This window comes from Vigna unguiculata, chromosome 5 (genome assembly GCF_037176805.1).
Source record: "Vigna unguiculata cultivar grain cowpea cultivar isolate G323 ecotype 2 chromosome 5, ASM3717680v1, whole genome shotgun sequence".
Lineage (NCBI taxonomy): Eukaryota > Viridiplantae > Streptophyta > Magnoliopsida > Fabales > Fabaceae > Vigna > Vigna unguiculata.
Genome location: NC_140796.1, coordinates 44,439,634 through 44,511,227, shown reverse-complemented (window position 1 = coordinate 44,511,227; position 71,594 = coordinate 44,439,634). Strand labels below are relative to the sequence as shown.

General features: G+C 31.9%; 7 protein-coding genes across 13 annotated transcripts; 3 read left to right on the top strand and 4 right to left on the bottom strand.

The window, feature by feature from the left end:
- Positions 1 to 2,026: 2,026 nt before the first annotated feature.
- Positions 2,027 to 2,612, bottom strand: LOC114183250 (uncharacterized). The gene has a single exon (XM_028070188.2). The coding sequence runs from the start codon at positions 2,610 to 2,612 to the stop codon at positions 2,178 to 2,180; it is 435 nt and encodes a 144-aa protein (XP_027925989.1). The 3' UTR covers positions 2,027 to 2,177.
- On the bottom strand, positions 2,027 to 10,440 carry LOC114183385 (tRNA (met) cytidine acetyltransferase, putative (DUF616)). The gene is made up of 9 exons (XM_028070392.2): positions 9,744 to 10,440; positions 7,341 to 7,631; positions 6,966 to 7,179; positions 6,706 to 6,815; positions 6,424 to 6,623; positions 5,558 to 5,661; positions 4,586 to 4,776; positions 4,256 to 4,455; positions 2,027 to 4,155 (listed from the first exon to the last, which is right to left on the bottom strand). The coding sequence occupies exons 1-9, from the start codon at positions 9,979 to 9,981 to the stop codon at positions 3,964 to 3,966; spliced, it is 1,740 nt and encodes a 579-aa protein (XP_027926193.1). The 5' UTR covers positions 9,982 to 10,440; the 3' UTR covers positions 2,027 to 3,963.
- A 9,606-nt stretch (positions 10,441 to 20,046) lies between these two features.
- On the top strand, positions 20,047 to 26,887 carry LOC114184814 (Protein kinase superfamily protein). The gene is made up of 8 exons (XM_028072124.2): positions 20,047 to 21,128; positions 22,234 to 22,518; positions 23,031 to 23,348; positions 23,620 to 23,847; positions 24,326 to 24,426; positions 24,955 to 25,069; positions 25,801 to 26,271; positions 26,357 to 26,887. The coding sequence occupies exons 1-8, from the start codon at positions 20,721 to 20,723 to the stop codon at positions 26,558 to 26,560; spliced, it is 2,130 nt and encodes a 709-aa protein (XP_027927925.1). The 5' UTR covers positions 20,047 to 20,720; the 3' UTR covers positions 26,561 to 26,887.
- Positions 26,888 to 40,646: 13,759 nt separating this feature from the next.
- LOC114184683 (uncharacterized) lies at positions 40,647 to 42,122 on the top strand. Its single transcript, XM_028071997.1, has one exon. The coding sequence runs from the start codon at positions 40,647 to 40,649 to the stop codon at positions 42,120 to 42,122; it is 1,476 nt and encodes a 491-aa protein (XP_027927798.1).
- A 14,257-nt stretch (positions 42,123 to 56,379) lies between these two features.
- On the bottom strand, positions 56,380 to 59,022 carry LOC114184682 (cation/H(+) antiporter 15-like). The gene is made up of 3 exons (XM_028071996.1): positions 58,831 to 59,022; positions 57,712 to 58,719; positions 56,380 to 57,615 (listed from the first exon to the last, which is right to left on the bottom strand). Exons 1-3 carry the CDS (start codon positions 59,020 to 59,022, stop codon positions 56,380 to 56,382), a joined length of 2,436 nt encoding a protein of 811 aa, XP_027927797.1.
- A 2,308-nt stretch (positions 59,023 to 61,330) lies between these two features.
- LOC114185406 (protein SPA1-RELATED 3-like) lies at positions 61,331 to 66,829 on the top strand. Of its 5 annotated transcripts, none has more exons than XM_028073112.2 (8): positions 61,332 to 61,486; positions 61,827 to 62,877; positions 63,044 to 63,201; positions 63,904 to 64,855; positions 64,937 to 65,083; positions 65,215 to 65,526; positions 66,184 to 66,243; positions 66,333 to 66,829. In XM_028073112.2, exons 2-8 carry the CDS (start codon positions 62,038 to 62,040, stop codon positions 66,519 to 66,521), a joined length of 2,658 nt encoding a protein of 885 aa, XP_027928913.1. In that variant the 5' UTR covers positions 61,332 to 61,486; positions 61,827 to 62,037; the 3' UTR covers positions 66,522 to 66,829. The 5 variants fall into 5 exon arrangements, with proteins under 5 accessions (XP_027928919.1, XP_027928913.1, XP_027928914.1 ...); XM_028073113.2 differs by having other exon boundaries at positions 61,337 to 61,486; positions 61,878 to 62,877; XM_028073117.2 differs by lacking the exon at positions 61,332 to 61,486 and adding an exon at positions 61,556 to 61,709 and having other exon boundaries at positions 61,878 to 62,877.
- Positions 66,830 to 67,713: 884 nt separating this feature from the next.
- On the bottom strand, positions 67,714 to 71,314 carry LOC114183334 (beta-glucuronosyltransferase GlcAT14A-like). Of its 3 annotated transcripts, none has more exons than XM_028070317.2 (5): positions 71,169 to 71,314; positions 69,713 to 70,436; positions 69,516 to 69,591; positions 69,266 to 69,381; positions 67,714 to 68,633 (listed from the first exon to the last, which is right to left on the bottom strand). In XM_028070317.2, exons 2-5 carry the CDS (start codon positions 70,281 to 70,283, stop codon positions 68,134 to 68,136), a joined length of 1,263 nt encoding a protein of 420 aa, XP_027926118.1. In that variant the 5' UTR covers positions 70,284 to 70,436; positions 71,169 to 71,314; the 3' UTR covers positions 67,714 to 68,133. The 3 variants fall into 3 exon arrangements, with proteins under 3 accessions (XP_027926118.1, XP_027926119.1, XP_027926120.1); XM_028070318.2 differs by lacking the exon at positions 71,169 to 71,314 and adding an exon at positions 71,003 to 71,150; XM_028070319.2 differs by lacking the exon at positions 71,169 to 71,314 and adding an exon at positions 70,915 to 70,991.
- Positions 71,315 to 71,594: the final 280 nt, after the last annotated feature.

Genomic DNA, 71,594 nt, shown 5'->3' with positions numbered 1-71,594 from the left:
CCATAAGGGAGGAAATTGTGCTTTCTCATGCACTTTCAATATCCGTCAATTTTATTTTATGAAAAAAAATTATTCATGGGTAACAATTTAATTGTTCCTGGGTTGCAGTTAACTCTACTTTTTCTCAAAATAAAGTTCCACCTGGTTTAGTAGAAGTTGGATTGGTTGTGGTGTTGCTTTGCAGACCTAGGGGTCCACCCAGTTAGTAAGTGAGGAAATTGTGTTTTCTCATGCACTTTCAATATCTATCAATTTTATTTTATGCAAAAAATCCTTCACAGGCTACTTAGGTATCAAGTTAACTTTAAAAATTACACAGGCTACTTTCTCCCTTAATGGAAGCTTTAGGGGTTCACAATGGCAGAGGAACAAGGGGTTGCTATGAAGCTTGGTGGGTGCACACGAATGGAGTTTGAAAAGGACAAATGGGGTGAGAGAATAGGGGTAACACAATGAGAATTTTTTAGGGTGAGAGAATGGGGGTTCGACAATGGCAATTGAAAAATCAATACAAGCAATAAGACTTTTGTTTGGCAGAATGAGGGGAAGAGAATGAGATTCTTCCCCACGCGCATCTACCACTTTTAAATTTCCTTTAACATAGTGTACCACTTAAACCTAAATTGAAAAAACAAATGCAAAATTCACTACCACGTTAGGTGGTAAGAAAAGGGGTAAGATTCGGGAGTCATCAAATCGTTTTCCTTTCATCCAGTAATATTGGAAGAGAGACTACTCTGCTCCTAATGTGTAGGAGTAATTTATTGATCAAGTAAAACAAGTCTAAACATTAAAAGATCAATATTAAAATAAGACAAGTTATGTTATTAGCTGGAAGGATTGAGAAGTACAAGAAAATAGGAGGATAATGATATGTTTGTATTCTTCTATGTTATCATATATATGCGTAGGGAATGTCCTTAAATTAGAGTTTGATAATAATTATATTTTAATATTTTGTTAGATAATAAATTTTAGATAACTAAGTATATCAAAACTTTTAAATATTAGAACATATCAAAGACATGAACCTATTAGGAATAGAGATGCTTCAGTCCCTAATCCTTGTTAGATTTATTATTACTTGAGACTAGTAAAGAATGAATTTTAGTAATAATTAATCATTAAAATTACAAATAATTTGAATATATTATTTTAACTAGAAATTATTAATTAAAATTCACCACCAATAAGTAAGTAAATTGTGAATTTTCACCCAACCATCCATATAGTATAAGAAAACAAATATTTGCAAGGAAGCTTGGGTTTTGAGAGAAAAAACGGGCATCCTACACTTTTACATAAGTGGTTCAACATTGAGTCTGAGTTGTTTATTATAGTATTTTAAAAAAGTGAAGCAAAAACAAGTTGTGGAATCTTCAAAATTGTCTTTCTCAATAACCATATTATTGACTTGAGATGAGTGGAGGAGTGATTGCCACTTGCCATGCCTCATTATTTGGATTCCTTTTGTAAAACCATCATAACTTTCTACAACCATGTGTTTCTCACAAACCTCCATAGCAAAATATTCTTCAACCAATATATTCAGAATCAAGCAGACAACTAATCATGCTCTCTCATCTTCTAAGGATCAATTTCCTTATAATTAGTAGTTTAGCCACTCTCACTAACCTTACAATTTCTCTAACTCATTAAACTATAATTACACTCAACTCATTAATTAATCCTAGTTACATGTTTACATCCACAACTGTCATCATCTATGCTTTTGTTTTATGCATATCTTACTTTCAAAAGACACTCTTATATAAAATATTCTCCAAATACATCTTAGTCTACTTCTTAAGATAGCATCAAAAAGACATCCAAAATCTATTATTACGAGATTTATTGTTTGTCAGACTTATAATGCTACATGCTCTCATGTCACTATCAAATCGTCTATTAATGTCTAGTGTTTCACGTTCGACTTGTATAAACCTTAGAGTGAGGGGTATGTTGGAGTTTCTGGATTTATTAGAAATAAGACAGATTTATACTATATAAATGGACGCAAACCTCATTTTGTAATCCGATTTTATAGGTTTAAAATCCACTTATTAAGATACAGTGAAATATGGATAAATTTACATCAAAAACACACACTTGCACACAGATGAATCTAACCAACAATTACAACACAAAAACCCTACACTATACAATATAGCAAACAACTAATCATACTTCTCCCTCCACAAGTACACAAGAAAGAAGAGCCAGGAAGTGGCCAACGCAATGTCCCCAACAGCATGTCTAGGCCAGTCATGGGCAAGATCTTCAAGCTTTCTCCCAAAGTAGAATCTCCAAACTGCCATAGATATGTGAAGAAACACACACCCTTTGGCAAAAAAACTCTGGAACTCCCAGTCCTTAACACAAGCAACCATGAACACAAGAAACCCAATTGTGAACAGCAACAAGCCAGAGAAGGAATCTGAGGTCTGAATCAGTAACTGATCATGGGGTGTTGACCCTTGAAGCTTGCTTGCTGTCTTTGGTCCATGCCCCAGCACACAAATCTCTTTGGAATAAAACACCATAAGGACTCCACAGGTCAAAGCTATTGCAGAATGCAGAACACATATTAGGAAAAAGCAAGAAGAACCCATTGCTCCAAATTCCAAAAAACCTTACTTTTTTCACACTCAACTCAGCTTCTTCCACAGTAAAGGGAGTTTGAAATCTCAAGCTCTAGTTACTTCACTTACCAGTAGTACAGTAACAGTGATAACAACAACAGAACCAAACCTGTGACATGACCAATTTTGATTCTAGTTTGAAGCATGCTAACTTTTTTATCATCACCCTTTAGAATTTCAACCATAACAAATCAGAAGCAGCAACGGATCACAACTTAGTCTACTCAACTTGCAGAAATAGCATCAAAAAGGATGCTGAAGTTCAGCTTGATCACAACTTGTTGACAGATTTCAGCAAACCAGTTTCAATTTGGTACATAAAGGCTGAGAGGACTCACATAGAGAGGGAGAGGAGATTAAATTTTGAGATTGAGTAGAGAAAGAGCTTGATGAACGAAAGTTGATTGCTATGTTACCATAAATGGCTCATAAATTGGATCCATATTTCATGCAGATATCGCCATGGTTTTCTGGTGACCTCCTTTCTTGTTTGTTGTTCTGCTAGGCAATTAATTGAATGGTTGGTGGGTCATAGAAATGGGTGTACATGAGATTATTCAGAAGATGTTGTCGTTATATTTGGCATTTTCAAACTTGTAGGCCACCACATTTGTATATTTGTCAAAATACTAAAGGGGCTTTCATTGTAGACATCATTCATGATTTTGTACTTATTTAATCTTAAGGATAAGTATGCCAGAAATCTATGATCTGCCACCCGAATTCCAAGTTTTTTTTTTTTTTTTGCGTGTGTGTGGCAGTGTGTGAGAAATTCTACTCATACTTTTATGTTTTTTATAATTAGGAGAAATAAAAATGAAAGACGTGGCGGCAAAAGATAAACAGGAAAAAAATGTACAAAAATTTATCAAAATATATTGTGGGAGTAATTAATATAACTATTGTATTCTCTTAAATTGTTCATAAAAAATATATATTTGTGAGAAATCATGTATATTCTTAGAATAGTTATCAGTAATTACATAAAAATAACAGTTGTATGTATACATCCAACAGAAACACGGATTAACAGCAGCCAAACACCTTCTACAACTATACAGCAATGATAGGGCAGAGGAGAAAAAATGAGTGATGATTAAGTGTGCAAAATGCACTACTGAGAACCCCCTTCTTTTCTTTTCTGTTTTTTTTTCTTTCCTTTTGGAAAAAGGGGGTAAAGATGTTTCAAAGATATTTACAATTCATTAAGCAACAGCTTCAAAATTGTTGGGAGCTCTTTGAAGTATAAATTTGCAACAAAGAATGCATGCATTTACACTTAATAAAAAGAAAAGAAAAAGCCTCGTGGAAGAAGATAACACTAAACCAAAAAGTGGTTCGAAACAGTGCCGAATACTCTATGATGATGCTTTAGACCTGGTCTCCTTTCTCCTCTCCAACGTCTGGGATGATTCCTCATCTGATACTTGTTATAATAAGCAGCTGGAGTAGGACGCCGGATTACAACAGCAGCTGGTGGAGGCATGTGTTCCAAAACGTCTCTATGGTAAGTCTAGTACAATTCATCACAAACCACCAACATCAAAATCCAAACCATTCAAGAGGAAATAAAGCACATGCTAAAAGACCTTCACAAACATGCAAATACAAACCTGTATCACAAAGTTACGTCTTTCACAATCCATAAACATGTTAATTCTCCAACCAGTTTTTGCCATTATTTTGTCTCTTACTGTGGAAAAGCTTAATTGATCCCTGGAAGTAAAGCGATCGACTTCGTTGAACCATAAGCAAGTAAAAAGATTTGTAATTGGAATGTGCTCTCTTATGATAACACACCCTTCAGGAACATCTGCAGAAACTCAGCCATAAGCAATACTTCAGATTTTTAAGATGGAGGAAGCTATTATATGCAAGCACAGGCACAGATGTGAACACATAACCCATTTTACATATGCAGGCATGAATAAAAAAATTCCTACCACTAGTTATAGGAAGCTTGTCTCTGGAATAATGAGTTAAGCCATCGTATAATTTATAAAATCGGATTTGGTTATCAATGGAAGAATTTTCATATTTTCCAGCAGCTTTATTAGCCTCAGCTTCAACAAATACATCAAAGCGTCTATAGTGTCTTGAAATCGCAAAAGTAGCATTTGGGCGCCACAAGAACCTGAAGGATATGAAAGGCAATGATACTTAAGATATTAGAAATATACTTACAATTTGTGGTTGCATATATTCTCTTCATATGTTGTGCTATAAAATAAAGGCAAATGACCAAGATATTAAATTAAATACTATGACTTTTCATTTAATACTATCTGTTTTAACTCCCTAGCAATTGTCCTAAGGATAGTTATTAACGATGCTCAAGTTACCAGTGGTTCACCAACAGTAAGATAATAAGGGACATTTGATCATCATTACTTAAACAGAGAGACCAGAGTCCTTATAGTGTAATAAGAAGATTCAGTTTAGAAAATTGGATATGTGGATTGATAGCTATTTATATAAGCTTTAACAAAATATTCAATTAGAAAATACCAAGAGAACTACTTGAAATTTCTCTTTGCTATATATTATACATAGCATAGCTTGCTAGATTCTGACTGCACCACATCAAATGGTAAAAGATATGCACAAGTCTAAACCGTGTAAATCTGCTGAAAATCATTTAGCCAATAATAAAAGTAAATCCTTTAAATATATGGTTATTATTATAATATCCAAAACTTGCCAAATAAAAATCAATTTACAACTAAATGAACAAATAAAACCTTATATTTTCATCAGAATACAATTTGGAAGCAAACAATGTCATTGTTTATTCTCAAGTCTAAATGACGGCAAATAGAATAAATAATGGCAAATAAAAATTTATCCCACTAAATACAAAAGAAATAAAAACCAAGCTAATTTTTAATAAAATAGAGAGCAGAGATTGTTTTTACCTCTCAATAATTTGATATGGGTCCACGACGAGCTCAAGCTTCCCATCAATCCATATAGAGTATCGGGCATTAGGGAAGATCCTGTGTAAAAGAAGTTTTGGAACCTGCAATAAGTTTAGCGGCATCGTGAGATCACATAGAGTAAGTTTCAGAAAGGGGAATGTATAAAAAGATCTTATTCAACTTCAGTAGAATATATATCTAATTATTTTGTGAATCCTTCATAATAAAGCAATAATTCAGAATTCCTTCACACTATTTTTTAACCAATTCATTTCCCTTCACTTTTCAGCTTCCCAAACAAGTTTATATTATATTAAAGCATTCCTAACACTAATTACTCTAGTACAAAACAGTCTACATTATGAAATCAAATGCTACATGATATTTAAATATATAAAAAATCAATTCCTCAAGTTTAGGGCATAGAACTCAACTCTTTGCTTTCAACTCTGCGCTTATTTCATGAAGTTCTGTAAACGTGCTCTAGAACAAAAAGGCATTTCATAGTACACACACAGAGGTAGGTAGCACCAAAAACTAACCTTTGCAGTTAGTTTGGACTTTAGAGTAAGAGTCGTAAGCTAAAGCAACCAACTACAGTTCTATACACTCTTATAGTGTTATTAATACTGTATCAACTAGTAAAATCATTTCCCCAATCACAAAACATGGTGAAATGTGAAAGAAAGTGGAAATAAACAAAAATAAAGGCCGAGGTTAGGCCAGAATCAGAAGCTTTAATTAAGAAGGGGGACTGTCTCTAGAAATGATAGAATATCTGCTGAAAATTGTACAACTTTCAAGAATACGCACAATAGATTTTACTATAATAAATAGTGAGAAGCAAAAAGTAAGCTGTCAACCTTTCCGTTACGCCGAGAATCAGCGTAAGGAATATTATGGACAACAATGATTCTCCATAACCCAACTCTCCTGCTGCTACTCAAAATGCTGGCATTCTTCATATACTTTTCTGTTTCTTCATCAACGAACATATAGAAAGGAATGTTTCTCTTTGCTTCTGAACTGATGTTCCTGGGCTGCTGTATAACATCATAGTTTCCTAGCATAGATAGAAGGGAGCATGTGAAGAAGAAAACAAACAACAAGATGTATCTCTGTAGGACATTAGTCATAAGCCATACCAAATATGGCAGATGCAACAATGACATCATGGTACTTATCCAACTCTAAGAGATCAGCCTCGTCAAAATCAAATCCAGTCCCGCGACCAGGTCTGCTTCCTTTGACAAATCTGATAAGAGTTTATGCCAATGCAGGAAAGGAATAAAAATACATGAAGTAAACAAAGATGTGGGTGACTTCTAAAAATTTTTCAAGGAATATTAATCTCCAGATTGGGAGAAAATCAAATATTAAATATAAATAACAAAAAAGAACTAACCCGCAGTGCACTTTCATGGTCTCTTTTATATCAAAAGCAGCATCCCTTTCTTCCAGAGAAGGGTATCCACCAAAATCCGAGCCACCATGTCGGTCACTATGAATTGAATTTTCATCATGCACATATGTCAAACTACGAAGTATAGGAGATTTTGATGGGGAACTTGGCATACTAGCTATAGCTTGTTTCACTGGAATATAACACACAGGGCATGCTGAAAATGAAGAGAGCAAGAACCCGATTATAAGAATCCTAGAGGGACAATAACTAAATATGCAGTGTGTGTACGTGAAAGTAAGATGTTATTACTCATATTCGAGATAGTAGTCTGAGTTAAGAAATGCAAACAAGGCCAAATGGGAAAATAAGACTTACGGCGTGGTCCAGTTCGTCTTCTATCAACTGGTGGAGGAGGAAATGCAAAATGGTCACAACGATGTCGCCAAGTAGGAGATTTTGCCCTTTTGCCTTTAGACTTGGACAAGGACAGTAAATTAGGAGCAGAAGGTGGCCTTGATTTGCTTCTGTATCTACTTTTCGATGAGAACACTTTAGAAGAATTACTATCCTGGGACTTATCTCCTACAACTCCTCTAGGTTTTAAAATTCCATACCTAGTAACAGCATTAGATCTCGTATCTTCAATTTCACTCGTGATGCTTCCACCTAGTTCATCACAATACCAAAATACATTGTAAAACATACATATTTTAAATCATGATCGAACGTTATGAAGATAAACAGGCATAAGACCAGGGAAAGTCCTAAACCAAACCACTATATCTGAAATGATGTCTTAACTCTTAGCCAATATAACTTCAACTTTAGAAAGAAAAGAAAAACAATTGAACAAACAAGACATGAACTAACAAGTCCAGAAAGATCAAAACTGAAACACATTGTACTATCACTTATGTATTACTTCCTCCATCCTACAATGACCGGCACATTTAGTCTTCTAAAATGTTCCAAAATAGATTGTGCGCTCAGCTTTCAAGCATTTTTTTTTTTTTCTAATTTGTCCTGAAGTTAATTATTTTCTCTATTTCAATAAAAGTAATGCATTTATGGAAAGAGTAAAGAGGTGTGTTTGGATAAAAAATTCTAATTTAATTTCATTTTGTAGAAAGTTAAAATATTTTGTGATAAAAAATATTATATAGATGGAAAATTTTTAAAAATTGAAATTCTAGAAATTTAGTTTAATTTGATTATTTGAAGTTATAAATTTTCAAATTTCACTTTAAAGTAAAATTTTGAAAATTATCTTTTCTTTCAAAATTATGTTTCCTTTCTTCGTACTATCTTCTCGAATCGGCTTCAGCCGAGACATTATGACTGTGCTCAAATTTGGACATCATCATCAACTTAATTAAGATAAGAAATTTGTCGGTTAAGTCGTTGTCAGCTTAACATGTTTTTTATTGTTGTTGACAATTTTAGATTAAAATCAATCGTAATTAAATTTTTTACCAACATTGCTGGAGTTATTTTTTAAAATATAGGTTAATATTATTTTTCAATCAATATTAGTTAGAATTGTTTTAGTTAACATTAGTAATGTTTTTCTACTGATGTCAACCACACTTTAAACAAGAGTCATTATGGATCGCGAGTAAAATTCTACTCTCACTTTCTATTATAAATTGTTTTGAATTTTAAATAATATTCCTAGGAGAATTAAAATTCAGCCAAACCTATTCTTATATTTACTCAAATAAAAGTAAGGACGGTAGATAAATAAGTGCTGTTGTCAGTAATATTTTCCAATCAAACTTGGAATTTCACTTTGCAGTTGAGAATTTCAGTAAATGACAGTAATATAAGTTTTGTCCTAAATATTAATTAATGGTTCTAATATTCATAGAAATGTCATTGCCATAAATCCAACATAAGTATATCTTGAAACTGATGCCAATGATTCCAATAACTCGACAAAGAGTATATACAAGCCATTTCAATCCAGAGTGAATAAGGATTCAGGAGAAATTATCATACTTTCTAGAACTATAATGGTTTCATTCAATTTTCGAAGTATCATTAATTATTCTTGTAAATTGAAAAAATGTGTCTGCAATTGACCTCTATCATAAACATGTGCAGTTTCAAACCATCTAACATTGATTTTAGTAACTTCCGATTTACTTGTTTTCACACAGGAAAACAATAAATCAATAAAGGATCTCCCATCGAAACAACTCCTATGAATGGTTTTCTCCATTAAAAAATATTATTTGTCATATTCATTGTATCATACCATCATTAATTATTTTACACTAAGTTTTACTCTAATAAAAATATACATAAAAATTCAAAGTAACTTATAATTTTATATTTTCTTAATTTAAACTTAATTATGATACATAGTAATATCTATTGCTATTGGTATAAAATTTGACAAAATATTATTTTCTATTCTTAAGGAATAATTGCTAGAAGAAGCAACTCTAGAGGAAGATGTATTTCAAGCAACAAATGATCATCCTAAACACACCCTAAGCAACTTCTAACCATTGAGACGTGCTAATGATCATAGAAGTTTTACTAAAATTTTATTACACTCTTATTTATTTTATTCTTACTTGTTACTTATATAATATGTATAATGATAATATAAAAAATAGATTAGTGTGAATATTTATTGAAATAAAGCTAGAATTATAACATCAGTGAATTTAAAAATGATCAAAAGACAGGAAGTGAAATGGTGGGAGTAAATCTAGGAGGCATTGATAGGGTGAAAACGAAAACATAAAATATGAAGAGGAAGTAACTAACCTTTGTAAACAGTAAAACAGCCAAAAACGAAAACACAAAGGCCAAGGGAAAACATGAGGAGCATTGGGACCCTGCCTCGCCCAAGGAACCGGCAAATAAAAAAGAAACCCCTCTCTTTCTCTCTGGGGTTGTAGAGGAGCGTCTTTGAAGGTCTACGCACAAGCGTGGCCACAGAAACGTTGCCGTTTTGCAGCGAACCATAGCTCCCCGTGCGCGCACCCAATGACACCCCAGTCATCGTTCTTCTCCCTTCAATACCATCACCTTCCACAACTCCCCTCTCTCTGCCACTATTTCCCAATTCCCCCAACCCCTTTTCTCAACAATATCAAATTATTTAACACTAACAATAATAATCAGCAATTGATAACAATTAAAAATAGTGAAAACACCCGCGAAGTGCCAACAACCTTAATCTCTTCACATCACGTCGTATCGCACCCGTTCCAGGGTTCGCGATTCGTTTGAGGAGCTGCATTTGCCAGGGCGCGCGTGGGGTGTCAGAAACGGCACACTGCTCGAAGGAGGGTCGGGTACGACGGCAAATGGTGGAAGCGACGACGTCGGGAGCGCCGCCGGCGTTGTGGCGGTGGCGAGGTGGAATCAGAGATCGGAAGTGGAAATGTGAAATTATGGAACTTGATTAGGGAGCGAGAAGAGGATTGGAGATGGATTGAGGCATAGCGTGAATGGAGGGAAGATGCAATAGCCTCTTTTACCAGAGGAGGTAGATGCAAGCACGATTTTTCATGGGCCTCAAGGCCCAAATTAACGTTCCTCAAAAAATAAAAACTCCAAGACAACATCTGTATACACCTCCATACATTTCTTTCAGTACCTTTATGTCATTTGAAAAGACATTTATGTCCTTATCTTCTTCCTCCATCCTCTTTCTCCTCTGTTAGACACTCTTGTTCCTCAAACTTCGATATTAGTGTTTGAATGAAGTATTTATTTCGAATATTAAAATGAGATGCGTTAAAAAAAAGTATTAAACTGACATTATGAAACTATTTTTGTATAGAATTATGTTAATAGATTAAATTTACCATGTTCTTGTTATTTATTTAACACTTTTAAAAATAAAAAAAGTAAGACAATAAACGTTCAACTTAAAATGTATATAGGTCAACATTATACTAATAAATTTAGTTAATAATAAATTAATAATTGATTTACTTGCGTGTAAATTGGTTAATAGAACACTAATCTATTTGAGAGTGATTGAAAAGTACGGGAATGATGCAATTAAGTACAAATAATTTGTAGTAAACCCTAGTGTTTGAAAATTGGTTGGTCATAAAAGAGTAGTGTAAGAATAGTATAGACTTTTTTGGGTAAAACTTAAAAAGGTATGTTAAAGTTTACCAAATGAATGTATAAAGTTAAGTACTACCAACCATACTAACTACCTGTTAGTTCAATTAAGTCTTTGCGGTTTTCAAAAGTAAACTTTTTTTATTTTTTTCATTTTTGAACTATCTAAACTTTCTTTTTTACAATTTTAAACAAGTAATTTTTGCAAAAAATATTCGTATTATTTAATATATATATATATATAATATTTTTAATGTATTTTTATAAATTATTAATTTTTTGAGTAAATATTATTTATGAGCAAATGCTTTTTAACCTTATTACATTTAATTTGTTTTAGTCATATTTATTATTACTTACTACTTTTTATTTTATTTTACATGTAAATACAACCTACATATCTACACGAGGGAAAAAACAACAAATATAAGTCTTTTACTTTATATTATCATTTAAAATATTGATGTTCATAAGGTTTAAAAATCATTTGTTGCACGTAATTGATGTGATGGACTATTATATCTAAAGAAAAGAAATGCATATTATTTTGTCTTACCATTTGCAATGTAGATGTTTTCTCTTTAAGGACAACACTTTGCGAACCTTTTCTAATAATCAGTATCCTTTTTTGTGTTGTTTGTTATAAAAGTTGTTTGCCTTGATCAATCTTCTTTATCCATATCTCTTTCTTCTTTTTTTAGCATTCTTAGGGAGAAAAACTTTCTCTATTCTTCATTATTCACGAGATTGCATGAATTGAAGATAATATATAATATGTTTACATTACATTACATGGTTAAGTCATTCTCAAGTAAGCCTATAAATTTTATGAGTGAATTTTCTTTTTTTTTACAACAACAAATAAAAGTTTGGCTCACTGGAATAAGGTTATTTTTTATAATATTTAAAGTTATTACTTCCTTTATTATATTAACTTATGTTTGAACATCTTATATTTCTAAGCATGATGTTTCTCACAAAGATATTTTGTCATACTAAAATAAAATTAGGAGGATGTAAAAGAAAAATAAATATTAAAGATTTTGGTCCTAACTTTTTTCCATGAGAACGATCCTAAAACTTATGGTTGTAAAAGTTTTGATGCAAATGGAATTTTAGTAAAGAATTTAGAACCGGAGCAATAGATAAATTTAAAACAAGACTTGTTATTGGTTGTTGACAAGTAGGTGTAGATTTCTTTATACATATTCACCTGCTTCAAAAGTTACTACCATTACAATTTTAATTACTCTTGATTACATTTTTAATTTACAAATTCATCAAATGAATGTTAAAAGTATTTCTTTTTAAGTGGTGGTTTTAGATATATATATATATATATATATATATATATATATGAATCAACATAAGGATTTTATAGAGTTACAAAAAGAAAATAAAGTATGTAAACTTGTTAAGATTTAAAACGGCTTAAAGGAAGTAACAAAGCAACGAGATGAAAATTTGACCAAGTTATTTTTTCATATAATTTTCATATTAATAATAACGATAAATGTGTGTATGTAAAATAATACAATAATTGTATTTATGCTTATATGTATGTGCCATATTAATACTTGGTAGCAATATTGATATTACAAAAGATGTGAAACATTTGTCGCCAAGAGGTAGTTTTAATGTAAATGACCTTTTGTCATATAGTTGTTATTTTGGGTATTAAGTTTATAAAGAAAGACTATGACATTATTTTAAGTCAATCTCATTATGTAGATAAACTTTTGAAGAAGTTCAATTATTTTAATGTGAAACAAATTTTAACTTCTTAGGAGTCATCTAAGTTAAAGAACTAAAGACATTTCTTCTCATAAATACTCTTAAATTATTGGTTTATTATTACATTTGACTAATTTCTCTAAACCTGATATTGTATATATAATTGGTAGATTAGAAAAATATATACATTATCCTAATCATTCTCATTGGACTGTATTGAAAAATGTGTTTAAATATTTGAATTAATTATACAAATTTTCTTGTAGTGATTGAAAGATTAAGTGATACAAATTGGATATTTGAATGCAATGACACAAAATCAACTACTATTTTTTTTTTGTACTTTGGGTGGAGATGTAGTACCACAAAAATATGCTAAACTATTATTTCACAACTTACCATGGAAGTGAGATTATTGCCTAAGATACTGCTACTATTGAGACATGACTCTTTACAATTTTGTATATGATTTACAATATTATTAAATATGTCTATACTTTCTATTTAAATGTATAGTGATAGTCAAGTTTTTATATAAAAAGTTACTAACATTATTTTAATAAAAAAAAGGCATAAGAGAGTGAGACACAAATCTATTAGAAATTTAATTACTTGTGGTATTATTTCTCTTTACTTTGTCAGGTCGGGTAAGAAATTTTGCATATTTGCTTACCAAATGATTAATATGTCAACAAGTACTTGAGTTATTGTCAAGAATGAAACTAAAGCCCATTATTCAATTGCAATAATGAACACTTATTTTGACACTAACAACAATCCCATGAAGTTGTCTTTGACTAAAGTACACCAACTAACCTAAATAAATAATATGTCTCATTCTTATGGCGTACTATAAATTATGACAATAATACAATTGATATATGTGCATTATCATAGTTTTTTTAAATACCTCTTAATAAATCTAATGACAATTACTGCATAGTTTGAGTCACAAAATATCCATGGAGAATTTACCTAGTGAGTGTCATAATGGAGCCACCATTAGGAGACATGAGTAAAACACTCATGAAGGAAAAGACATGCACATGGTCGTAACATGTAACTATTGATTAAAACCTAAAACAAACATTAATATGGTGTATGTTATTTATTAAAATTTGGTTATACAAAATGTAGCTCAAGACAATTAAATTTTTATATTTTCTCATGTGAAAGTTTATATGCATGAGATATAAAACTCAAACATGAAAACATTCCTTATGCTGAAATATGATATTTTGTTTAAAAAAAATATATATTATAAAAAATATTTTTTTTATTATGTGTGGAATTGTTGGAAATATTAGTATATATATATATATATATATATATATATATATATATTTATAATATTTAATTTTATGGTTATTGAAACCTTTGTTGATTATTAATTTTAGGTTAAAATACTCTGATAATTCTCATATTTTGATTGGTTTGTGTCGCTATTTTTGAAAATGTATAACAATTAGATCATGTGAGTTAACATTACACTTACAACTTTAAATATTTGTCATGTGTAAGGTCGTATTTTTTTTCTTTTTTAACTTTTTATTTAATTTTTTTATTTTATAACATTTTTAAATATTTGGTTACATGTCAAGTTAGCATCATGTCATGTATCGAGTCATTATTTGAGTCTCAATTTAATCTCAATTTATTTCTTGTATATGTTATTTTAATTTAATTCAGTCTTTTTTTAAAAATTAAGTAATTTTGTCTCTAATTTTTAAATATTATATTAATATTTTTATTAAAATTAATAATTTTATTACAAAAAATATTTTTATTAAATATTTTTAACAAAATTAAGTTTATTTATATTGATATTTTAGATTGAACTTTATTTTTTTTTTAAATTTTAAATGTATGTGTGGTGATATTTTATTACATTAAATTTTAATATGATTTTTTATTTGATTTATATTTCAAATAAATATTTATAATATATATATATATATATATATATATATATATATATATATTTATAAATTTAGATGTAAAATATTTGTATATTGTTATATATCAATAATTTCTATATAAATGTTATAGTTGGTTTAAAATTAACAATTTTATAAATTCAAATGTAAAATTTAAAACAATTTTATACCAATTTAAAATAAATATATTTAAAATGTTAAAACAAAATTTAAATAAAGTTTAATGTAAAATATAAATTTAAATAAACTTAATTTTCTTAAAAATATTTAAAAGTTATTAATTTTAATAAAAATATCATTACAACCTTTATATAAAAAAGTTAAATTTGATCTCGAAGGAGAGGAAATTGCTCAATTTAAAAAAAATAAATTGCAAATGAATTGAATCAAAATAACAAATACATAAGCCAAATTGATATTCAAATAATGACTTAACACCAAGCATTGACACATGGCAAAATAATTTTTTAATTTTTTTAAGAATATAATAAAAATTTAAAAAGACAAAAATCCAAACTGATCGATGACACATATCTAACATTGTTAGTGTTGTTAGTTTGAAGGATCTAATTCTTACACATTTTTTTACAATAGAAACCCCATTGAGACCAATTAAAGTATACAAATATAATTGAATATTTTGAACAAATATGAGGACCAACAAAATATTTTAACCTTAATTTCATGGTTAAATGTTATTTATGATGGAACATTTTAAACCTCATTACATTTATTATGTTTTAACCGTTACTACTTACTATTATTTAATCTCTTTTACATGTATATACAACATTACTAACTTTTATACGAAAATGTTTTCAATCATTTATTTTATATTATCTTTTGAAACAATGACGTTTGTAAGGTTTAAAAATTCTTCAATATATTCAATTAATTAAACGAACCGTAATTTGAGATAAAAACGCATATTGTTATGTACTTACATGTAGGTCACTATTTTTCAATGGATAATATTTTACGTATCTCAACCTATACTTTTTCTAATAATTTCTTCCTTAATAATTTTTATCATATATTCTATTTTATCAGAGAAATAGTTTGTGTTGATCAATCTCTTTATCTATATCTATGTCACTTTTTTTAGTTATTTATAAAAGTGACGAAGATAAATATTAAAGGTAATGTTCATTCATATAATTGATACAATAATTATAAAAAAAAATACAATTTTCTTGTAATGAAAATTAGATAGACCAAATCATAATTGAATTGAATGGTGGTGCTCGACCCAACATACAAAAAAGTTGTAATACAACACACTCAATTACTTCCTAGTTGAAGTGCAAAAGTAATGAGTGAAAAAAAAAAAAAAAAGGTTAGAAAGTACTTTTTGTGTCGTGGTTTAAGAAAGATAACTTTTTGAAACACTTGATAAAAATCTTCAACTTGCTCCAAATCATTTCGACATGATAAGTGGTAAAAAGGGTTAGGCATTTCTTTTTCCAAACACAGTTCTTGAAAAGTGTAAACAGAAAGAAACCAATTAACAACTAAATTAGTAATCACAAACTTACTTCAAAAACATGGTTACGCAATATAACTACACCATTTCGAACAATATATAAATGACTAAGATGATTTTCACCATCATAATTTTGACCTACAAAATTCTTTTTGTCCAGCCATTACTCTCTTAGAAGCTAATAATTTCATCATTTTATTGTTTATATATGTGTGTGTGTGTTTGTATCATTAACATGTTAAATTTAATATCTCTAATTACCTTACATAATCAAAACCTCATTTGAGAATATCTAATAACTATAAATAATTATACAGTTTGACATAAAGAAGATGGTGATGAATTGAGTATTGAAAATTCTAAAAACATTTAATAATTGTGTCTCTGTCTTTGACTTGTCAAGCAGAAGAATACACATGATATGTCACCCATTTGGTTAATCTCAAATTACAACCTTTTTCAAAAAATAAAAAATAAGCAAATACAGTATATAATATAATAATATTTTAAGCAATATAAATATCATATATATATATATATATATATATATATATATATATATATATATATATATATATATATATATGCATACTATTATAATGCAAGTACAACGATGAACGCGAGCCATGCTTTGCGGCAAATAGTTAAAACTTGGGTAATGGATCAAAACCCTACTAATATTAACATCCATTTTAACCGTTTAAAATCGAGGATTGAAATTGCATAAAAAATCGCTAAATCTCAATTAATAACTGTCAAAAAGAAATTCTTATTAATTGTTTTCAAAAGACCCTGAATTTGATTAGTTTTTATATATGACAAAATTTATAAAGAGAAATATATGTTAGATCGGACGGAGGAATAATATAATATGATTTTTGGATTACTAAATTCTAACCATTTTCTCATACCATGAAATGTAATTTTCTGAGTAATTTTTTATTTTTTTATTTTTTTATTTTTAATATTTCAAAACCAAAAGATGACACGTATATTATAAAAGAAAATTATCAAAATTTAATAATTAAAATATGATCGTTCATAATTATTTAATGTAACGATACGATGAATTAAATAAAATTGGCTTAAGTATATAATCACATAAAGAATATTGAACATATTTAACACTTCATCAACATAAATAAAAAATATATATAAAATCCTTCAGAAAGTTTATACAGTTGTCCAAAATAAAAAAGTTTAAAATGTTTTAACAGATAAACATAATATATTTTCACAATATATATATATATATATATATATATATATATATATATATATATATATATATATATATATATCTGTTTGGTAAAACAAGATCAAGTTTTGTGGTTGTAGGTCCAAATCTAGGCCCCCGGTGTCTGCATTGTTTGTGAGTTTATTAAGATTGATATTTAAGGCTTATAAAGACGTCACTCCTTTCATATTTTTCTTTCATATGTACCTGTTGCATGAACAGAAGATGAACCTGCTCAGTGAGAGTTATTCGGGATATTGTTGGTGGATCTTCTGAAGATTAACTCATGGATAATTTCTATTAATATCTTTAGGAGATATTAAAAATATAGATAAATCTTCTATTTTGATGTAAGACTCTTAATATTATACAAATATATATTTTTGTAATATTTCATGAACAATTACAGAGATGTAAACCATATATATGAATATGATGTTATGTTATTATTAATGTTCTCTCAAGGATAATCTTATAAAAAAAAAATTAATTCCATATCTTTTTATCAGATAATAATTATTTAGTATAATAGTCGCGGTGTCACATCGTTGATCCAAGCATTAATTATGGTTAAATATTTATTGTTTTAAATATTTTTTTAAATATCCGCGGTACCCGTGAATATTTGCGGATATGAAAAAAATAGGCGGGTACCCGCATAACGGATACCCAACGGATATGGGTACAAGTACAGAGCGAATATTTATCCAGCGGGTAGGGTACGGGGGAGCTACTACCCGTACCCTACCCGTCCCGTTGACATCCCTACTCAACACCTAAACTTCATACTCTATATGAGTCTAGTAGAGTTAAGATTTTATTATTGATACTCTAGCTCAATAAATACATTAACACATGCATATATGAAACAATTCTACTTATAAAACTACTTTCATTCACAACACAACATATAACATAAACATTCATAGACCATAACTTCCATTAGTATCATATTAACAATACTAAATATGAGACACTCGTCGGTGTGTGTTTTTTTTTTTTTATCACATATAAAATTAATACTGTGTCATATGTCAAGTCATTGTTTGAATATCAATTTTCTCTAAGTATGTGTTATTTTGAATCAATTTCAATCTCATTCTTTTTTTAAATCAAATAATCTCGTCTCTTCCTAAAATGAAACCAAATTTAAACTTTAAATAAATATTATAATAATATTTTATTACTTAATATTGTTATACATTTTAAAAAATAAGAATTCAGTTAAAACTAATTAAAATATTAGAACTTACTTAATATTTTTGAATAAATATTATAATCACTGGAGTATTTTAACATTTGTTTGTTATAAAATCCAAATCTACTTATATTAAGATTTTAGTGAACAATTTTATTGAAGTTATATTTTAAAAATTTATTTTCAAATCATTTTATTTAAAATGAAAAAAATTAAAAAGATATTCCTATAAAAAAACTCAGTTATTTTTTCAACAAAACATGGAACTAATTTCTTAAAACCTGACATATATCATATAAATACTATTTATGATTCTTTCGAAGTCTTGACCTGTTAACCTATTTATTAACTATATATGATTAACCATATATGTTTTTGTTTAGAAAAGAAAATTCCAGGAAATAAAGTGATTTTTTCCTATAAAAAAGCAAGATCATTTTTAAGTTGGTGATAAAATAATTTTTATGTTAAGACAACAAGGCTTTTTGATGAGTGGAAGGGGTGGAAGAGGTTCCACCCCATAGCAACTTAAAATTTTCAACTTATTAAACAAAGCCTTTGTAATTAAATTGACCGAGATGAATCGGTAAACAAAATTAAATATATTCAACTCAATCAAATTAAATTTAATTTAAGAATATCCATAATTTGATATAATTTATTTATTTCTATTAAAGCCACTCAAACCCAACACAAAATCTAGATTCAATTTAAAATAAAAGATAAACCAAATCGACATTTTTATGGTTTTTATAATAAGATTTTGTAAAACAATAAAACTTTGTTATATTTATTATCATATTTATATTTTAAATTGATTTACATAAATTAAATGATTTAATAGTTAAAACTATGATACAAACTTATTATTATTATAATTATTATGTTTTTGATAAATATAATTTCATTATAAGCCCATTACAAAATAATTTGTAAAATAAACTTTCACAAAACATACTTCTGTATTTATTAGTTGTTACTAAGTTAATCAATATAATATTTATATTTTATTAGAATTAACGACTTGGGTTGATTTGGATGATTCTTAAATTTTAGATCGAAAGTCAAACATCCCAAAAAATTTTAAAAAAATGAATCAATTTTGGATTGATTAGAGTTTAAATCACCCTAATTAAAGTAGTTCGAGCTAGATTATGGAAGCAACTTAACCTTTTAATGAGTCTTTGGGCTTTGATACTTTCTCTCTCTTCACATATAGATGCTGTGCAGGGGACACTCCCTCTTCGCAACATAAATATGCGCCGCGACAACATTAAATATAAATATATATATATATATATATATATATATATATATATATATATATATGTACTTTTTCCTAAGTGTTTTTTTTTTTAATTATGTTGCACAAATAATTGAATATCAATATAATTTTTTTTACTACGTTAGTTAGTTCCATTTCTTCATCTTCCAAAACACACTCCCACGGTTTTCTCTACCCTGCTTGCCCTAGATCCATGGCCTTCTTCTCCATACTTTTCTTCTCTTGATGAGTTTCAGTGCTACCCTTTTCCATTCTTACACTTTGGGTGCCGAAAAATCCTTCAGGAGCTCTGTATCAAGCTGGAAATCCACTCTCACAAGGTTTTTAGGATCTGGGTATTGTTGTAAATTTGCTAGCTTTGATATCTTCTGGATTGTAAATTAGCAGGTTTTGCACTGGGGGAATTGTTATGCTGTGCAAGTAACTCTCATTTTCAAGTTATCAGTGTTTTTGCTTCAAGTGGGTAGGGTAAAGTAGTGATTTTTGTGGCCTGAGGTTTGATTTGTTGAATTGAGGGTTTATCTGTTAGTTAGATTCTGTATCTTCTTGGTGTTTTATGGATGGGTTGTGTGTTTTGTTTGCTGATTTGTGACCAAATCTGGGGGTTGCTACTGTAGCTAATGTTGTGATTTATTTTTGTGTGACATGAGTTTGGTGATTATGGGTACTGAAGAAGAGGATAATAAGATAGAAATATAGAAATCTGGGAATGCTGATAACGGGGTGAATGTTTTGAGAGTGGAGACTGGTTGTGTGAGAAGGAGGGTTAGTTGGTTGGTGGGCATAATGGGTGGCATGTGTTGCAAGCCCTCTGCCATTGAAGACAGTAAGGAGAGTCCAAGGGAGCGTTTATCGAGCAAGGCTGTGTCGGACTTGCGTGTATCTAGGGGAACTTCATCGAGGAGGGAGGAAGTGTTTAGGGTAAAAGATAGATATGATAACAATGAGGGAAGAACTGCATTGATCGATAAGCAAGGGAATGGTTCTGTTAGAGTGCAAGGAGATAGTATTGAAAGGAAGAGGGAGAAAATGGAATATGCTGTTGCTCCACATCCCGCGATTGGTAGTGTTCCCAAAGCCATGGAAGGTGAGCAGGTTGCAGCTGGATGGCCCTCATGGCTGGCAGCAGTTGCTGGAGAGGCTATCAGGGGATGGCTCCCACGGCGTGCAGATTCTTTTGAGAAGTTGGATAAAGTAATCTTCTTTCATTGACCTGTATTCTTAATTACATTATGCATTCTTTGGTTTGATGCAGATAGCTGTTTTTTTTTTTCTTTTTTCAATTGCAGTAGAGTATTGATTTAAACTTAAAACAAGTTTAAATTCATTTGCTGTAATTACGTGATGTTACATTTTTAACTGATCTTTTGGTCCTCCTTTCTCTTAATTATCTATATTTCTCAAGTCTACTATATTCAATGTGGAAAAGGAGATACCAAAGACCAGCTTCATTTAAGGAAGTTTTGTTTTTATATGTTGTTTTTCATTTCCTGTAAATAGATTTAAAAAAGAAAAAAAAAGTGAAAACAATGTGTCATCTTTGTAATTATTAGTGAAAACTGAAAATAGCAATCATACATTTTCTTACCTAATCAGGCGCCAAGTGTTGTTTTCACCATGCTCTTTGCGAATAATCTAAAGCAGGAAGCAAAGTGTAGACAACTTTGTAATTATTAGTGAAGTTATAAATTTTTTTCTATTTTATAGCTGGCAAACAAAACACCCCAACTTCCCACTACCTCTTTTGGTTTTTAGTAAAAAAATTGCCATGATTCTGAGCTGAATTCTCTTCCATAATCACGTGCTCTTCCTTCAAATTGTTGACCAAAATTGCTTAACTTTTCTGCATAACTATTTTTAATGTCTGATCTGAGGATAATTCTTGGTAGAGAAACTATCTCTAATTGATTTGGAATCCACCTCCCTCTTTATTTAATCAATGCACTCAGTGTCCGTTCTTTGCCAACAATCCTAAGTAGTACATTTTGCTAGATACTGTTTTTATACTGGTTTTTGATCTTTATGATCTCATAATATAACAGTTAACACAAAATTCTGGAAATTTATTAATGGTTGAATACATACACTTATTTTTGTCTGTCATATATCCTCAATTTCATGCTGAAATGATTTCAAAATAAAATGAAGTAGAATATGAGAACTGTGCACTTGTAATTTTCAGATATTTTCAGTTATCTTTCTCCTTGATTTCACGTTACTTCAATGTGAGCATATCTCCTGTATGCTTTGTAATCATGAATGATAAATTGATAATTTTTTTCCTTTCTCTATTGTGCAGATTGGACAGGGAACTTATAGCAATGTTTATAGAGCTCGTGATCTTGAACAAAAAAAGATTGTTGCTCTGAAAAAAGTGAGGTTTGATAATCTTGAGCCTGAGAGTGTTCGCTTCATGGCAAGGGAAATTCACATTCTGCGCAGGCTGGATCATCCAAATGTCATAAAATTGGAAGGCTTGGTTACATCAAGGATGTCTTGCAGCTTGTACCTTGTTTTTGAGTACATGGAGCATGACTTGGCTGGGCTTGCATCACATCCTGGACTGAAGTTCACTGAAGCTCAGGTATTTCTGAAGCATCCTTATATTTTATCTTTCTCTTTCCATATTGCAAATCTAACCCACCATGTCTTCTAGGGAGAATATTGATTCCTCTAATTTTTATTTGATGTCATAGGCAATCAAAGGTTTCTTTTCTATCGTGATGTTTGTACTTTTAAGCAAATTGCTGATGCACGCACTTACTTCCTAATTTAATTCTCTGAAATCTACTTTCTTTTTTTGTCTCCATTGAAAAATGAGGCTAATTAAAGCAAGTGGAAGAAATTAAATGAAGAATTAAATTTCCACTAAAGACTATCAGTTAAATAAAAAAAAGACTACAAGATAACACAAAAGAAAAAAGAAAGAAAGAAAAAGAATCAAGTTTAAATTACTGATTTCTTGTAGTTTGAATAGTAAATTATTTAAATTTAGAGGAAGAAACTTAATGAAGGGCAAAGATGAACCTATTTCAAAACAGAATGCTATGCTACAACACATAAAAAATTAAGTAGTTTCCTATTGGATCTTGGCAGGTTAAATGTTACATGCAGCAACTTTTACGTGGACTTGATCACTGCCACAGCTGTGGTGTACTGCACCGTGACATTAAGGGTTCTAATCTTTTGATTGACAACAATGGGATATTGAAAATTGCAGACTTTGGTTTGGCAAGCTTTTTTGATCCCAATCAAGCTCAGCCATTGACGAGCCGAGTTGTCACTCTTTGGTATAGGCCACCTGAGCTTTTGCTTGGAGCCACTTATTATGGCACTGCAGTAGACCTATGGAGTACAGGTTGCATACTTGCTGAGCTGTATGCTGGGAAGCCTATAATGCCTGGAAGAACTGAGGTATGCAAGCTTAGATGATTCTGTTTAAATGTGGCATTTGACCATTTTCCTTTTCATCTGTTCAAACTAAATATATTATACTGTGAATCTTTGTTGTTTACAACCGGTCAACTGCTGAAGAAGAAAATATAGGTTGTAGGTGAAAATAAACCATTTCTTAAATATTATGTTATTCACGTATATTCTATTCATGTTATTCTGTGATGTTATGCATAAATAAGTAGCTTGGTTGTATTAAAATAATTAGAAACTACAATTTTCTGTCTTGCAGGTGGAGCAATTACATAAAATTTTTAAACTTTGTGGTTCACCTTCTGAGGACTATTGGAGAAAATCAAAGTTGCCTCATGCAACAATATTTAAGCCTCAACAGCCCTATAGAAGATGTGTTTCTGAAACATTCAAGGACTTTCCTACACCTGCAATAGACTTGATAGAGACTCTTTTGTCCATAGATCCTGCTGATCGTGGAACTTCAGCATCTGCTTTGATTAGTGAGGTGTGAAATTCTTGAGTACCTGTTATATAATTCACTATTTTTCTGTTTTGCTTTAACTCAAGGCAACTCTATCAACACTGTGAGAGTGTATGTTCATGTTGGTGTTGCGAAAAGCATTGGTTTAACTATTTCAGCAAATATATGTCTTGGATTCCTTTATTAGTTGCAAACTAAATGTCTTTGTGACATCTTTGTGTGGATATACGTATCTTATAAAAATCTCTACCCCTTTACTGTATCATCTCGTTATCTTGTGTATTACTGCAAATATACACCAGTATTGTGGCTACTGTCTCAACAGCCTTAATGTGGCAAAAAATTAATTTGTATAACCGAAAATTGATGTGTTGGTTGGTAGTTGTTCACCATTTCTTGCTCAAGAAATGTTTTGCAGTGCACTTATGGTACTAGAGTATTTTTTTCAAACTTCAGTATGCACTGCTCTTGACCCTCTTCTATTGGTTTACTTGCAATTTAGTTCTTCTCAACAAAGCCTCTACCTTGTGATCCCTCAAGCTTACCAAAGTATCCTCCTAGCAAAGAATTTGATGCCAAGGTGCGGGATGAAGAAGCTAGAAGGTGTGTTCAATTTTGGTGTGGAATTGTACTCGTTTATATTCAAATGTATTTGTACAAATTGCACTTTTGAAGGTTACCTGTGTCTGTGTTTTGAGATAATCTAATTAATTAATCCATGTCATTGTTGTGTCTATTTTTTTCTAAAATTTTGGTTTTTTCCAAAGTGCAATGATTGACTTTGGGAAAATGGAAGAAAGGAATCTTCTAGTAATTGTTCAAACTAAATCTTCCACACACTCCCCAGTGTTCCTTGCCCCTTAATTTCCAAAATTTTACTTCTAAAATGTAGGGTGACTGCAACAATTAATGTCAAGGTTACTTATAGAGCAGAGAAAAAAATATTTTTAATGTTCCTTATGATTCACAATACGTGGGTATACAGAAGTTAACAATAAGTGTAGCTGAAATATACTGGTTCTTAAAATCAGACTGGGGCTTATTCTTTCAGCTAACATGTTCGCATTGGCTGGGCTCTTTTATTCATTGTCCTTAATTGCTTGCTTATGGTTTTGGTTATGATGTTTGCAGACAAGGAGGAGCAGGAGTCAAGGGCCAGAGGCATGATCTTGAGAGAAAAGGCACAAGAGAATCACGAGCAATTCCTGCACCTGATGCCAATGCTGAACTGGTCTTGTCAATGCAGGTTTGCTCATTTTTAGTTGTTAAACTAACCCCTCTTGTTCATTGAGATTTGTCATTGCTGTTTGCGGATAATATCTTTCATTCAGTTGAGATCAGTTAAATTTAAATTACTTGAATTCCTTTCAGAATAAACTTTCTCTTGATTCACAATTTAATATGTGTGGCATTTTGTAGAAACAATGATTATTTAGTGTGTTTGTCTCCATTTCTGACTCACCTATGAGAGGAATTCACCTTAGATTGAGCAAAAGACACAGATTCACAGATTGTAGCTTCTGTCAGTTGTGGATCAGATTGTTTTTAATGTGCATCCGAACATGCAGTTGTTCTACTTGGTGAACTGTGTCTTGGTAGTTGAACTGAAAAAAAAAGAAGAAAAGAATAAAAGAGATTATAGTTTTCTTAGGCATCTATAAATTAATTCCAAAAGGATGCTCCTTGGAAGCACCTCTTACTATTTCACAACTTGCTAAATCCGTGCAATAGTGCACACTGAATGAGATGAAAACTGTTTACTATACACTCTTCTACCATGCATTGCAATTGCAATGTCCTTGTTTTGTCTTTCTGCCTTTGCTGAATATTCATATCATTTTCCTGATAATTGCTGAATTTATTTCACAATCCCTTTTGGAAAATCTCTATCTTTACATTGTGTACTCATTAATTTTTTTCTCATCAGATTTGTCTATCTTATAGCTGAAAGCATAAACAACGTTATTATTTTTGCAGAAGAGGCAAGGGCAGGGTAATTCTCAAAGCAGGAGTGAGAAGTTTAACCCCCATCCTGAAGAAGTTGCTTCTGGATTTCCCATTGACCCCCCTAGACCATCACAAGCTGCAGGAGTGAGTGTGGATCCCCCTGTTCATCAACACAAAAGAGCTTCCCATTCAGGTCCACTGACACACCGTGCAGCATGGGCCAAGGCCGGTAAGAACCAGGAAGATGCTCCAAAGATTTCCATGGGCGGCGACTTATCAACAATATCAGGCTTAGTCGCTGCAAGGAGGAGTATGCTCTCTGACGATCGCAGAGAAAGGTCTGGATCATCACAAGCAGATACCCAAAAACTAATAAGCAGGTTCCCAGGATCCTTCAAGGAGGCCTCTGAGTCAATGATGCAACAGGATCAGAAGAATAATCATGCACATGCTCCTCAAAAGGAAGAAGGCAGAGCCAGCAGCAACAAAGACTCAAGTCTTGTAAGTAGTTTCATTCTATCTTGATATTTGTATATAATCATTGATTGATATTTGTACATCTTATCTTATTATCACAATGTTGCAGGTTGGTTATGGCTCCAAGGGTCATAAAATTCATTATTCTGGGCCTCTGCTGGTTCCATCAAGCAACATGGATCAGATGTTGAAGGACCATGACAGGCAAATTCAAGAGGCTGTTAGAAGATCAAGATTAGACAAGGCAAAGATGAGAAGACTCCAAGCTGAGGGGAACCAGATAAGCAATTCATTATTTGTTTCTGGTCGTTGAGTTGTAGAATCTGATGCTGCAAAGCATCATTTAAGAATATTTGATTCTTTTTTTTTTTTTTCTTTCTATTTTGCCTGTACAGGGAGTTAGTATCCCTCAATGCCCCTCTGTGGCCATGTTAGGTAACTCTAGCTCAGAATGTATTTTCCTTCCACTTACAATCATTATATGGCCATTCTTGCAAAGCTTATCAGCATAAGCTGTAGTAGAGTATTGGGAAACCTTGTCTTCCTTATGTTTAACTTATGATAGAGTAATTATCAATCACTGTTGTTAAGATGGCTATGCATTTATGTATATATATATATGTGTATTCTCTTTTTCTCACTTCTCCCTTCTCTCATGGATGCATCATTTTGGTTCATGGTTGCATATAGCAACTTGTCATGTGGTATACTAGTTTAGTAACAAATAAATTGTTTCTATATAAATCTCAGTCCAAAATATTGTTCAAAGAAGTTTACTTGCAATTTTTTAGATAAATTAGTTACTTCTCTCAACACTCATTTCATCCAAATTCAAAGCGTTTTCTTTTTGTGGCCTAATTCATATATAAAATGGCATTTAGCTTATGGGTGTTGCTTCCAACATCGTATCAAATTTCTGCCTCACCCCATCAAAAAGCTACCGGAAAATTTTTCTGTATGGCAGGAGTGATTTCTTTATGGAAAAAAATTTCTGGAAGTGCTTATTGTGTTCCGGAAAATAAATTCTGGAGGTGAAAGGGTGAAAGGGTGTAGGAAGCAATTACCTTTTCTTATTGGTAGATTACATTTGGGCTAAGAGTCCATCATCTTTTCAAGCTCAGTGCAGAAATAAAACCTAAACATGAAGTCCTTCTTCCTACACCTCCATATATTTCTCTCTGCACCCATTTATTAAGAAAAAAATCATTTTTCCTTTTTTGGACTATAGAGTCCAGAAGTCAAAATTTATGTCATAAGGAAAAATGATACTTTTGACAAAATTTTGTTTGACAAATTTTGACAAACAACCATTTTTGGTAAAAAAATCTTAAAATTTTATTATTTTATTTTTCTAAGTTTCATAAAAGAAAATAAAAAAATTACTCAGTAATTTTGTCAACAAAATATTTGTCAATTTTTTTTCCCGAAAAGTTAAATAACTTCTAGATTATGTAATCCAAAATCTCTTTTTCTTAACTTAATCTTTTTTTTTTACTTTCCAATTATATAATTTAAAATTTATTTTTTAACTATCGTATACTTTAAAAAAGATAATTTTTTTTAATATGGTATGCTGGAAGAAACTGTCCTAACATGATTACATGAACAAGTAACACAGTCTGTGGGATCAACCAACAATCACCAAGACGACATTATTGAACAATGCCTATCATAACTTTAATAACTTTTAGAAAGGAAAGTTAAAAAAAAATGAAATTAATTTTTAATTTAACTTATATATAAATTCATCTTTTTTCCTACAAGTTTTTATGAAAAGATTGTCTAAATCTAAATCATGTCTACGATATAATCTATACGAAATTCAAGATACCACAAAAATGAAAGGGAATGTCCCGAACATAACGATACATAATTAATTTAAGTTATGATTTCCTTCCCAAAAACAAAGCACAAGATGCTGGATTAAATTAAACTAAAATCTCAACCATATTTATATAATGATAAATTTAGATACATTGTTATCCTCTATCAATATTTAGAGTTTTAATTTATCTGTATTCTGATATCTTGAACATGAATAACAGGAATTTATTTTTAAGTGAAAGTGATTGAGAAAAACTTGGGAAATATTGCATTTAAGTGATGCAATGAAGGAGGAAATGGTCCAATCCAAAAGCAAGAGTGGATTGAAAGAGAGAGAAATTATTGATGTGGTGTGGGGTTTGCATTCATAGCGAATATAGGAAATTGTGGTTCCATTTTAAAGATAAGTGGGTATACATTTAATACACTTGGTGATCTAATATTAATAAAAATTAAAAGTGTTATATTATTGTGGTCACTAATAGTTGTTTTCATAAATAGAAAACTACATTACATTATTTCATTAATGGACACTCATCATTTTTCTATTATAAATTGTATTGCCGGGGGATTATCAAAACTTCAAACAATATGTAGGAAAAAAAATGCAAAAGTAAGTTGATTACGTTATCTATAAAAAAAAATTATTTAATTCAACATCACAAAGTTTGTTTATAAAATAAAATTTATATATTTTTTATATTATAATTTATAATTGATTCGCAAATACAATAATAATAATAAAACATAAATTTAACTTATGTAAGAGATTAATCATTTCTAACCTATATCAAAGGATGAGGATGATGAATTTGTTGGTCTCTTTTCTTTTAATATCTTCAACTTTGTTATTTTTGTTCAATATTATTGAGTTCTTTTTTTTTATTAATTAATATCATTTTATTCTTTCTCTCACGTATGATAAACAATCTTTTCTGATTTTTTAAAGCTTTTTTATTTTTTTTATGGAAGCTACGATTGACGTTACACATAACATTACATCTGTTTTGTCAAGATCCTTTTATACTACTTACATTTAAGAGAATATCCCAACATAGTTTTAGTCAATCCACAACTTAATGGTGCAAACTACTTGTAACACCACAAAACCAAGTATTACAATCACTCTTATGCACTAGTGTAAACACAGGCGCTATCGCGCCTGCGTGTACGCATTTTTCGAATTATATTTATAATTGATGATATTGTAATGTTATTAAGTTAATGAACAAAATAAAAGTATATTTATAAAAATTAAAGTGAAATGTATGGAAAAAATATGAAAAAAATAATTGTTGATGAATAGTATGAGAAAAAAGAAAAAGGAGATAAATAAATATTTTTATAAAAACTTGTAAAATTAACCGTTAATTTTTAAAATTTTAATAAATAATTAAATTGTAAAGGGTAAAATTGGAATTATGAAATGTGGACACAAAAGAGGGAATCCCCTTTATATATAGTTATAGATAACATGTCCAACACTAGTACTTCAGTAGAATCTTCTAGCTGACTTACAATCTATTAGACACGTCTAGTTTAGCTAAGAAAGGTGCATCATCTAATAATTATAAGTTAGTGTATCACAACATAAAAAAAATTAACATATACATTTACATTTATTCCTCATAATATAAAAGAGTTTTTTACAAAATATTCGTAGACTTTATACATCAAATCCTTAGGAGGATAAAAATAAACTTGTATTAATTTATTTCTGAATTCAATGTGATGGTGAGATTCTTCATATGCATTCTATTTATTGGAATGCATTTCTTGATCTTTCACTTTCTTGCATTAATGTTTGAAAATTTGAATTGACGTTGTGTTCACATTTTTTTTGCGTGATAAACTAATGAATTATTCTTTTCAATAATTTTTTAAATGTTAATTAAGTGTTTTTTTATGTATAAAAATGTGATAAATGTTCTGCCCTTTAAAAATTATTTATGAAATTTTCTATTTTATCCTTTTTATTTCTACGTTATGATAAATGTATATAAATTCTTGTATGGAACCGAGTAGTTCTGAAAGATCTTGTTGTTGTTGTTCTTCTACAAGCTTCTTTCATGTTCATGAAACTCCTCCTCCATTAGAACAGAACACATGTGAGGTGGGTACCTCCAAATACTCCAACGCTCAAACAAACAGTGATAAATGAATAAGTATATGATAATATCAAATGATTATAGAATTGTTTATTACCTTTTACGTGTCTTCTAATCCCTATTATATATCTGATTTCTTTTATTCCCTTTAATAACGTCTAGATTCTCTTCATAAATACTCCTAAATACCTTATTATAACTTTCGTAACGCTTTAAACACTAATAACTATAAACCTTAAGTGCATGATTCCTATCATAACTTTACATCAAAATATGATCGAGATGTACTTGACCCGCTGATAAATAATATGGTATTGACCCCTCTTATGTTTGGAGATTTCTATCCTTCCTATTATTGGGATTGGTGAGATGTGTCCAACCATCTTAAATCAATAACCATCTTAAATTGATAACACGTTGGTTTCACCTTATCTAACTAATTAGAGAATAAAAAAAGTTTGAAGTATACATAATATGTTGTCTTAGATATTTTTTTTAAAATTATAAAAATGTTTTGCATTTATTAATGGTTAGTTGTACAAACGCGTTTGAGTCCACCAACTGACTTTGTTTTTATTTAATCTGGCAGGACGTATTAATTGAATTAGTACAAAATTGATGAGGAATTTAAGTTAAAACTTAAGGTCATGTAACACATGTGAAGTCAATGTTCAAAATTGAGAGGCTCTGTACGGCTAGGAGTGCAGATTCTCACGTGCATGGATGGTGGAAAATGTTCCAAACATTGTCCTAAACACATGTTTATGGTCTTTTGTGGGCCACACTACAACAAATCAACAATCCTAACTTTTTATTTCAATGCTCACACCTAAACATTTCAACAAAAATCAACGTCTCCTTTCCTTCTCCCAACTTTCTACCCCTAAATTTCTTCTTTCTCGACTTTGAATCAATTAATGTCAAACAACCAATGATGATCACAAGATTTCTTCAAAAAAATTTTGTTGGATAAACCTTTAAATGAGTTTTTTTCCCTTAAAATTACATAAATATGAGTCAAAACTCATAATTTATAATTTTTTTTTCTAAAATTTTAAAATTTTAAGAATATAAATTTATGAATATTCTTTTTGTATATTGGTCAATTATTATTTTTGATTTAATATAAAATTCAGATTTTTAACGTCTACATTTTTAAGTATGGTGATCAATCTTAGTAAGTTTGCACTTATATAACCAATAAGTTTGTACTTGGTGTGTGTTTGGACTTACGATGAAGCACATTAGAATATCATAGTTTTTTTTTTTCGGACAATATAGTAGTTTATTTGACCATGTTTTTTGGTCTGATAAAAACCATGTCTTTTATGATTTATAAGTGTCCATTTTGTTTGGAATATGATGAAATTGTTTCTCATTTATTTTTACATGCCACAATGTGAATTTGGTCTGGAAGACACGATTTTCATGTTACTTTTTGACTTAATGTGAACACTTGTTTACCTAATAATGATGTTCACCCTATATTCGGCAACATGATTTTGATCTTAAAGGAAGTTCAACTTTTGCATGGTGCATGCATATGAAAAAAAAAAACAAATGGTGTTCAAAACTATATATATATAAATAAGAAAGTGACTAAATGTATATCACTATATTTTATCCACAAACATTAGGAAATTTCAAACATAAAACAAAACCTAACCTTTCTTTTTAAGCTAAATACAGTCATTTTAAAGGACTCATTTCAATAATTGTAATACTTGTGAACTTAAGTTTGAACTGTAAGTATTGAGTCGCAAACCGAGTCAATCCAATTTATATGGGATTGATTCACCAACAATTATGAGCTAAAAACAAGTTAATTTAATCCAATTTATTTTCAGTTAATTAAAATTTTGTAATCCGATTTAACATATCATGATTAAATATATTCATTCACTCACTTAAGGATGTTTTACTTTTTCAACTTAATTTATATATAGTTGTTATAGTAAATTTAAAGTAAATTATTTGACTATAATAGCATAATTAAAATATTTATCTATTCTATCAAACATTAACTATAATTAAAAAATTATAGTATAAAGATAGTAAATAAAAATAAAAAATGTTAACTATATAATTGATCAAATAAAAAAAAGATTTAAATTAGTTAAACATTATTAAACAATATTTTAATTTAAAGAAAAAAAATGATAAAAAATATAAAGAATTATAAGCTAAAGACTAACCCACTTTCAACATGACTATAATCTATTTAACCAATAGGCCAAGTTCAATCTGTCTCACATTTAAAAAAAAATTATATATACTTTTTAATCATACTCAGCTAAACAAAGCCTAACTTTGACTTTCAAGCTCAAAATATAATATTTTCAAAAGGTCTCACTTAATAAATATGTATGTGAATACTCTAATAAATCAAGCATAATATACTAATTCAGATTTTTTAGTTCATAACAAACTTTTTAAGACTTGTAGTGGCGTATTAATTTATGGCGATGAATAATAAATATTCATCACTTTCAAAATCAATGTTTTATTTTATTTTAATATCATAATCTTAAATTATAGACGCTTTAAAGAAACACAATAGTTAAGCGGTCGAGTTAGGTTGGGATTTTTTTTACAAAATTCAATAAACCACTAAATAAAGTAAAAAGAATACTATTTTTATTAAAAAATAAAAAAATAATCTACTTTAATTCTATTTTAAAAAAAATTATCAACTTTATCAAAATAATTTTGTCAAAACATTCTATAATAATTGGAATAATTTTCTTAAGAACATGTACATATTTAATTGTCGTCAAAATAAAACGATTTAATTTTTTTTTGAATTCTTGAGATAACGATATCTCTCAAATGAAAAAAAATCAAAATGGAATAATTTAAACTCTAAATTTGAATCCAACCCTAAACTCATAAAAATATATTTAGTGTTTTAAGAATAAAAATATTTATAATTTGAAGTTAATTAAACCAATAAAACTTTATGTGTTGGATCCCACCAAGGGCCCTCAGAAAAAGAGGATAAGTTTTAAGAATGAAAAATTGGTGTAGATTGTGTTCCAAAGAAGGTTGAAGTAAAGTGTGAAGAAAAGATATGTGTAAAAATGAAGAGATAAGAGGAATACTTTAAGGACACGTGGAAGGAAAAGGATGAAAAAAGAAGAAGCAATAAGAACAGGTAGATGCATTTATTGCATAGGTTATGTTGTCTCTTACATAAAACCTCACTATCCTCAAATCTATTGTTGTGGTCCAAAACAAAAACATGAGTCACACACACACACCCCATTGTACTCCAACACAAGTTCCCATTTCTCTTTTTCTCGCTCTTTCACCTTCATCAAACATTACTTTTTGAAAAATGTCTTTTTTACACTAAATGTCTTCACAATCCACTTTTAGGGTTTTTCTTTTTATCATTAAAAACAAATTAACTTTGAAAATTTGAAAGATAAATAGTGTAAAAAATATGTGTACAAATTTGTTGAGTGTTAAAATAATAACATCTTTACTTTTTTTTTTACACTTCGTTTGGGAAAAGATGGGAGGATAGAAACTAAAAAACAAAAAAAATAAAATAAAATAAAGGGATATATGCGAGATAGTGAAGGAGGGGATTAGGGAGATGGAGGTGGATCTTTTATCTTTGGTTGGTAAACCCTTAAGATGGTAGAAAAAAATTGATAGGGCAAAAAGTAGAATTGATAGAGTGTTAATATTATTTGAATGGCTGGAATGATAGTATGCAATTTATTTTAAATACGAATATCCATAACCATTGTGTAAACATTGGTTCAATACCGGGGATCAAAATCTTTTAGAGCATTGGATTGTTTTTTTGAATATAAAAAGTTAAAAAAGAAAAAAAAAATGCAGAGAAGGCTTGGTAGTAGGGCTTAGTGATGGTCGAGTTGGGTCGAATTTGGGTCTAATAAGGCTTATCCAACTCAATCCAAATTTAATATTTGAAATCCATATTCGATCCTTTTAGTTTTTGGGTTAAGTGAGTTCAGGTTAATTGTTAAACATGGATGATTGTAGGTTATCTGAATGAAATGCAAAAATATGAGAACATAACATTCATCACCTTTCGTTCGGTCAGCCATGGCTTCCTCCAACTTCCACTGTCTTAGCTTTTCTCCATTAACACATGATCGTGCAGACTGACTAGACACCACTGTGTTGTCACCTACAACATAGATCAGACCAAATCAGTTCACCGTCACACAATTTTCCAATGTACACACTCGCTTGAGACATGAAACCAGATCGAAAGACACGAGCACCACAATAGATAGCGTGTCAACGACCACCGTAGCTCTTCCCTGCGCACCGTCGCAAGCTTCATCATGCATCGCTGCAACTCATTGGAGATCACGCTTCACCTTAGGTAGAAATCAATGGCATTGTTACGACGATACCCCCTCCTCCAAAGGCAAAATCATTTCTCAAAGTTAAGGGAGGTGCTTGTAGGTGATATGCAAGAATCTGTGACAAGAAATAGAGGAGAAGTTTGTGTTGTCTGTTGTTCTTAGTGATGGCAAAAATATTCGTGTCTGTAGGTATTTGTAGATAAAATCCGCAACGGATAATTAGTATCCACGTGTATTTATTACCAGCAGTAGGTATTTTAATACCTATTTATAAACGGGTTGGGTGCGGGTATCATACTATCCGTACCCGTAGGTATTCGTTGCAAAAAAATAAAAATAATTAATATTTTATTAAGTTAAATTTAATTAAAATTAAAATTAAAATTTAATTTTTATTTTATTTCATATTTTTTTGGTAATTTTAATTAAATTTTATTTTAAAAATTTATAAGGTTTAATTAGTCTAATGGAATCCACTTTCGTTCAGATTAGGGATGGCAACGGAGCGGGGCGGGGACGGGTTTCGCTATCCCATACCCATCCCCGCATAAAAAATTCATCCCCATCCCCATACCCAAACCCAACGGGTATCAAACTTTTTTCCCATCCTCATCCCCACCGGGTAACGGGTATAATCTCGTACCCATACCCGTACCCGTGTTCTAACTACTTCAATATTAATTCTTATAAAAGAAAAAAAATTACGGTAAAGAAAACATAATATTATGAAATATTCAATATTAGGAGGATTTTCTTCGATGCCAAATATCTTAAAATAAATTATAATTGTTTACATTTTATATTAGAATACCAAATAAAATTTCATGTGAACCAAAACATTTATTAGATTTGCAAACTACAACATTGATGAACTTAGTTGATAAAATTAAAAAATATTTCAAAAAAATATAAAAGGAAAACAAATATTCAAATTAAAATATATTTTAAATGTTTGTTTACTTCAATTTTTTAAATTCTAATGAATCTCTTTTTTATACACTAATAAAAGTTATAATATATCACTAGATCAAAATGACACAAAGAACAAATAATAAAAGGAAAACAAATATTCAAATTAAAATATATTTTAAATGTTTGTTTACTTTAATTTTTTAAATTATAATGAATCTCTTTTTTATACACTAATAAAAGTTATAATACATCACTTGATCAAAATGACACAAAGAACAAATAATAAACATAATAATAAAATTTTGACATAGATTTTGTATCTTTTGAACTTCAATATATGTTGGATAGTGATAAAAAAATATTCATAGAAATTACATTAAATTTTTATATTGTAGTAAATAAAATTTATTTATACAATTAAAGTGAAAAAAATTACAATATGATTAATAGTGAGTTATAAAATAACAAATAATTAGATAGAATATATCGAAATATTATTCTACATGATGAAAATAAACAATAAATAAAAATATTAAAAAACTAACAAATGTGTGTTTTAGAAATAATTTGAGAGACTATCGAAAGAAATCGCATAAAGGAAATCAAATGTATAATTAAGGTATGATAAAATGAAAAAAAAACCTTAGAGAACTAATTATTAAATTATGTTTGAAGTGGCTAAAAATAAATAGAAATATCATTAGTGACCTAAAAATTTGTCATTAAATTACAAATAAATTAGTAATTAAATTGGTCACTAAATCAAGTACCGATTCGATCATTGAATCAGTCACTAATTTAGTCATTGATTCAGACAATAAATCAACTACTACCACCAATGACGAAAAATAGTGACTGATATAGGTTACTGACTAAATCAGTCACCATTTCATGTTTTTCTTGTTGTGAATTATCATATACTATTCCTAAATATCATTATATATATATATATATATATATATAATTTTAACCACTTCAAACAGAATTTAAAGTGAAAAAACTACATTATGATTAATAATGAGTTATAAAATAAAAAATAATTAGATAGAATATATCGAAATATTATTCTACATGATGAAAATAAAAACAATAAATAAAAATATTAAAAAACTAACAAATGTGTGTTTTAGAAATAATTTGAGATACTATCGAAAAAAATCACACAAAGGAAATCAAATATATAACTAAGGTATGATAAGACGAAAAATATCTTAGAGAACTAAGAAAACTTTTTAAATATCAACATATATACTTAATGGTTGAAAAATAACGAAAATTATTTTAATGAAACAAAAGAGTTCTTCAAATTAAACAAAAATTAATAATAATAATAATAAGTAAAGAATTTTTTTTATATTACCTTAAATTGAGAGTATAAACATTCTCATGTGAAAGGAAAATTTATAATAAATAAAAATATTAAAAAATAATATAAATATTCAAATGTGAGGCATAATTTTTTATTTATTAACATACATAATTTTAACATAATTACATAAAGGTTATGATAAAATAAAAAATATATTGGAGATGAAAATGAGTTTCATGACAAATGAAATAATTAAAAGAAAAAAAAAATATATATATATATATATATATATATATATATAGGGGTTACTTGATTAATTGTGAATATTTTAATAATTTAAACGAGAATGGAGATATGGCGGGGACGGGTATTATGGCGGGTATATGTACATCCCCATACCCAACTGAAAAAGTTGGGGATTCCCCATACCCATACCCATACCCAGTCAATGCGGGGATTCCCCGTCAAAACGGGGACGAGTTCGGACAATACCCACGGGGACGGGTTTATTTGCCATCTCTAGTTCAGATGTGTCAGTTTGGTACCCGCTTTTAAAAAGGTGTCAAATGAATTCCAATTTTTTAAAAAAATATCTCAATTAGGTCCATATCAGAAAAGAAGTTATTAACATCGTTGATGATATTGGTATTTAAAATGCCTTACTAAATTAAGTATTGATATTTAAATTAAAATTTAGTGGTAAAAGTCATGAATAAAGTTAACGAAGTTAATAACTTTTTGCTGAAAGAGACTTAATTGAGACACTTTTTCAAAAGTTTGGACTCGATTGACACATTTTTAAAAGTGGGTACCAAACTGACACATCTGAACGAAAATGAGTATCATCCGACTAATTAAACCAATTTATACAATATCATTTTTTTAATATTCGCGGGTATCTACGAGTACCCACGTAATTTTTAAATGGTACCCGTAGGGGTAATAGAGTGGGTAGCGAGTGGATTTTTTTGTTGCGGGTCAGGTTGTAAGTAGGTACTATCCGCGCCCGACTGAATCCGTTGTCATCCCTAATTGTTCCCATAGGACCAGAGGTTTTGAAAGATTCGTGCATTTGTTTTCAAAAGTTGCTAGCCTAGAAGGTTGAAGAGATGACTTAGGGAAAAGTTATAGTTAGTGATTAAAGGTCAGGTCGGTATCCACGAAAATTTAATCTATTTGTTGTTAGGAACAAGGCAATAAAGGAAAGAATAAAGGAGAGAAAAATAGACACAGAGAATTTAACGTGGTTCGGCTACAATGTGTATGCCTACGTCCACGACTACACTAGGAAGTATTTGTATTTTTGGTGTATCTTAAAGCTTTACATAGAGTCTCTTATATAGTAAAATAGAGAACCACAACTCACTATTCTAAGCGATGTGGGACTAAATCAAGCACCATAAGTGATCTCTTGGAGTTGCGTTCCGGTGCGTTGCAGGCGCTGCGTCGGCGTTGATCTCTTGGAGTTGCGTTCCGGTGCATGAGTGAAAGCAAGGTGGTTGAGCCGCCGAGAGGGAGGACGACCCTCCGGCGTCGATTAGCGTCGCCGGCAACCAGTCGCGGGGCGGCGTGGCGGAGCAGAGGTGAGGGCAGCGCGGTGAAGTAGGCAGCGGCACTCGCTGGCGTGGCCAGTGGCAGCGTGTTGGTGTCGAGAGAGATGGAGAGGAGGCTTTCTTTTGAGCAATTAGGGTTTAGGTGTCTCATATGCCACATCCCCTTTACTTCGTACACCCCCTTTTTCTTATGCCTGCACCTCCTTTTATTTGAGCTAGACTGTTTGACTATTTTTTCTGCGCACCCCTATATTTACCAACACCACACCCCTATTTTGTTTTGGACTCGTTTGTTCGCTGTTACTGTGTGCAACTCACATTCTACTTCGCACACTTCCAATTTTATTGACCCCACCACTCATTTGTATTTATCTCTTATTTTGGGCTCTTTTTATTTTACTTCATGCACCTCCCGCAAATTACTTTATGCACTTTCCACTAATTACCCATGTACCTCATATTTTGTTTTTCCTTTTTTTATCCCTTTTTTTAAATAAATTTCACCTTTTTAATTTCTTTTATTAAAAAAAAAAACAAATATATTTAAAAATTATTAAAAATATCAAAAAAATAGGAAAAATCTAAAAAACCAAAAATAGTTTTCTTTCTCTTTATTGTGTCTGTCTGGTCGCTCGCACCGCGTGACACTCATTTTCAAATACCAAAAAAAAGTTTTCTTTCCCCTTTTTTAGTGTCTGTCCGACCGTTCGCGTCGTGTGACACAAATCTTCAACTAATCCAAAAATATCAAAAAAAATACAAAATTTTCAAAATATAAAAAACATCAACATTTTCAAACAAACAAGCTTTTAAAGAACTACGTAACCCTGATTTCTCATTTTCATGAGAATACGTAGGACCAAGGTCAATCCTTGTCGGGCCCAAAAAATTAAAAAAATATTTTTGTTTCTTTTTAGCATTCTACTCTCATTATTTTTGGGGAAAATTAACATTTTGAAAATCACATCAACTCGGCATCTTTGATTAAAGGTACCGCCCTCGGGCGGGCGTTGTAGGGTGGTGATACCTTTCCTATGCGTAATCGACTCCCGGATCCAAAATCTTGTTTTTCGCAGACTTGTCTTATCTTTATGGTTTTCCATAGTTTTCCGGAATAACTATGGTGGCGACTCCCAAATCTCTTTTTTTTAAAACCCGTTTTCTTTTTTTGGTTCGTCGTCCCGTCGCGATTACGGTTGCGACAGATGGCGACTCCACTGGGGACGCTAGAGAGTCAAGCCATTTAATTAGAAATGCAAACTTGATGTGATTTTCCTAAAGTTTTCTTTCTCCTTTCTGTTATTTTTGTATTCTTGTCTTCATATGTGGTTGTATATATTTTCTTCTTAGATTAATTGTGTGTGAATTATTGTGCCTATTTTGATATATATTTTGAAATTGCAATATCTTCCTGGGAAATTTTCTGGTTATTCTGTAGGTGGGGGTTTAGGTATGCATTATTCTCCCTTCACACACACATTGTGCACATCATGAGTGGGGCCCTATACCCGGGTCTGTGTAACTTAGAATTAGAGGGGATTGTGTAACAGTGCCACAGTGGATGAACTTCCCAAGTGGTCATTGTGAGAACCCCAACTAGAGTTTGCTTGCTCCTTGGTACTCTCACTTCTTGTTGATTACCAACTGCCGTGAGAAATGCCATGGAGTGGGCCATGGCTCTAATGACCTTGACCATCAGGTACTAGGGAACCATCCCGGTGAGCACATGTACTTTACCTTAGATCTATTAGGTGCTAAACCTCTGTTAAGGCACGAAGGGAGATTGCTTGCTTTAACCCTCACCTTTTGTGTGCATAATTGTCATGTGAATAAGTGTCTATTTAGGCGCAATCATGCATATAATTTTTATATCATACATCACATCTCATGAAAATAAGCGCCTCTTGAGGCGTAAACATGCATTTCATTATGTCACTCTGCATATCATGCATAGTGTTTTCAAATAAGTGTATCACATTTCATCTTCATATCATGCGAATAAATGCCTCTTAAGGCACATGCGTTACATCTCATGTAGGTTTTTGTTTTTAATTAGTTGCATATCATGCATGGTGCTCTTTAATCACATCGGCATACAAAGTGAATAAGTGCCTCTTAGGGCACAAACTTGCATTGCATTCACTTATCTTTGTTCATAGTAGCATGTACATAGTCTTTTAATCCATAACATGCATCGTCACTTCATCTAGCATAATGCATTCATATGTTGATACCAGTTGCATAGGCATGGTTAGGCCTTGCATTACATGCATTTATTTTTTGCATTCATTAGTTCATGCTAATAAAATGAAAGTCGCGGCACCTTGAAGGACTTGCTAAGATCATGGAGAATATGAGAGAGACTCAAGAAGTGGTGAAAGCTGATGTCGAGCAATTGAAAGAACAAATCAGTCAGATCCTGGAGGCCTTAAGAGCATTACTAAACAGTGAGGAAACTTCAGCTCCACCACATCAGCCAAGAGATCAGATGATCCAAACATTCCCACCTTATGGCCTCCCTTCAAGTTACATTCCACCTATCAAAGAGGATATGAGACAAGCATATACCCAAAAGACAGTTGATCACATATCTGTAACTCATATCAAAGATGAAAATGAACTAGGGGCAACCGCTCTTACAGAGCTTCTGGGAAATGTTCAACCAAATGTTGTGCAGGTGGCATCAACGAAGGAACCTGAGATGAAGCCTCCACACTATGCTGCCATATCAGTGGATGTCGAAGCAACCAATAACAAGTTAGAAATGCTGGAGAAAAGGATAAGAGTCATGGAAGGTGGAGGAAGCTCTGAGTTTGAAAATATTATAGGATTGTCCTTAGCCCCGAATGTAGTGATACCTCCAAAGTTTAAATCACCTGAGTTTGAAAAATATAGAGGGACCACTTGTCCTAAGAGCCACATCATGATGTATGGCAAAAAGATGGCTGCGCATGCACACAATGAAAAGCTGTTGATCCATGTCTTCCAAGATAGTTTGGTTGGCATGGCGCTAAATTGGTATGTTCGTCTTGAGCCTTCACGCATCCAGTCTTGGAAGGATCTGGTAGATGCTTTCATGAAGCAGTACGAATATAACATGAATGTGGCTCCTGACAGATTGCAATTGCAGAACATGGTGAAGAAGGAGTCTGAATCATTCAGAGAATATGCCCAAAGGTGGAGAGAGATTGCTGCTCAAGTAGAGCCTCCTTTGAATGACAAGGAGATGGTTAACATATTCCTAAATACCCTACGATCACCATTTTATGAACACATGATAAGTAGTGTCTGCTCGAACTTGGCTGATATAGTGATAATTGGAGAGAGGGTTGAGGGCGGTATAAGAAGTGGAAAAATTGCACTCGACCTGAATGTGGTAGCAAATTTGAATGAGCATATTCCCAGATGTGGGAAGAATAAAGAACAAATAGCTAATCCGCATCTCATTGTCTGTCCTCAAAGGTTGCAATGTAATGAATATAATCAGGCCATTAGGAAAGGAGATTACAAGCAGGAGAAGAAGGTGATGAATTTCACTCCTATCCCCATGACTTACACAGAGATTTTACCATATCTCCTTTGTAAAAACCTTATAAAGGTTTGTCCTACCAGGCCTGTACGACCTCCATACCCGAAGAACTATGATGTAAATGCCAGATGTGATTATCACGGAGGAGTGTCAGGACATTCAACGGAAACATGTGGAGCTCTAAAGCGCAAGGTGCAATCCTTGATGGATTCAGGACGGTTGACATTTGGAGGAGGACAACCCGATGTAGAAGAAAATCCTCCATTGGGGCACGAAAATTCCCCTACATGAAGACCTTCATGCGTTGTAGACATTGGCAATTTCATGTTTTTCATATTGTGATAGTGGTGTGGTTTCTCTTCTGTTTTGTTATGACAATTATGTCTAGCTGAACTGCTCTCCTTCATGGATTTCAAGCATAATATATATCTTATCTTTCATCAAGAACAAGTCCAAAAAGGTGTCGCGAAAAATAAAATAAAAGAAAGCAAGATGGTCACATTTTAGTCATTTGTTTTCTTGCAAATCATCAAACTCGTGCTTTAAATAAAAAAAAACAAATGAAACAAAAAAAAAAAGAGAGTAAAGAATGAAAAACAATGTCATTTTGTCATGTGGTTTAATTTTTCAATCAGGATTAATAAGTTGACTTTTTTCTTTTAAGACGTTCGCGCATGCATTGTATGAAAGCTTCACCATCCGGTCTCCTAAAATAAAAGGATTTGTCCTAACATCATTTTCCCAGCCCAGAGTAATAAACCCAAACCTTTATACTGGGGCAGATTTGCCAAGGTTATTCTTGCTTGTACTACTAGATTGAAAACCCGAGAGGGCAGTCTTGGCAAAAAAAAAAAAAAAAAAAAAAAAAAAAGAGAGGGCAAAAGGAAAGAAAAAATATGATTCGTGTTAAGATCATCGAGTTTTGTCGCATAATTAATCTATTGAAAACAATGCAATTTGAATTTGAAATGATGTGTGGCCATCTTTCTCTATCCAAAAAAGTAAAATTATCTCTTGCTACCCCATTGAGCCAAAAATAAATCTTTTTCAAAATTTCTCCCCAACAAGGGTTATCATTAGAAGTCAACTCAAATGCACCTAGAAAGCACTCAGTAATTAAATAAAGGAGTCATCAAGGAAGAATAAGCCAAAAGGCAAGAAAAATCATAAAGTTATGACAAATGAAAAATGAAAACACGATCTAAAAAAAAAAAATGTTCAAAAAGTTGACAAATAGGTAATCCAATACCTATATGATAACTCTAGTTTCAAAAAGTGATAACTGATGAACATTCATTTGGGCCTTTGTATCCTTTCTTTCAAAACCTCTTAGCCCACAACCACGTTACAAGCCTATTAGAAGTCCACACAGATTGAAGAATGATTGCTTTGATTTTCTTAAAGATTAATTCTCTGATAAGGCGACATGGCTAACAATGCAGTCGTCAAAAATGGATGAATGAAACAAAAATGAAAAAGTGCAAAAAGAATGAAACAAAAGTAATGTCTCAGGAAGAGGAGAACTCCTTGTTATCCAGTCGAAAGCAAGCAAGAAAAACGAACCAATTGGGGGTAATCTTTTTCATCCAATCTGTTTTAGTCAATCCTTTCCATTTCCATTACCTTTTTGAAACAATACCCCTTGTTCATTCAAATTCTTCTCCAAACACTAAGACTAGGCAGTTATGTAGGTCCCACAAGAATTTCTCACCCCAATGCTCATAAATCACCATCTGGTGAAACAAAACTCATTGGTTGATCAAATTTTTTTTGTGTATACCAAAACTGGGGCAGCTTTGCGGGTTTTACATAAGCATCTCGCCATAACATTCATTGATCCATATCCTCATACCCCTTTTTCCTCTATACCACAACTGGGGCAATTTTTGGGTCTCTTGTGTTTTTCATCCTGAATTCACAGATTACATCCCCTTTAAAGGAGTGTGTGATGAAAGACGGGTCGACATTGTTGTCCCAATTTCCTCAAAACCCTTCCAAATATCCCCGTTTTTCACCTGTCTGTGAATTCAAGCAAGCATGCAGGATGTCGCAAGAGAGAAAGTCATGTGTATTATCATCTTGAACATTAAACCTTGAAGTTTGTGACATTCCTCAATTTCAAAAGCATAAAAAAAAACAATGAGTTTGATGATTACAAAGAGAACAATTGACTCTAGAAAAAAAAAAAAAAACTTCAAAAAAAATTGCAGAGCATAACAAGTTTTTCATCATGCATTCATGCATTTCAAGATCTTGATCTCTATAACAATGTTTTGACCCTGGTACTTTAAATGAGAAAACATGCTTTCTATCATGCATAACCATTTGCATGTCATATCATCATGCCGTGGTTTGACACCAAATTCAAAAAGCAAAAATCTTGACATCATAACACAAGTGAGCATTGTCATGCATCATACTTTTTCAAACCATTGTCTCTTCTGAAGGAACCAATTTACCAGAATCATCCTCTTGACACTTCTTGGATTAGCGGTCCTCTTCATTCATATGAATGACCCATATATACATATTCTAAGCCCAGCCTTGTCTGGCCCACCAAGCCCAGTTTCGTACTGGCCACCAAGCCCAATTCCGTATTGGCCCACCAAGCCCAATTCCGTATTGGCCCACCGAGCCCAGTTCCGTACTGGCCACCAAGCCCAGTTCCGTACTGGCCCACCAAGCCCAATTCTGTATTGGCCCAACAAGCCCAGTTTCGTATTGGCCCACCAAGCCCAATCCCGTACTGGCCCACCAAGCCCAGTTTCGTACTGGCCCACCAAGTCCAATTTTGTATTGGCCCATCAAGCCCAACTTTGCCTGGCCCACCAAGCCCAATTCTGTGTTGGCCTACCAAGCCCAATTCCGTATTGGCCAAACAAGCCCAATTTTGTACTGGCCCACTAAGCCCAATTTCGTATTGGCCCAGCAAGCCCAGTCCTGTACTGGCCCACCAAGCCCAGTTTCGTACTGGCCCGCCAAGCCCAATTCTGTTTTGGCCCACCAAGCCCAGTTTTGTATTGGCCCACCAAACCCAATTCTGTATTGGTTCGACAAGCCTAGTTCCGCACCGGCCCACAAAGCCCATCTCACTTGGCCCGCTAAGCCTATCTCATCTCACCCTCAAAGCCTAAGTTATCTGGCCCACAAAGCCCAGCTCGCCTAGTCTCCTAAGTCTAGTTTTTATGGCAAAAACAAATGATAAATCATAAATAATAAATAATATAAAAAAAAATGTAAAAAAAAAATGCAAAGAATTCCTCTCATCATGTTTCATCACTATCATACTCTCATCATATCACATCATCCATCATACATCACACTTCATAAGAATCAATGAAAGTCGATTGAAAAAGAAAATCGCTCAAAAGAGAACATTTGGCGAAAAATCAATCAGTACAATTATTTTGCACAAGCTTCACCAATGATAAGCATTCATGTGTTGTTTGCTGATACGTCAAAATCAAACCTCAGGTTCTCCTTTCAGACAACGACCCTCTCCTTAGGATTGGTCAAGTCCAAATCTTCCTTTCCTCACGACCCTCTCCTTAGGATTGGTCAACTATAGATCCTCAGATCCTCACGACCCTCTCCTTAGGAATGGTCAGGTCCTTGTGTTCTACTTTCGGACAATGACCCTCTCCTTGGGAACGGTCAAGTCCAGGTTATGACCCTTTCCTTGGGAATTGTCAAATCCAATTTGTCGTATCGAGACCCTCTCCATGAGGCTGGTCACTGATTCCTTTACATCAAGGCCCTCTGCAAAGCAATGGTCATTGATTTCTTGGTTGCATCGAGGCCCTCTGCGAGGCAATGGTCATCGATTTCTTTACATCAAGACCCTCTCCTTTGGAATGGTCATTGATTCTCTTTGTCGTGTCGAGACCCTCTCCATGAGAATGGTCATCGATTCCTATGCCTTCTCCTTAGGATTGGCTAAATCGTTGGACAGATCAAGACCCTCTACTTTGTAATGGTCACCGAATCCTGCCAGATATAGACCCTCTCCTTTGGAATGGTCAAATCAACACTGCATCGAGACCCTCTCCATGGGATTGGTCATCGATTTCTTTACATCGAGGCCCTCTGCGAGGCAATGGTCATCGATTTTTTTTAGAGACCCTCTCCCTAGGAATGGTCGAATCCACACGTAAAATCTTAAAAAAATAATTCAAAACATGAAAGCACATAACAAAAAATCTGAAAATGAGGCAAAATATATATATAAAAAAAAAAAAAAAAAAACTAAACTAAACTAAAAAAATAATATATAGAAAACGAAAGATAAAATTTAAAAAGTTTGTTTAGCGTCACGACCCTCTCTGATAGAATGGTTAGTGATTTCTTCCTTCCTTTCTGGATAAGATCTGGTTGAATCCATCTTCATCTTCCGGATCTTGACCCTCTTCTTAGAATTGGTCATCACTTTTCTTTAAATCAGTTTTATTCACCTTCTTCCTTGTCAAAACTCGAACGAAATTAGTGTTTCTATCTTTACTTATCTTTTACTATGATATTATGAAAAGTTAATTTTCATATTATCGGTAAAATCTAAGTAAAGAGGGGCAGCTGTCAACACCCAATTTCGTCCGGGTAAGAAATAAAAAATTTTTTTTCAAATAATTAGGAGAAGGGAAAAATAGGAAAAAGTGAGCATTGATTTGTATATAGATATTTTCCTACTTTTACTTTCATCCCTTTTTTTAATTTTTATTTAATCTTGTTTTATTTTATTTTATCTTATTTTATCCTTTTTATTTTATTTAATTTTATCTTTAAACTTTTAATTTAAATTTTAATATTTTCGTTTACTTTTATTATTTTATTTTGTTTTATTCTTTTGAAAAAATATAAAAAAGGGGGTGAAAATAATAAAAATGAGAAAAACTAAAATGAAAGTCAATGGTGCGCTTTCTCTGCACTTTTGAGACTTGGCATGAGAAAGGAAATGGTGGGGAGGTGTATCACTGCATGCCAGCGCCGGTGGAATGGCAGAAGCCAACCCGCATTTCACTTTTGGCCCTTTTCTAAAACCAACACAAAATATGAGCGAAAGAGGAAACTGGCATGGGAAGAAGAACGGTCAAACCATTCTGAAAAGAAGAGAGGATACAATATCACAAAGAGCAAGAGAGCAACGGGGAAGAGGATACACAGTTTCGCATTTCATAACAGATAACAAAAAAGAAGAGAGCACCCTTGCATCTGAAAGGAATCATCTGAAAGGAAGAACGAGAGCATCTGAAAGGAATCATCTGAAAGGAAGAACGAGAACAGGGGAGCCTCCATTGATCACACCCTACAAACACAGGGAGACTACAAGAGGTAAGCACCAATTGAACGTGAACCTTGGAATGAATATGATCTTGTGTTATGTTGGTTGCTTGAATGAATATGATCTTGTATTCTGCTGGATTTGTTATGTTTTATTGGTTTGAGATGTTGTCGTCCTCGTTTCGTTACTATTTGCTCATCGCTATTCATCCGACCTGCACGAAATAACTGAAAAGATAGATCTATCTCACCACTCATCAGCACATAGCCAGTCAGAACAAGCTCCTCAACCCATCATCTAACCCCCAATTCATCCTTCTCTTCTCGCAACCAATCAAACCAAAACGGCAACCCAAACTCTATCCCCCTCACCCATCATCAACACACCAAAAAGCTCGTGCTTCATTCATCCACCTGCAGGAGGTCCAAACCAGAACCCCAAACATACTTCACAAACGGTTTTGTAGAGCGCGTCTTCACCCGCTTACTCACTTGCCATCATCTTTGTCTCCCACCTGCGCAAAAACCAGAACCACACTCATTCTTCACCATCAATATACACCACCCATTACCTTCAATATACACCACCCATTACCTTTGTTACAACCCCATCTCTGCGACTCAACATCACACCAGACCGAAATCCGTAATAGCACCAAAGACCCCCGTCTTAATCTTCCCCGATCACAGACTTCCAATCGAAACAGAGAAGAGAGAAGATCGCCGGCGGCGCTGCCGCCGGCGAGTCGGGGCTTTAACGACAGCGGCTCTAGTTTCGCTCACCAACATTATCGCCGTGGGCCTCTGTTCGACCTCGCAGATTAGAGGAGAGGACGCACCCCCTGTTCGCATCAGCGGCGCCGACGTTTCCCTCGACGGTGGCGGCGAGGCGGTGCGACGCGAAGCGATCGCGACGGGCTGGCAGCGGATGAACGCGCGGAGCTTCGACCGGGAAGAAATCCTCGCGCAGAAGGGGAAATGGGCGCCGTAGGCGACGCGCGTCGGTCGCGGCGGTGGCGGCGTTCACGGTGGGTTGCAGGCGCTGCGTCGGCGTTGATCTCTTGGAGTTGCGTTCCGGTGCATGAGTGAAAGCAAGGTGGTTGAGCCGCCGAGAGGGAGGACGACCCTCCGGCGTCGATTAGCGTCGCCGGCAACCAGTCGCGGGGCGGCGTGGCGGAGCAGAGGTGAGGGCAGCGCGGTGAAGTAGGCAGCGGCACTCGCTGGCGTGGCCAGTGGCAGCGTGTTGGTGTCGAGAGAGATGGAGAGGAGGCTTTCTTTTGAGCAATTAGGGTTTAGGTGTCTCATATGCCACATCCCCTTTACTTCGTACACCCCCTTTTTCTTATGCCTGCACCTCCTTTTATTTGAGCTAGACTGTTTGACTATTTTTTCTGCGCACCCCTATATTTACCAACACCACACCCCTATTTTGTTTTGGACTCGTTTGTTCGCTGTTACTGTGTGCAACTCACATTCTACTTCGCACACTTCCAATTTTATTGACCCCACCACTCATTTGTATTTATCTCTTATTTTGGGCTCTTTTTATTTTACTTCATGCACCTCCCGCAAATTACTTTATGCACTTTCCACTAATTACCCATGTACCTCATATTTTGTTTTTCCTTTTTTTATCCCTTTTTTTAAATAAATTTCACCTTTTTAATTTCTTTTATTAAAAAAAAAAAAAACAAATATATTTGAAAATTATTAAAAATATCAAAAAAATAGGAAAAATCTAAAAAACCAAAAATAGTTTTCTTTCTCTTTATTGTGTCTGTCCGGTCGCTCGCACCGCGTGACACTCATTTTCAAATACCAAAAAAAAGTTTTCTTTCCCCTTTTTTAGTGTCTGTCCGACCGTTCGCGTCGTGTGACACAAATCTTCAACTAATCCAAAAATATCAAAAAAAATACAAAATTTTCAAAATATAAAAAACATCAACATTTTCAAACAAACAAGCTTTTAAAGAACTACGTAACCCTGATTTCTCATTTTCATGAGAATACGTAGGACCAAGGTCAATCCTTGTCGGGCCCAAAAAATTAAAAAAATATTTTTGTTTCTTTTTAGCATTCTACTCTCATTATTTTTGGGGAAAATTAACATTTTGAAAATCACATCAACTCGGCATCTTTGATTAAAGGTACCGCCCTCGGGCGGGCGTTGTAGGGTGGTGATACCTTTCCTATGCGTAATCGACTCCCGGATCCAAAATCTTGTTTTTCGCAGACTTGTCTTATCTTTATGGTTTTCCATAGTTTTCCGGAATAACTATGGTGGCGACTCCCAAATCTCTTTTTTTTAAAACCCGTTTTCTTTTTTTGGTTCGTCGTCCCGTCGCGATTACGGTTGCGACAATAATGATAACACAAAAATAAAAATTAAAGCAAAAACTTTAAATAATTAACTGTATACATATTAGAATGTTATAAAATAAAAAATTATAAATTAATATAAGGACATGTGTAAATCTAGAGATAAATGAAATGAATTAATAGGACTAGTATGTACATGGAGATAAAGTACTAAAATAATTAAATAAGAACAATGTGTAACTAAAGATAAACTATATAAAATCAATAAATATGACCAATGTATATTGAAGATAAATTAAATTAAATAAATAAATAAGACTAATGTATAACTGAAGATAAATTAAATTAAATAAATAAACACGAACAATGAATAATTGGAGGTAAATTAAATTAAATTAAATAATTAGATAGGACCAATGCATAATTAGATATAGTTTATAATTATAAATAAATAAAAAGGATAACAATCGATTGGAAGTAAATAAAATAATATATAATTCAAAATAAATAAAAGATAAATATAAAATACATAAGCATATCAAGATGAAAAGAGTTTAATCTCACTCCTTCCTTACCTTGTTAGTTAAGGGGATACTCTAGGGATTCTTCTAAAAGAGTAAGAAATCTTTTACTTCAACTCTCTCTCTCTCTCTCTCTCTCTCTCTCTCTCTATATATATATATATATATATATATATATATATATATATATATATCCTTCTTTTTTTCATTCATCCACTTACAAGCCATGTATGTGCCAACTTGTCCAAGTAATAAATGCATGCATTAAATATAAGGTTAACACTTATAATTATTCTTATCTTCTCGGCCTAGGATGGTTTGACACATCTCGACCAAACTCAATAATCAATAGGATAGGAATCTTCACCACATCAGTTACTAGTGAGCTGAATACGTTTCGGCCATGTTATGATAAGAATCGCGCAGTTAAGGTTTGTAATGATTAACATCTAAGGCGTTACAAAATTTATGATAAAATATTTAAAAATATTTAGGAAGAGAATCTGGACATTACTAAAAAAAATAAAAGAAATCAAGTATATAATAGTGATTATAAGGCATGTAAAAGGTTCTAAAAGGAGGAGAACAAGGTCTTCCAAAATTACTCAATTTCATAGAAAAACAATACTCTAATTTAATTATATTAATATATGTAAAATATTTAAAATTCTCTCATAAAAAAGATTTTTGTAACTCAAATGTAAAATCTGTACAACTAACAAAATCTAATAATAAATTATCCTAATCATCACTAGAATAAACTTTTGTTTTGTTAAGAAATAATAAATTTTGTTAGAATTTTATAATTTGAGTCTAGCTTAATGTCAAAAACTAACCTAAGTATATATATATATATATATATATATATATATATATATATATATATATATATATATATATATATATATATGAAATATGAAACCCATAATATATATTTTTTTACACCAAATCCAGTATACTTCCATTTATAATAAAACATTCAAACATGAATTATGTAATTTTGTTTGTTCCACCTATAAGAAGTAAAAGAGATTGAATTTTGAAATAGATGTGGTACAAAATGAAAAGATAACAAAAGTACCAAATTAATAAGACAACTCATTGAACACCGAAAAAAGAGCAAAATGTACCTTAAATAAGTTGAGAGACCTTATCCAATGTCATCTTTATGTTGGGGGAACCAAATCACATGTTCTTGGATTCATCTCAATAAAAGACATCACAAAAAAATTCTAATTTCTCATATAATATATATAATGATATAAATTTATTTCATCTTCTTGTTTGTTACTTCTTAACACCTTTTTCTCCTATTAAATCACAATACTTTATCAAAGTGGGACCATCCAGAAAATAATTTTTGGAAAGTGAACTTCTATGACCAATGAAAGTCAAAAAAAGGGTTAAATATGTTTTTGGTCCCTCAAGTTTCAGGGAAATTTGTAATTAGTTCCTCATCAAAACTTTTGACCAATTTAGTCATTCATCTTTCAACATGCATGAATTTAGTCCTTTTAACCAAATTTTGTTAAGTTTATTTGATGTTTCAAGCGCATTTCATGATAGTATTTAAATTATTTACATTGTTTGATACATTTTTACTTCAATGTTAACTTAAATTGAAGTTTAAAAGGACTAAATTCATGCATTTTGAAAGATGAAGGACTAAATTGATATAAACTTTTGATGAGGGACTAATTCCAAAATTCACTGAAACTTGAAGGACCAAAAACATATTTAACCCTAAAAAAATAAGAAACATGGTCATAAACAAAGTCTTATCACTCTTTCACATTCACTATATTTTTTTCTAGAGACAACTGTTTTTATTTTTATTAACCGATCATATTTATCTTAGCCATCCAAATTAACATTTTGAGAACTTTCAAGATAATCATAACTTCTTCATCCTAAATTAAAACACTATTTTGATTTTGTAATATTTCCTACTTTTAAGAAGAAAAAAAGATCCTCAATCATGCACACGGTTTTTTACAAGTAATTAGAAAGTATTTTTATTTTTCTGTATAATTAACAAATTAAAGGAAAAAGTAACTGAGCAAATCACAAAATGTTAAGAAATGTGTATTTTTTTTTTTCTGAAAGATTTTCTTTCTTTCTTTTATATACGTTTTCCTCTGTTATATAAGTTTATTAAATGAGAATTCAATTACATTTATTATTAAGGATGTTTGTAATTGTATCAAACTCTATACATATTTTTCAAATTAAAGTACCGAGTCCCAAATAACTAGCGAATAGTTAAAATTTGTCTACCAATTTAAAGTTGTAAATGTAAATATAATTATTTCACTTTATAGATAAAATATAATACATATAGCAAAGTAACAAAAAATTAAAAAAGATGCTAGTAAATTTAAAATAATGTGACAACATATGATACGAAGACAATATAGAGTCAGATTTTTCCAAAAGTGAAATAGTTTTGTTATAATAATTACTAAAATATTTTAAAGTTTTAAATTTCATAAATATTTTATTTTGCAATAATAATTTTGCTATACATATTGCTTCTCATCTCTTCCACTAAAAGGTTTCAACGGTATAATTATTGATACGTTACTTCATTTGTGAATTTATTAAAAAACAACTCTTCACCGTCATTCATATTAGAATTGGGTATCAAATAGTTGATATATCGATAAGAAACAATTTTCAAAATAAATTGAGGGACTAAAAAATATATAACGCTATAAAATATACTTAATTAAAACTAATATCATAAATAAGTTGATTATAATTATAATTTGATTGTAGGGATGGCAACAGGGTGGGAATGAGTTCCGCAATCTCATATCTATCTCATATCTATCTCTGTAGAAAAACTTCATCCCTATCCACCGGGTATCAAACTTTTGTCTCATCTCCATCCCCACAGGGCAATGGGTATAATCTCGTACCCGTACCCGTTTTCTTACTACTTCAATATTAATTTTAATTAATTTTTATAAAAATAAAAAATTACGGTTAAGAAAACATAATATTATCAAATATTCAATACTATGAGGATGATGATTTCTTCGATATCAAATACTTTGAAATAAATTATAATTATTTACATTTTAGATTAGAATACCAAATAAAATTTCTTGAGAACCAAAACATTTATTAAATTTGCAAACATTAATAAAACCTAGTTGATAAACTTTAAAAATATTTAAAAAAATATATAAAAGGAAAACAAATATTCAAATTAAAATATATTTTAAATGTTTGTTTATTTCAATTTTTTAAATTCTAATGAATATATTTTTTATACACTAATAAAAGTTATAATAAACATAATAAAATTTTGACATAGATCTTGTATCTTTTGAACTCCAATATATGTTGGATGGTAATAAAAAAATATTCATGGCAATTACATTAAATTTTTATATTGTAGTAAATAAAAGTTATTTATACAATTATAGTGAAAAATTTACAGTATGATTGATAATAAGTTAGAAAATAAAAAATAATTAGATAAATTATATCGAAATAGTATTCTACATGATGAAAATAAATAACAAATAAAAATATTAAAAAATTAACAAATGTGTGTCTTAGAAACAATTTGAGAGACTATTGAAATAAATCGTACAAAGAAAAATAAATGTATAATTAAGAGTATGATAAGATGAAAAATACCTTAGAAATCTAAGAAAACTTTTCAAATATCAACATATATACTAAATGGTTGAGAAATAACGAAAATTGTTTTAGTGAAACAAAAGAGTTCTTCAAATGAAACACAAATGAATAATGATAAGTAAATAATTTTTTTATATTACCTAATAAATGAAAGGTTTATGTTATTAAACACTTAAATTGAAAGTACTAAACATTCTTATGTGAAAAGAAAATATATAATAAATAAAAATATTAAAAAATAATAGAAATATTCAAATGTGAGACATACAAATTTTTAATTGACATACATCATTTTAACATAATTACATAAAGGTTATGATAAGATGAAAAATATATTGGAAATGCGAATGAGTTTCATGACAAACCAAATAATTAGAAGAAATAAAAAATTGAAAGTATATATATATATATATATATATATATATATATATATAGGTTATTTAATTAATTGTGAATATTTTAATAATTTAAATAGAGATAGAGATATGATGGGGACAAGTATTATAACGAGGATATATACATCCCCATACCCAATTGAAAAAGTCGGGGATTCTCCATACCCATACCCATTCATACCCAGTCAATGTGAAAATTCCTCATCAAAACGGGAGCGAGTTCGGACAATACCCACGAAAACAGGTTTATTTCTCATCTCTAGTTGATTGATTGATTATAATTAAAGCTTTTCAAAATAAATTTATTTAAAATTATTAAAATGTATTAAGAGAAAAAAAATAAAATAATTTATTGAATTAACATTTGTTATTTACGAAAAATAATAGTTATATATAATAATAAAATATATTAATAATCTAAATATAAACGAAAATATAATAATTGATTATATATAATATTTATAATACCAGGAAACTAAATAATTTATTATATATAATATCTATAGTATATAATTAAATTTTATTTTAATATCTGCTTCATTGAAGAATAAAAATGGATAATTCCTAATTTGTCAATGAAAGCATTGAAAATAGTATTTACCCTTTTTAAAAAATTCATTCGAAATTGATCATCACATACTTTATTAATGCACGAAACACATTCTTAAGAACCAACCTTATTAACTTTTAATTTAAATTTCTAAAGATCATGTTAAGCAGATTAAAATGTCTGAATATATGGTTGACATGTGTAATTTAAACAAATATTTCTTTTGTTTATATTTTTTTTCCTTTTTTTTTTCTTCCTCGCTTCTTCTTATTTCTTCATCTTTACTTTGCTCCTCCATTCCCCATCAAAATCAACTTTCGTAAACAATTGATTTCAACTTTTGGGTCACTATGCTCAATTGCAGAGTGAAGAATGAGGTAGGTTGAAGATGAGGGTGAAAACGGAGGTGCAGGATGAAGATGAAGAAGGGAAAACAAAAGAGAAAGAAGAAAGATAAAAAATTATAAAATAAAAATCAGAAAAAATATATATTTTTTAAATACACATGTCAACCATGTGTTTAAACCTTTTAATCTATCAGCATGCCAACTTAAACTCTGGTTCCACAAGATGTATTTGACACATTAATAAATTATGAGGATCAATTTTATATGAATTTTTTTAAAATAACAACTAAACATGTTTAATCTTTTTAATATTATAGTTTTAAAACATTTTACAATATTAATCAAATCTTAATTAAACAAGTAATTAAGTAATTCATTAGTCGTGATGAGAATTCTAAATCTATTTTTTTAAAAGAATTTTATTTCCACTAAAATAATAAATGAAAATGTTAGCATGTTTTCTTATCTTCTCAACACCTATAGAGTGCCTTGTTAAATCTTATTAGTTAACCTAATTTAACTAGTTTTATTTCAGACTTCCCAAAAACTAAAAGTTAAATAATATAAATTTAAAAACTTAGAATATGTGATAATAACCATAGTGAAACACTTTTATCATTTATCCAATCTAACCTTTATAAATATAAAATATAAAATATAAAATGTCAAATGAATTGTGAAATGAATGATATTTGCATCTTTCAAATTGAAAATCATTATTATGTGTTATTTTTTTCATCACTCTTGGTATGATTATATGACATGTTAATCTACTTTACTTTTTATAGGATTAAATATATTTTATTATTTTAATTTATATTATTTTTTCAACATATTCTATCTAAAACAAAGATATGAATTAGAGTATGTGACCATCAATAATAGTAAAAATAAAAAGGATATTATCTCGTTAGTTTGTTATATTATTTTTCTTGGTATGTTAGTTCAAACATGCAAACTTTAGATTCATGTGATTAAGAAACAAGAGTGTATATAAATATAAGAGAGAATAAGAAAATGATAAAATTAAAACTAAATTAAGTTACAAACTAAGTTGAATAAGGATGGGTACATGTATTTTCCGAATAAAAAGAAAATCATTTTTCAAAATATTACAAATAAATATCAATGTATAATGAGAAAAATTGGAAAGAAGTACTAAATTTTAAAAAACAATAAATTAGTATGCAAAAAATGGTTAAGAGATATAAGAAAAATGAAATTTGTTTGTTTGTTAGTTTTATTGAGGAATATAAAATGACAAAACAAAACAACCCTAAAATTAAACACAAAGGAAATTATATGATATTGAACAAATAATCACATTTATTAAGAAGTGAATTTTAACTCTAATTTAGACTCACAAAATTGGTTTATCAAGTAAGGCTTGCAACCACTTATATATTGTAAATTGATATACATCAAGCTAAGAAAATATTTTCTTGTAAATCCTTGTGCTTCATGCAGACCTCCATGTTCATTTTGTCTTTAGACAACAGACTCAAATGTGCCTTTGTCAGTGGCCTTCTGGTTAAGATTATTTCCAAAAACCATTCCTCCATATCCATACTGTTGAACAACAAGCACAGATGAGCGTGAACCAAAATTGTTTGACACCAAAATGTCCCCTATAACACCAAGTTCTAAGCACTCGCACCATTCCATTAAATTTGAGAAGACCTTAGAGTTCCTACAATTTCCTTGACCAACAATGTAAATATCACAACCATATTTTTCTATCTCTTTGAGGACTGCAGGAATATCTTCACCACTATGAACATCAATCTCTGAGTAGGATATTGAATCACTATTGTTAACCGCTGTAAGTCTGAATGTGCTTATATACTCTTCATCTAACTCTTTTTGCCTGTCTGTATCTATTACCGCAGATAATATCCCTTGTGCTTCATCGGGAACTAAACCATCTAATTTTGCTGCTTCACCCAACAAAAGAATTCGAACCACTGAGAGTTGTGTTCCTGAACGTCCTGCCATTCTCCATGCAATGGCTAAGGCTTCACGGTCATCAGGACCCCCAACAAAGACTACACGTATATGAAGGTTCGTTTTGGGAACTAACCCAAAATCACGATCAACAAATATTCCCACGGAGCAAGGAGCACCTTGCATTACATTTTGGTTTATATCTTTGTATACAACATTGGTTACTTCTAAAGTACCTTCTAAACTTAATTGTTTGTGAAATGGAAGAAGAATTAAGCTTGTGCGTTTCTCATCTGCTGAATGGTATATGTCCTCATGAATAGTTGTATATGCTGACACCACATTTAAGGTCTCAACTCTAACAGCGTCATATGCCTCTCCAAGTGCATCAAATGCGTTGTTAATGCTTTCTAACTCTTCTTGTGACCTGGTCAGGTTTTGTTCTCCGAATTGGCTCCTATGCTTCCCTATATGTGCAACAACTAGGGCAGCAGCACGTCCAGTAAGTTCGACAAGGTACAAGGCAAAAACATGCACGGGGGAAACTCTCGTGGCATTAAAACATTCAATTATGTTAATCATGCTTGCAGCTTGACGAGTATTGTGAACACATGCTATAAATCGGAGCTCTGCATCAACTCTTAGTTTTTGTACGGTCTTTAGCTTATTCTGTTCAAATAGCTGTCTTGGTTTGTATACGACATTGATGATGGGAGACACAACTATGGTCATCAGAAGAACAGCGGAAGTTATAACGGCATAGGTAGGTATAGAAAATATCTGCAATAACACATCACAAGAACTTAGGAATTAGACTACAATTGTATATCTAAGAAACTAAAGCACTTGAATACAACATTTTAAATAGATCAATACCGTTCTATCCCAAGCAATGTTCAACATTATTAATGCCATGGTGCCTTTATTATTCAAAATCAAGCCTAAGGTCAAACCATCTCGAATACGCATACCAAAGAAAAACGTGACAAATAAGGTGCTTAAAATCTTTAAAGCACACAACAAAAGTATAATCACAACTGTAAAGGGCCAACTTTCTTGGGAGAAAATTGCGATCAACATAAGTCTCATCCCAGTTCCAGTAAAGAAGAGAGGTACTAAAAAGCCACCAACAAAATCATCTGAAATTGACATGACCAATTCAGCAAATTTCCCATTTGGTAAAATTAATCCAAAAACAAAAGCCCCAACAATGGCATGTGCACCAAGAAAATCTGAAATACATGAACAAGCTAAAACCCCCATGATTATAAATAGCAATTGGTTATCATTCCATTCATCTTTGTCTTCCTTGCGATCAATAAACCATTGAATGAGTGGACGTACCACAAAGATGCACACAATAATGAATGTTATCGTGGATAACACAGTGTAGATAGCTCCTTTACCATTAATAGAAAATGGAACAAATAAAGTGAAAAGAATCCAACCATAGGTTTCACCAATCATGGCTGCTGTTAAAGCTGCTTTCCCAAGACCAGTATAAAGGAGCTTAAGCTCAGAAAGTGTGTGTGCTACCACAGGAAAACCTGTAACAGTAAGAATTAAAGTCCAAAGTATATAAGCATTATTTGTACTTTCCTCAAGGGGAAACATCATAATATGTCCATATACATTTCGAAACAAAGCATATAAGCATGGTGCAACGAGTATAGGAAAGACGATCCCAGCAATTGCGATGCTTGCAGCCTTCTTGTTCACATTTAGAATAGTATTTAAGTTCATCTCCAATCCACTAAGGAATGCATAATAAATGAGACCAATATGAGAAAGGACCTCTACATTGACAACCCCATTAACCGGAAAAATGAACTCAAAAATTGCCGTGAATCTTCCAAGTAGTGGTGGTGTCAGTAGGAAACCAACCTAGGTAATTATAATTTAGAATGTCCACACATTAATTGTTAGAATGCCACATATAAGAAATTTTGAGATAATTTTCATAAAAAAAAATAATTTCGAGATTTATTTACTTACAGAGATTTGTGAAATGAGACGAGTTTGATGCAGAGGTTTGTAAATTATGGAAAAGAGACGAGATAACACAGCAACAAAAGCAATTTGAATTGCTAGAATAGGGAGCTCTGTTTTCAAGACTTTATCGGTTTTCCAAAATTGATTAGGATTAACTATAGATACGTTGTAACATGCAGGTATTGTGTCTGTCATTGTTCCTTCGATTTTGTATTTGATACACTTATTCTTGATGTTTCTTCTACTATGGTGTTTTCAACCTTTATATGTTTTTTCTTTTACTCAAAGAACCTAAGATTAAAACACATTACCGGTATGTAACAACATAATGCGTCATCGACAACATAAATTCCACCTATACATATCTATTTATGGTGTCACTTATCTTATCATATTTTATGGTTAGTGTCATTTTTGGTTTGACACAACAAATAGTCAAAACTTTCTATAATTACATAAGTGCATTATTGTTTTATACAACCAATTTATTAATATTTTATAAAATATAAATTTTAAATATCTTAATTTAATATATTGTTATTAAAAATCAGTTATCATTGTTACGAAAAATGGGTTATCATTTTAAGTTCCTATTGATAGCTTATGTGGTTATATATCTTCCTTGATATAAAAAGAACATGCAATAATTAGTTTTTAGTTTTTTTTACCAAAAAGAATCTAAGTAAATCAATTTTAGAACAAGCATGCAACCTCTCATCCATACAAAGTCAAAAACATGCATTTTTCATGTTGAAAAATAAAACTAAAATATACAAACTTGATTTTTGTGAAATTTTTTCACATGGAACCTATAATGTAACTATTTCAAGTCAAATATTACATGAGACTTGGAATAGTCTCATTTGTTGATTACAATATTTTAAAAGGTGATATTTTCACTTAGTTGAAGTATTAAACTTTGTTTGCTCATTTTGAAAAAAGAAGAAATATACTTGTGTCGCCTTTGCTTCATTATCATCTGACTCTCTCTTGACCAATTGACTCTTCTTCGTTAGTTTATGTTCTTAGCCTTCTAGTCCAAGAAATGAGATACTTACAAAAAATACATTACGCTCAAGTTAACATTTGATTACATTTTTGGAAAGGTAATGTTATGTGTTAGAAAAGTTTGCCTTTTACCCAATTACTTACTCCCATTTATCCCATTTATTGAGATGACAAATGGGTTTCAAGTTAAGGCCCGAACATATTTTTATTATGCTTTTGCATTATACACTTATTCTTAATTGTTTTCTATTTTCGTAATATCCTCTTTGCCGATAGACTATGTTTGACGGGTTCTCTTTGATAGTTTTAAGGATCAAAGTTATCTCTAGTAAAATTTGAGACAAATTATCACTTTGTAGCGTGAGTTTACTTACCTTTTTCAAACCATTATTCTAAGTTTTATATGTTAGTTAATCACAAATTAACTAACATATACAAAAAGACAATCCACAAACTATAGAAAGAAACGTAATCATTGTAATATAAATTTGTATATAAATCTTTGATACTTAATTCTCTATTCTATCTCTTAGAAAAATGAATTAACTAATGATTACTCCTCAAATTAAGAAATGGTTGTCTCCTACATTGAAATTGGGGATCAAGTAGACAATATAAAAATGAAGCCAGCAAAAGGGATCATGTTAATGATTAAACTGTTTAATTAGTATCTTTATTAAGATCGATGTTATATGACCAAATAAGACCGCACTTTGCCTAACTCTAAATTAATTGTTTATTAGCTTAATGTCTCCGTCACTAATAACCAAGAGGATATGATTTTTCCACTTTGGGATAGGCCATGTGTTTCGAAATCTGATACCACATATTCTATATTTTCTGCTCCCTCTTCTTCTGTCACATGTTTATTTCATATTCATTTTTTTATTATGTTCTTAACTGTGTGAATGAGTAAACGAAAAGTATGAGAGAAAAAAAAATTACTTATGGTAAAAACTATAGTTTATGATAAGATTTTTATATCGATCTATCTATGGATCTTTATTATTGATCAATAAAAAAATGTCATTAGAAAAGAAAGAACAGTAATTATAGGAAAATATAGTACTTGTTAGCAGAATCTTAATAAAATAATATATGTGTGCGTGACTTTTTGGAAATTTCAAAGATGACCCAAGAATTATAATAATAAAAAAAATCTCTCACACAGAACCCTTTGAGGCCATGGTAGAGCCACGTATGAAGGAAGGGAAAGATAACGAAAATGAAGAGCAAATGAAATGCAGAGTCCTTGACTCAATGCTCAAAAGGGTAACAAAATAATAGAATACCCAACGTGGAAACAAACTGAGACTGCGATGAGAGGTTAAAGAGTTGCAAAGTACGGCAAAACTTTACTTTTGTTAATTCCAAACATTTTCTTTATTCCATTATCAGTTTTTTTTTTCTTTTATATTATTGGTACTGTTGTTTCTGTGGGGGAGGTGTTGTTTGTTCTGTACTTTTGTTTTATTTTTTTATTGTGTGTTTTTTTCTCTTTTTTGTGCTTTTTTTATAATAAGAAAAATGTTTGGAATTTATGAGGCTGTTAAGCTTCAGTGTGCTTGTGTGCAACTAGAAAGTTTTTGTTGTGTGGTTCTGTTGCGAGGTTGGCCTAGCAGAAACAGGAGATCCTCCTATGGTGTCACTGGTACACCTCTATCTCTCTCTCTCTCTGTCTCTTCTTCTTCGTCTTTCTCTCTTTGTCTATGTGTCTCTAAACATGTACCTCTCTATCTACCTATTCACTAACTCTGATGGGTGGGTGGTGGGAAATTTTGATCAATCTGGATAAAGTTTGGTGCTTTTTTTGGAGGGTCTGTGTATGTTTCCTCTAGTGTTGGAGTTGAGAAACCTTTAACCTTTGTGGAAGGGTCCGTGTATCTTTTTCTTTTGGTTTGGTTCTTGGTTTCTTGGATTTTAATCTGTCCCTGTTAAAAAAATGCTTTTCTTTTTGCTTTATCTGAATATATATTGGTTTTTGTTTAAAGGGTAAGATTGCATACTGAAGAGTTTGTGATTTCGTGGTGCTGACTTCACAGGAAGTTGTGATCGTGTAAAGTGTAAAAAGGGTGAGAGGTAGATTTTGATACAAGGGTTTTTGTGGTTTTTCTGGAGGCAGTGAAATGAGTTTTGAGTTATAATGGTGATGGTGGAGGTGCAAGAGTGTGAGGGAAGTTGGAGGAGGATCATAGTTTTTGGATGTGTTGTTGGACTTGGCCTACATGCAACTCTAACTGGATGAAGATGGAGGGTTCTTCAGGGTCTGCTTTTCAGAATTCTGGCAGTTCCAGGGCTTTGAACAGTTCTGGTGTCTCGGACAGAAACCAAAGAGTTCATTATCCAGAAACCAAAGGTGATCAAGCTAAAAATTTGGGTGGTGGGTTTTCTGGGTTGTGTGAAGATGAAGTGGATGTTGACCCCTTTTATGGTGCTGTGGAATGGGGTGATATTAGCTTGAGGCAATGGTTGGATAAACCAGAACGATCGGTCGAGGCCTTTGAATGCTTGCACATATTTAGGCAAATAGTAGAAATTGTTAGTGTAGCGCATTCTCAAGGAGTTGTAGTTCATAATGTGAGGCCTTCCTGTTTTGTCATGTCTTCTTTCAACCATATCTCGTTTATTGAATCAGCATCTTGTTCAGATACTGGCTCGGATTCTTTAGGAGAAGGATTGAACGACCAAGGTGGTGAGATCAAAACTCCAACATCTCTCTGTCCCCATGATATGCATCAGCAGAGCTTGGGAAGTGAAGATTTTGTGCCTGTCAAGACTTCTACAACCACTGCTCGCTCTGATTCTAGTTGCATGTTGTCGAGTGCTGTGTATGCAGCTCGTGCATCTTTGATAGAAGAAACAGAAGAACATAAAATGAAAGATAGGAGGAAGGATGAGGAAGTAGAAGGGAAGAAGCAATCATTTCCAATGAAGCAGATACTGCTAATGGAGATGAGTTGGTACTCTAGTCCTGAAGAGGTTGCTGGTGACTCTAGTTCTTGTGCTTCAGATGTTTATCGATTAGGGGTTCTTCTTTTTGAGGTTCATAACAGAAACTGTGTAACTCTTAAGTTCTTATATTTTAATAGGGTGCTTTGATATACTTTATCTTCTTCACTTTGTTGTCACAATGGATGTAAGATATAGTGTTGAAAGTCCCTGTTTACATTTTTATGTACTCTAATTTTATTATCTTGCATGTGACCAGCTATTTTGTCCGCTAAGTTCGAGAGAAGAAAAGAGTAGAACCATGTCTAGCCTTAGACATAGGGTTCTTCCTCCACAGTTACTTCTAAAGTGGCCCAAAGAAGCTTCCTTTTGCTTGTGGTTACTGCATCCTGACCCTAGTAGTCGTCCAACACTGGGGTAATTGTCTTCATCGCATGGTTTTTACTTTTTTTTTTAATATTACATAACAAAATTCCAACTTGTTTGTGATGTTTCCCAATTACCTGCCATTTGAATGCCTGGTTTTCTTACCCCTTCTTGTTTTCCAATTCTTCAATTTATGAGATACTAAAAGCTTTTTGATTCTGCTAATTGGCAATTTATTTTGAATTAAGTCTTTATTATCTGTTTTTACATTAAATTCCTGAGATTATATAAGCTTTAAAGTGTCTGATTTGCTTATCTCTCAGATTCAAGGCCCACTATGAAGTGTCTATCCCAGAAACTAGTTAAATAGGTTCAATAATAATAAAGGATGAACATGAGAGTTTATGTGGTAACTTTTTCCTAATCTTGCTGTGTTGGATTGATTTAGTTTTTCAAGATCTAATATTTATAATTTTTGTGAAGGTGGAAGATAGGTAATAAATCATTTGCCAAACAAATATGACAGTATTGTGTTGCATTTGCTTTGTTGCTGAAATATTTTAGGAATTTCTACCCAAAATAAGATTTTTTTAATGTTTCTCTCTATAAGAATTCATGGGAACTTGAAGCTTCAATTGGCTTTTGTCTCACGTGAAGAATCATAGCTTTTTGCACCATATATGCTATATGGATACAACTAGTGTCCATTGTTAGAAACATTACACATTTTCTAAACCAATTGTTGTGTTGCAGGGAGTTGTTGCAGAGTGAGTTCCTTAATGAGCAAAGAGATGACATGGAAGAACGTGAAGCAGCGATAGAGCTGAGACAAAGGATAGAGGATAAGGAGTTGCTGCTAGAATTCCTTTTGTTACTTCAACAGAGAAAACAGGAAGTTGCTGAGAAGTTGCAACACACTATCTCTTTTCTGTGCTCAGATATTGAAGAAGTGACAAAGCAGCAAGTTAGATTTAAAGAGATTACTGGTACTGAACTGGGGAGTGATGATCGTTCAGCATCAAGTTTTCCATCAATGACAGTTGTGGACAGTGATGATTCTGCATATGTAGGGACTAGAAAACGAGTGAGGCTAGGGACTCATGCTAAAAACAATGAGGAATGTGATGATGATGATGATGGAGGGGATGATCAGAAAAGTAATGGAAGTTTTCTTTCAAAAAGTTCACGGCTGATGAAGAACTTTAAAAAACTTGAGTCTGCATACTTTTTAACGCGATGTAGACCGGCCTATCCGTCTGGGAAACTGGTGAGTAGGCATCCTCCTATAACAAGTGATGGTAGAGGATCTGTTGTTTTGACTGAAAGAAGTTGCATCAATGACATGAAATCAAAAGAGCAGTGCAGGGAGGGAGCAAGTGCTTGGATAAATCCTTTTCTTGAGGGTTTGTGCAAGTATTTATCATTCAGCAAGATAAAGGTTAAGGCTGACCTAAAACAAGGGGATCTATTGCATTCATCCAACCTTGTATGCTCACTCAGTTTTGATCGTGATGGAGAATTTTTTGCTACTGCTGGTGTGAATAAGAAGATTAAAGTGTTTGAATGTGATTCAATCATAAACGAGGATCGTGATATCCACTACCCAGTTGTGGAGATGGCTAGCAGGTCAAAGTTAAGCAGTTTATGTTGGAATGCATACATCAAAAGCCAAATTGCTTCAAGCAACTTTGAAGGTGTTGTGCAGGTAAGTAAGTCCATTGTCCATTGCCATGCATGAGTTGTTTATGGAATGTACAACAATGTTGTAACTTGTCTTGTTATTCAGTTGTGGGATGTGACAAGAAGTCAAGTACTGTCTGAGATGAGGGAGCACGAGCGGCGTGTGTGGTCGATCGATTTCTCGTCAGCAGATCCAACAATGTTGGCAAGTGGGAGCGATGATGGTTCTGTCAAGCTATGGAGTATCAATCAGGCAATTCCATTTTTGCACTTGGTGGATGTCAGCTTTGAAACTAAACGTACTGCAGTCATCTGTTGCATGTTTTGTGTATATTATGCTGGATGTGTAATGAGTTGTTTCTCTCACCTGGGATGTTTCTGCAGGGAGTTAGTGTTGGAACCATCAAAACCAAGGCAAATGTATGCTGTGTTCAGTTCCCTCTGGATTCTTCTCGTTTCCTTGCATTTGGTTCAGCAGATCATCGCATATATTACTATGATCTTCGCAACCTTAAAATGCCGCTCTGTACTTTGGTTGGACATAACAAGACTGTTAGCTACATCAAGTTTGTAGACACTGTCAACCTTGTCTCAGCTTCCACAGATAACACTTTGAAGCTTTGGGATTTGTCCGCGTGTGCATCTCGAGTTATAGACACACCGATTCAATCATTCACAGGTCACGTGAATGTTAAGGTATATATCTTTTCACAAAAAGAAACTTTTGTGTTTACTGTCATGAGTTCTCTCAGTATAAGGACTTTTTTATTAATCCTTGTTCATGGAGTAGCATGTCTTGTTCTTAATGTTTGGGATCCATATACGGCTCAAATTAATTGATAGACATGTGTGTGACAATGCATGAAATATTACAAGGATAAATATGTTTTTAGTTTCTAAACTTAGACATGAAATTTGAATTCCTTTCGGTACATTTTGGTTCTCAAATTCTAAAAATGAATAAATATTAACCCAACTACATTAATTTTTTTTTTTGTGTTAAATGATGTTCTAGGCTTACATTTATATTGTTTATACCATTTGATATGTTCTCACTCAAATGCCAATTTGGAAAACTGTTTAACACATAAAAAAGAGTTAATATTGTTGGATTAAAAGAATTATATCCATTCATTTTTAAAGTTTGAGAACCAAAATGTATCTATGGACGAATATCAATTTCGCGTCCAAGTTGACAGACTAAAAATATATTTAACCTATATTATATTCTAAGTAAGGTCATTTACTATTAATTTCCATACATTTTCTCATAAGTCACTTTTTATTTTCAATTTTGAGGCACCTTATAAGCACTATGTATTGTCTTGCTGATGCATCTTTCCTTTGCTGCAGAACTTTGTGGGGTTATCAGTATCTGATGGTTACATTGCCACTGGTTCAGAGACAAATGAGGTATTTCATTCATTCCCCTTATCTGTCTATCTATCAGTTTTCTGTTGATTTTAGAGTACTAATGAAGGTAAACATTCTGTGTGGATCAGGTTTTCATATACCACAAAGCCTTCCCTATGCCTGCACTGTCATTCAAGTTTCAGAACACAGACCCTCTTTCCGGTAACGAAGTGGATGACACGGCGCAATTCGTGTCGTCGGTTTGTTGGCGGGGTCAGTCGTCCACCTTGCTCGCCGCAAATTCGACGGGGAATGTGAAAATTCTGGAGATGGTTTAGGTTGCTGACCTCTACACAGCACTCTACAGATGATACAAAGTTTGCTGAGCATGAGGTGACAGAACCTTTGTTTAAGATTAGCTTCTGTTGCCACTAAATGCTATACAAAGGAGTATATAGATTCCTTGATTATTATTTGCAAGTTGTAACATAACAAATTTTTGCATTAGTAGTTCATAGCGGAAGCAGTTAAAGAGAAGAGTGAGGTTGATCTCTTGCATAACAAAGGAAGTTCTGTAGATAGTGTCACATGGAAAAAAAAAGTGAAGGTCAAAATCTATATCAGAATTTATTACGTTTATGATCCATATTCAATTTGATAGCCATACATTCACCTAGTGGAAGCTAATATTTTTGTGTAGAATTCGTAATATCTACAGAAAAATCTACTGTTTTTAACAAAGTTTCTCCATTAATTAAATTTAAATTATACACAAGGTACCAATCATTTTTTTCATGAGAGTTTTAGTAAATTGGTTTAGTTAGTTAATTTTAGCATATGAAGATTTTTTTTTTCTTTTTTCAGTAGAAACTCGTTCAAACTGGTCCAAAATACCAATTACGACATATCAGACTACTAAATTTTGCCAAAGATTATTATATGTGGGGTAAATCGTTTCAATTAAAGCATCATTGAATGAATTGGTAGTTTTAAATAGTTATATTCCTATTTTCTTCGTTGACTAGTTAATTTTTAGGAAAACTAATATTTGACTAGTAATTATAATTTACAGCATGATTTACTTCATGATGATTAACAAAATGAATGATGGGGAAGTTGTATGTATTCTCATATAACTGAGAAAATTGTTTTTAAGCCAATTAGCACTTTTATTGCATCTCTTTTTGAAAATTTTAAAAACATTCTTAATAGTCTTGAAGCATGTTACATATTTTAAATATTGTTCAAACCAATATTCCTAACACGAGTGTGATTCAAGAAAACAGTCTCATAAATTGAAACAGATGCACCAGCGATAAAAAAACTTGTTTAATTTTGTTGCATAATAAGAGGTCATAATCTGTGACATACCAGAACATAAGCAAAGAGAACGAATAAGATTGTGCCTACCAAAAACCAACGTTCCTTCCCACAAAATCTTTTCCAAATTGTTAAAACATGTCATAATATATCAGTTAACCATTGTAACTAAACTAGAGAAAAGAAAATAAATAAACAAAGGCAGAGATGTGCATAATCCACTGAAATATCGATCATGATAAATAAATTATCCAAAATCTGTTGTCTATCAAAAAGATTGTGACTCGTGAGAAATGAAGTAATGGAAAACATAAACAAAAATGTATAAAATTCCGGGATCATAATGCAGCTAAAAAATTGTGTTACCTCTAAGTAAACAAGACCTACAAAAAGAATGATGACCCTGATGCCATCTTTGGTACTTCACATAGAGGCAACTAACTACAGCTAAGTTGGGGATTGATCATTGATTTGCTATGTTATGAATGAGGTGCAGTTTCACTATAACATCAAAAACTTGTCTTCCTTCAAGTAGGTGCTGGAATACTAATGTATCTGGTTATGGTTATGAACATAACCTTCATCTATTCAGCTCTTCCATCCACAACCACAAAAGGTTCTCAACAGGATCTATTTACACTGATCCTCACCAGATTTAGCCTTCAAAATTAGCCGAGCGACATGGCGATGAAGTCTTTGAGACCCAGGACCAGGTTTGAGTTTATAAATGTTCCCAATCTCAGAACATTTGGGTCTTCCAGTGCACCAGCCACCAAGAGGGAATAGTCCATTTCTCCTACGGAGAATTTTCTTATCAATCACATCCAAGGATGGATCATCTTGATTAAATTTTCTGGCAAAGGCAGCACCACTTTCAAACATTTTATCTGTGTCATTTATATTAAGGACATGAGGGTGCTGTTGAGGAGGGTTGTCCCAGGAAATAAAATGCAAGTCATTATTGACAATGGTTTTAGCTAACTCTGGCACATTGCATGCAACAGTCTGAAAGTATCCTTCAGGGGAAGACAAAAAATTAGTGTAGTACATGAGAAGGGTTCTTGGCAGATTGTCCCACCCCCATATGATATACTCAACAAAGTCATGTGACAAAACCATCCATGCTGAACCTGCAATGTGTGTACAATAATTCAACACAAAATCTTCATAAAGCAAAGTAAAAGGAATGCATAGTGTATCTACTAATAATGTAAAGGACTTCTACTCTATCATGTATGATTGTTATTAACTTATACTATCACTATCTTAAAAATCATCTCTAACATGAGTTACCAGTGTAAAGATATTTTATACTGTCAGGTGCATAGATTTTAAACTTAAGTAAATAACAATGGAAGTGGGGAATTGATGGTAAGCCAGAAACCAGCCATGGTAACTTATATGGACTAGAAGGAGAATTACTTGATTTAAGATTAAAGAATGAACAGTCTTCCCTCCTCCCCAGCCACAAAAACAATTTTTCCTAGTCCAAATGCCCAAAAGGAGAATCTCTCATGAAACAAGCACATTTCACAGATTGCAAGAACATAACTTATTGAAAATACACATGGATACATTTCAATTCCACACTGAGAAGTTATGTCCATCTAGAAAATTAAATGAACCAGATAACTAGTCTCTGTCACTACAGTATATATCTGATTTCATTCTCTAAGACTGTACCATTCTCCAAATTTGCATGTCAACCTTTAGAAAAGTGACCAATGACAAAGAAATAGACGGTAAAAAGGAGAAAACTAACCGGTGAATAGTTTAAATGCTGTTGGCAAAGGTCTATTAGGTTCGACCCAAAATACATCAGATTTGTTTGACATGTAAAGCCCGGGGTCTACAATTAAAGGCATTGCTCGTTTATCACTGCATATGGTTCAATTTATCATTATGTGTAAATACAGGTCTCATATGTCATGGGGGGAGGGGACAATTCATTATCTATGTCAAAACCAACCCTTGGTCTCATATTCATATGAATAAGGGAAGAAAGAACTTACAACTTCCATCCTAACTGACTTGTATGCTCAATGAAGTTAAGGCCTCTATCTAAATCTGAAAAAGTATATAGTAGATCTGCACAATTGTAAATTCATATTAGTCTAACAATAACCGAGTAGAAAAAGTTGCAATCATAAAATGTTTGAGTCAGAAAATTCTAATGGAAACAACCAACCACGTAGGATAATAAACTAACCATCCTGAGTCACAAGAGGATAGTCTGAAGCACTAAGATTAATGAACCAATCCCAATCTTTACTTCTCTTGAGCAGAATGGCACAAGCATGAAGAGTATTAGCAACCATGGTTGGTCCTCGGTAAGTGACCATGTTAGACTTTGTGATGACATAAACGTTTCCAATCTCAGCGAAAACATGTTGTCTTTCAATTCTATGTGCAATCTCATTCCTTTCCTCTATGGGGGATTCAAGGTCCATATGAACAACATAATGGTTTAGTGGATGATAGAGTGCATGGAGAGTTCTCCAAAGCTTTTCCAAATCACCTTTTGAACCAGAAATTAAATAAGCAAAACGAGGAATCCCAGACTTAGCCGGTGCCGGAGCAGGAGTAGTCCTCTTCTCCACAGAAAACGATGAAGTCTGGTTTGAGCGTAAATGAGATGGGAGAAAGAAGAACAGTGAATTGATAGAGTGAATTGAAGACACAAGTCCCATGTTGAAGGATGTGACTAGAAAGAGCATGCATATGGCTGAACACACTAGGAAAGGATATAACCATTTCTTCTCTATGTTTAAGAACCCCATAACTGAGAACTATCATGGATAATACTTCACATTCTAGATTCCATTCATAACTTCAACGCCATTTGACAATTCACTATCAAACAGCCACCACAACACACATATTTAGCATCCTCTTCAAATGTCTTCTCAACAATCTCTGCCTTGGAACAGTGTCTGTTGCATCAAAATCAAATATTATATTCAGGAAACCGTATAGTTCTCTAACTATTTCATAAGCAAAGGAATCACAGTTCCGTAATCAAACAGGTTAAGCGCCAATAAACAAATCGGTAATTAGAAACACTAAAAGATACGCATCTATGCATGTCTGGTGAAACGAGAGACAATCCTGAACATAATAAAAGAATCGAAGAAAAAGAGGCCAAAGAATATTAAAAGCATCAAACAACAACAGATTTTGCCCCTGACAATGACGAGGTGAGAAGAAAAAAAAAATGTAAGCGAATGGTGGAACGAAATTGATCACCCGAAAACATTAGCCAGAAAAGGCAACGATCTCTAACAAATCGATAACTACTGAAATTGAATCAAGATAGATTTTTAGCTCAAACGACGGTTCAAAAAGATTATTCAACACAATATGATCATCAAAGGAAACAAAAGAAAAGAAAAGAAAAGAAAAAGGAGAAACCCCAGATGAAGAATTCATTGATTGAATCTTTCACAATCCAAGAAACAGCAGAAACACACACAGAGGAACAAAAAGAGAGAAAAAGAACCTGCATGAGGAAGAACAACAGGAGCTGAAACCGAAGGGTATGCATACTCAAATAGAAAACATTAAACGATATATGTTTAGTGTTAATTATCATTATAATTATTATTATTATGATTATGCAGATCACACTAATGAATTTACTGCAGAGATAAAGACGAGAGACAAACCAGCTTTGTGATGCAGGACTTGTCCACGTCTAAGAATGACATGAGAGAGAGAGTGTGTGAGAGTGACAGAGAGAGAGGATCAAACATTGAACACATAAATTGAAAATAAGAGAAAGAAAGGTGTTTCTTTTATTGTGTAACTTCTGAGTTATAGCTTACGTTCATTTCACAGTGTTTCAATCTACGTGTCAGACAAAGCGCTTCCATTTCTTTTTGTACCTGTACATACATACATACATATATATATATATATATATATATATATATGATCTGTAACTTTTCAAGTTCTACCAATATAGGTACCCATTATCAAATATCAGATACAGTTTGTTTGGACAAGTTTTGTGCACAAATTTTGAGATAGGAAAAGTAAAGTGATTTACGTGTATATGAAAAAGTTTTTTCCCCTACAAATAGTTTATATAA

What these genes read in the sequence shown, in the direction of transcription:
- LOC114183250 (XM_028070188.2), bottom strand. Translation starts at nt 2,612, where the DNA reads ATGGGTTCTTCTTGCTTTTTCCTAATATGTGTTCTGCATTCTGCAATA.
- LOC114183385 (XM_028070392.2), bottom strand. Translation starts at nt 9,981, where the DNA reads ATGACTGGGGTGTCATTGGGTGCGCGCACGGGGAGCTATGGTTCGCTG. An exon ending in CCATATCAAATTATTGAGAG is followed by an intron (nt 4,777 to 5,557) that starts GTAAAAACAATC and finishes CATATCCTTCAG; the next exon opens with GTTCTTGTGGCGCCCAAATG. An exon ending in GACGTAACTTTGTGATACAG is followed by an intron (nt 4,156 to 4,255) that starts GTTTGTATTTGC and finishes GAATTGTACTAG; the next exon opens with ACTTACCATAGAGACGTTTT.
- LOC114184814 (XM_028072124.2), top strand. Translation starts at nt 20,721, where the DNA reads ATGGGTGGCATGTGTTGCAAGCCCTCTGCCATTGAAGACAGTAAGGAG. An exon ending in CATCTGCTTTGATTAGTGAG is followed by an intron (nt 23,848 to 24,325) that starts GTGTGAAATTCT and finishes CTTGCAATTTAG; the next exon opens with TTCTTCTCAACAAAGCCTCT. An exon ending in CGGGATGAAGAAGCTAGAAG is followed by an intron (nt 24,427 to 24,954) that starts GTGTGTTCAATT and finishes TGATGTTTGCAG; the next exon opens with ACAAGGAGGAGCAGGAGTCA.
- LOC114184683 (XM_028071997.1), top strand. Translation starts at nt 40,647, where the DNA reads ATGGAGAATATGAGAGAGACTCAAGAAGTGGTGAAAGCTGATGTCGAG.
- LOC114184682 (XM_028071996.1), bottom strand. Translation starts at nt 59,022, where the DNA reads ATGACAGACACAATACCTGCATGTTACAACGTATCTATAGTTAATCCT. An exon ending in GTCTCATTTCACAAATCTCT is followed by an intron (nt 58,720 to 58,830) that starts GTAAGTAAATAA and finishes ATAATTACCTAG; the next exon opens with GTTGGTTTCCTACTGACACC. An exon ending in ACATTGCTTGGGATAGAACG is followed by an intron (nt 57,616 to 57,711) that starts GTATTGATCTAT and finishes GTGTTATTGCAG; the next exon opens with ATATTTTCTATACCTACCTA.
- LOC114185406 (XM_028073112.2), top strand. Translation starts at nt 62,038, where the DNA reads ATGTGTTGTTGGACTTGGCCTACATGCAACTCTAACTGGATGAAGATG. An exon ending in ACTTTGAAGGTGTTGTGCAG is followed by an intron (nt 64,856 to 64,936) that starts GTAAGTAAGTCC and finishes CTTGTTATTCAG; the next exon opens with TTGTGGGATGTGACAAGAAG. An exon ending in AGCTATGGAGTATCAATCAG is followed by an intron (nt 65,084 to 65,214) that starts GCAATTCCATTT and finishes ATGTTTCTGCAG; the next exon opens with GGAGTTAGTGTTGGAACCAT.
- LOC114183334 (XM_028070317.2), bottom strand. Translation starts at nt 70,283, where the DNA reads ATGGGGTTCTTAAACATAGAGAAGAAATGGTTATATCCTTTCCTAGTG. An exon ending in TCCTCTTGTGACTCAGGATG is followed by an intron (nt 69,592 to 69,712) that starts GTTAGTTTATTA and finishes ACAATTGTGCAG; the next exon opens with ATCTACTATATACTTTTTCA. An exon ending in AGCATTTAAACTATTCACCG is followed by an intron (nt 68,634 to 69,265) that starts GTTAGTTTTCTC and finishes CACACATTGCAG; the next exon opens with GTTCAGCATGGATGGTTTTG.